Source organism: Porites lutea, chromosome 2 (assembly GCF_958299795.1).
Source record: "Porites lutea chromosome 2, jaPorLute2.1, whole genome shotgun sequence".
Taxonomy (NCBI): Eukaryota; Metazoa; Cnidaria; class Anthozoa; order Scleractinia; family Poritidae; genus Porites; species Porites lutea.
This window is the reverse complement of record NC_133202.1, coordinates 12234704-12297804: the sequence shown is the minus strand read 5'-3', so window position 1 is coordinate 12297804 and position 63101 is coordinate 12234704. Positions and strand designations below refer to the sequence as shown.

General features: G+C 39.7%; 3 protein-coding genes across 3 annotated transcripts; 2 read left to right on the top strand and 1 right to left on the bottom strand.

Moving 5' to 3' along the window:
* The first annotated feature begins 2409 nt into the window (after positions 1 to 2409).
* On the top strand, positions 2410 to 40615 carry LOC140927751 (mucin-like protein). Its single transcript, XM_073377435.1, has 24 exons — positions 2410 to 2506; positions 4191 to 4379; positions 5674 to 5856; positions 9508 to 9624; positions 16599 to 16820; positions 17429 to 17614; positions 18548 to 18690; positions 19276 to 19635; positions 20057 to 20157; positions 20706 to 20801; positions 25253 to 25809; positions 26570 to 26791; positions 28065 to 28400; positions 30522 to 30776; positions 31898 to 32091; positions 33106 to 33442; positions 33850 to 33975; positions 34942 to 35064; positions 35381 to 35503; positions 36825 to 36953; positions 37901 to 38029; positions 38450 to 38562; positions 39421 to 39536; positions 40231 to 40615. Exons 8-24 carry the CDS (start codon positions 19357 to 19359, stop codon positions 40613 to 40615), a joined length of 3621 nt encoding a protein of 1206 aa, XP_073233536.1. The 5' UTR covers positions 2410 to 2506; positions 4191 to 4379; positions 5674 to 5856; positions 9508 to 9624; positions 16599 to 16820; positions 17429 to 17614; positions 18548 to 18690; positions 19276 to 19356.
* LOC140925640 (uncharacterized) lies at positions 13205 to 14873 on the bottom strand. Its single transcript, XM_073375554.1, has one exon. It carries the CDS (start codon positions 14810 to 14812, stop codon positions 13205 to 13207), a length of 1608 nt encoding a protein of 535 aa, XP_073231655.1. The 5' UTR covers positions 14813 to 14873.
* Positions 40616 to 53914: 13299 nt separating the features above from the next.
* Positions 53915 to 55989, top strand: LOC140927770 (fibrinogen C domain-containing protein 1-like). Its single transcript, XM_073377453.1, has 3 exons — positions 53915 to 54213; positions 54445 to 54822; positions 55590 to 55989. The coding sequence occupies exons 1-3, from the start codon at positions 53949 to 53951 to the stop codon at positions 55853 to 55855; spliced, it is 909 nt and encodes a 302-aa protein (XP_073233554.1). The 5' UTR covers positions 53915 to 53948; the 3' UTR covers positions 55856 to 55989.
* The last annotated feature ends 7112 nt before the right edge of the window (positions 55990 to 63101 follow it).

Sequence of the window (63101 nt, the reverse complement as noted above, 5' to 3'; positions counted from 1 at the left end):
TAGTCGTCTTGTTGCTTAAGTTTTATGTTTTCTGTACAGTCTGCACTCAAGTAAGTAACTAGTAATTTAGCTTAAGGAAGCCTTTTAATAGCCCTTTATTTAGCCCTCCTTGACACATTGACTTACATTTTAATTAACGCCGTTTGTAACGTTCTATTATATGTTATGTGAGTGACTAAAAATCAAATAAATCAAATAAATAAATAAAACAGAATACAGTTGCTCTGTTTTCGCCTTGACTTTTTCAGGTTATTATTCGCACCATAGGTTTTTGCTTACAAACTCAATGGTTAGAACCAGCGTTCACGAGACTTCATCATTTACTCTAGCAATGAAATGATCAAGAAAATGCGTTTCTCCTCGTTTTCGTAAAGGCATTTCGTCGTTTATGTTACATGCCAGACGACACAAATACTTCGATCCGCATACCGCTTCTTTTCTCTGGCACTTCTAACATATGTGTTAGTATTTATTGGTATTTTTAGCGCATTGTTCTAAAATCTGTGGAATTCGAGAATGACGGCCCGCAAAAAAACAAACAAACAAACAAGAAACAAAATATGCCACCCCTTACTCTTTTTATACTTTTTGTTTTTTTTTTTGTTTTTCATCTTCTTTTAAGCTGAATGTTTTAACGGAATATTGGACATAATATTTTTTTGGCAGCTGTCAGTCAAAGATGTTATCATTGCCTAGAAGATGCAGGTTCGGGTGATGATCTTGCGTTGTGTAACAGCAACCAGATTTCGCTGCCTTGTTCTTATGGAATATTTCCCAGCATTGGAGAAGGGCAATGCTTTACAGCAGCAGGAAGGTACAAGTATCTGAACGGGTCCGAGGTAATTCACACAGGTATAGCACGAGGATGCATCGACTGCAAAGGTAAGAGAATTCTTTAGAAAACAGCTTAAGCCGCAAAGTTTACGGCACTAATTAAAGTTCAGGATGATATACTTATACTCCGAGCCATTGACAAGGATTCCTGCGTGATACTGCTCCTATTAGATTTTTAAACAGTGTTCGGCACAGTAAATCTCCAGATTCTTTTGCATCGTATTTCATATCGTTTTGGCATCGTTGACTGTGGACTCCAGTGGTTCAGATCATATTTGTCTGACCGTTACCAGACTGTGAAAGTAAACGGTGGAGTGTCATCCAGTCGTGAGTTTCTTTACGGTGTTCCCCAGCGTAGTGTCCTTGGCTCTATCTTATTCCTGCTTAATATTTCTCCCCTGGGTGATGTTATGAGACAGCATAACGTTGACTTTCATTTGTATGCCGATGATACGCAATTACATATTACCTTTGAATCCTCCTTTGCTGATCTGGCAAAATTAGGGGAAGGGGTGGTGAGGGGGGGGGGGGGGGAGGCGGTTAAACAGGTGATGAAAAAAGTAGCGAATTGTCGAGAGTAAATCTGATTTTCTTCTATAAAGCCATGAAATAATATGAAAAGTATATTAAGATTTTTCCCGTACTGATATATAACTTCAGTAATTTGCTGTTACGCCACCCGGTATGCATCATAATATTACTACTTTGGCATTAAGTCACACCAGAGAATGTAATCTTTCCTATTGTGCCAACAAATTTTAAGCACTTCACCTTCTCTATTGTGCTTTCACTTTCATTTGTTTTTCAATATATGCTTCCGTCGATAAAGCGCCGCTTTTTGGGAAATACTACTTTACTTCCTGTCTTTTTTGGCAGACAAAGCAGCAGCTTGTGCAAAATTCAGAGCTGCTTTTAAAGCACAACCTCAAAACTGGACCTTGCTGGATTGTAACATTGAGTGTTGTATTGGCGACAACTGTAACAACCAGAACGTTACTTTGATTCCACCAACGAACGTGTATGCGACAACTGCAACTGTTCCTGCTCCTACATCCACGCCACTTGGTAATTCTTGATTTGTGTCTTTTTCTTTTTGTTATGTTTTGTTTTGTTTTGTTTTTTTAATTCGCCACGGCCTATCAACACTGTAGCCTGCGAAAACAGCCACCATCCCTCCTCGCTCCTCGCCACTATGGACGTTTCGCCAGGAGAGACGTCTGGCTAGCGACAGGAATTCTATACTGATGACGTAAAATCTGTCCGGAATCTACCCACGAACTCTCATTGGAATATATATACTGAACGATATGGAATAATCGCGAACAAACAAATAAGCAAGAAACAAAACATGCCACCCTTTACTCTTTTTATACTTTTTTTTGTTTTTTGTTTTGTTTCTCATCTTCTTTTAAGCTGAATGCTTTAACAGAAGATTGGACATAATTTTTTTTTGCAGCTGTCAGTCAAAGATGTTATCATTGCCTGGAAGATGCAGGTTCGGGTGATGATCTTGCGTTGTGTAATAGCAACCAGATTTCGCTGCCTTGTTCTTATGGAATATTTCCTAGCATTGAAGAAGGGCAATGCTTTACAGTAGCAGGAAGGTACAAGTATCTGAACGGGTCCGAGGTAATTCACACAGGTATAGCACGAGGATGCATCGACTGCAAAGGTAAGAGAATTCTTTAGAAAACAGCTTAAGCCAAAGTTTACGGCACTGATTAAAGTTCAGGATAATATACTCCGAGCCATTAACAATGATTCCCTGTGTGATACTGCTCCCATTGGATCTTTTACCACAATGGAGGTCAAAAGTGTTGGGACCTTTCCAGTGATATTACTAAAACTAGAGACCCCTCCCCTCCCACCCTAAACAAGGTTGAATTTTGAGCAAAATGGGTGAGAATGAGTGCTTTTTTGGCCACAACATTGCTGGGGGAAGTGGGGGAACGACGGGATGAACCCAAAGCCGAACGAAAAATTGTCCTTAGGAGCAGGGTTCTACGTCACAATTGTTTGGAAGGGCTTTTTCACACAGTCCCAAGTTCTTTTGTCCTCCATTGCAGCCTTCGACACAGTTGATCTCCAGATTCTTTTGCATCGTATTTCATATCGTTTTGACATCGTTGACTGTGCACTCCAGTGGTTCAGATCATAATTGTCTGACCATTACCAGACTGTGAAAGTAAACGGTGGAGTGTCATCCAGTCGTGAGTTTCTTTACGGTGTTCCCCAGCGTAGTGTCCTTGGCTCTATCTTATTCCTGCTTAATATTTCTCCCCTGGGTGATGTTATGAGACAGCATAACGTTGACTTTCATTTGTATGCCGATGATACGCAATTACATATTACCTTTGAATCCTCCTCTGCTGATCTGGCAAAATTAGGGGAAGGGGTTGGGGGGTGGGGGCGGAGGTTAAACAGGTGATGAAAAAAGTAGAGAATTGTCGAGAGTAAATCTGATTTTCTTCTATAAAGCCATGAAATAATATGAAAAGTATTTAAGCAACAGAAAACGTTTTCCGTGTTTGCATAGCCTGATATAAACACGAGAGGGGTTGGGAGAATTCGAGACAGTTATGCAAACCCGAGACGAAGTCTAGGGTTTGCATAACCGTCGAGAATTCTCCCAACGCCTCGAGTGTTTATATCAGGCTATGCAAACACAGGGAAAAAGTTTTCTATTACTTTTATAAAATAACTTTCCGCGAAAAAGTGCAAACTCTTTGTATGGCACTGATTAAAAGAGAAATTCTTACCAGTCGCAAAGTCTTGTCCACGAAGTCTTGCACGCGTAATCAGTACTTGTTTTGCAAAAAGATGCTTTCCAAAATACGGACTTTTCTTACTTAAATGACAGCTTAAGCGAAAACAAATTGACACACCTTCTTTGTAACGATTTTCCGAGTTTCAGCCGACGAAGGAATGGGTAAATAAAATAAACTTGTCGAGTTTTGAACTCGAAAACTTTTTCAAATTTCGTGCTTGTTTGATTAGCGCGCGAAAAGCAAAAACATCTTGACGCCACAACCATGTTTACATACTCTCATGCAAACACTCCTCTCGGCCAATCAGAGCGCGCGTACTATCTTAGTTATTTTATAAACTAAGATTTTTCCCGTACTGATATATAACTTCAGTAATTTGCTGTTACGCCACCCGGTATGCATCAAAATATTACTACTTTGGCATTAAGTCACACCAGAGAATGTAATCTTTCCTATTCTGCCAATAAATTTTAAGCACTTCACCTTCTCTATTGTGCTTTCACTTTCATTTGTTTTTTAATATATGCTTCCGTCGATAAAGCGCCGCTTTTTGGGAAATACTACTTTACTTCCTGTCTTTTTTGGCAGACAAAGCAGCAGCTTGTGCAAAATTCAGAGCTGCTTTTAAAGCACAACCTCAAAACTGGACCTTGCTGGATTGTAACATTGAGTGTTGTATTGGCGACAACTGTAACAACCAGAACGTTACTGTGATTCTACCAACGAACGTGTATGCGACAACTCCAACTGTTCCTGCTCCTACATCCACGCCACTTGGTAATTCTTGATTTGTGTCTTTTTCTTTTTGTTTTGTTTTGTTTTGTTTTTTTAATTCGCCACGGCCTATCAACACTGTAGCCTGCGAAAACAGCCGCCATCACTCCTCGCTCCTCGCCACTATGGACGTTTTGCCAGGATAGACGTCTGGCTAGCGACAGAAGTTCCATACTGATGACGTAAAATCTGTCCGGGATCTACCCACGAGCTCTTATTGGAATATATAAGCTCTCATTAGAATATATTCCACGAATGACTGTTTTGTAATAGATTTGTCGCGTTTACATTGACCTTTCTGGTCTTTTGTCATTTGCCTGTCAATCGTGAACAAAACCCAAAAAAATAGACCTTTAGACAAGGGGGGCGGGGAGGAGGGGGGGGGGACCGGTCATCCATACCCTGAGATAAGGGGGGCCGGTCTCAAAAAAAACTTTTTTTCGGACCTTCGGTCCTCAGTTTGGTATAAAAATAAGGGGGGGGCGGCGGGCCCTCCCGGCCCCTCCCCTGGATCCGCCACTAATAACTACTACTTTCTCTTCGTTACGCTCTAACAAAACATCTTCGTGAAGGACGTAACCACAAGATAACGACTTGAAGTTTCTTTTCTTTTCCTGAACAGTTCGATACAGTCTCTTAGAATTCAACTCCAGAAAAAATTATCAACATTTGACAATTTGAACGATATGGAATAAGCGCGATTTTTTGGCGATAAAGTTTGAAGCAGCACTAATTCACTTATTTAAAAAAATTGACATTTTTATAGCCGTCGCCGTCGTTGTTGCTTAAGCTTCCTATTACAGGTTATCTAACTCCTGGGACTGAATCGAAAAGGCTAATGATACGTTACTTATAACTCGCACCATGTCAGGGAATCCAAAAAAGTCTTGGATTCTGGATTCCAGGTAATGGATTCCAGTCTTTGTCATTGGAACTTGGATTCTGGTTTTCAATCGCTAGTGCGATTCCGGATTCCTTGAGCTGTATTCCGGATTCCAAAGCCCAGGATTCCGGATTCCACATGCAAATTTTTTCTCGATTCCGGATCCCACAGCTAAAATTTCCCAGATTCGCTTACATGGGACGATATATACTAAAACCAATGGAATTGTTTCTTTGTTATTTTCTCTTTGTTGTTGAGCATGTTACCGACCCTAATAGAACAATTCTTTGGAGAGAGCGTATTAAAAGAAAAAAACGGCGTAATAAAGGAGAGGAAAATTATGCATTCATTTATTAGAGCAGTACGCGGATTTTTTAACATATAAATTGTATGCTTATTTCATTTTCTTTACAGGTGTGAACAAGACGACATGTTTCACTTGCACTGAATATGAACTAAGCGGCTTATCGTGTGACAAAAACTTTACTGTGGTGCCTTGTTCTACTCAGTGTGCAATACTTAGAGGACAGATAAAATATGACGCGTATGATCAAGTTATTGTTCCCATAGAGAAACGAGGATGCTTTGACTGTACAGGTAATGGGCTAGTTTTAATATTATCACGACGATACTTAGTGAAAAAATCTGGCAACCAGGCAGATCGATCGTACCATTCACATGAAAAGCAGCACAAAATCGTCTGAATTTTCCACTCACACAATGGCTGTCACAATTATCACTTCGTTTAGCTTGGTGATTGTTAAGGTTGTTACTAAAGAAATATATAACAATTATTCACCGAAGTGGAGGTGGCTAGTATTGGCTATTTACCGAGGCCGCGATGCGGGGATGTAAATATCCACTACTAGCCACCGACAGTGAGGTGAATAATTGTTTTAGTATATACTAAAACAGTGAGATAATTGAGCACAAAATGATGATTTTTAACTCATTTACTGTTGCCAACGATTACAATTTTGACGCGCGATGACCGAACGGCCGCGGTCGTCGCTTTTTCTTAGCGACAAATAAAACTTTTGAAGGCTTTTGTTTAGCTCTTGCGGGGAAGTTTCTTCAAAAGGAGTTGTGAATTCTGTTTGTATTTAAAATAATTCTGTAAAAAAGATTATTAAATTTAGTTTTAAGCTTATTTATGAACAAGTCAACAAAATAAAGTAACGCAAGACTTAAGCTTAATTTGCATTTGTAAACAAAAAACTTTTTCACCGGTTTTATCGATAACTATTCAAGTCAAAAAGACAAAGCTTTACCTGTTAAACCGAACTTCGTCACCTTCTTCATGTATTTTGGAAATAGCTTGCTTGATTAGTTGTGAAATTTCTTAGTTTGTTACGGCAGCAAACCGGGAAAGCATTTTGCACGCAACCTACGCGAGTTTGGCGTCGCTTGTTCGGAGGAACTGGAGGTGAATCAGTGAATAGTGTAGGATATTCACTGATTGAGTAGCCAGTCAGAGCACTATCCACTGTTTTAGTATATACTAAATAGATTTAGCCAGGGCTAAAAGCGAAGCCTCGGTTTATATACTTATATAATAAAAGCAATCAAATTTAAACTAATAACATTTGAACTCTAAGCCAGAAAAAATAAATCGTCAAACCTCCTCTTAACGTTGGGATCCTTCGGCATCAGTTTACCTTTAGATTAGCTAAAAGTCGCATATTTGCATTAAAAAAATCACTATTTTTTTTTTTTAATTTTATTTCATTTGCTATTCCAAAGTACAACAATTACAATTATTATCACAAAGCATACATGCACAAACTTACTACACACCTAAGCACACGTGCAATTCCACAATTACCACACAAGGTAATGCCTACTGTTATTTTACAAGTGCTATTCAAAAAAGAAGAAAATAGCCATTTTTTTCAAAAGAAGAAAAACTACCTAGATTACAAAGTCCATTTGTCCATTAATTTTTGTAAATTCTTATTCTTAGTGAAAATATATTTTTCTATTTCATATTTACCGTTTATTCTAACTATAAAACTGTTTATGGTTGGGAGTATTTCATTCCTTCTGCAACTCCATAAATATATTTTCCCTATAAGTATAACATAATTAAGCAAGGGGCATTCAGAAGATAAAAAGCCGATCCAAATTTCCTTTAATGTTAGGTGAACTAGTTGTTTTCGCAACCCAAAATAATATGATTCAATACATTTCCAGAATGAATTCGAATAAGGGCAGTCCCAAAAGATATGTCTAATAGTTTCTGATTCCCTTTTGCAAAAAGAGCACAAGTTGTCTGTCCTGTACCCAATCTTGAACAACTTTGAGTTGGTAAAAAGTATAGAATTAAGTATTTTAAATTGAAAGGCTTTGACATAAGGTTCAAACGCGATAGAATGGGGCAAGAGAAATGCCTTTCTGAGATCGTCATTAGATAGATTAAAATCCAACTTCAGTTTTTGTGCATAATTTGGGAGACAAGCCTTTTTTTTTTATCAAAAAAAGATAAAAATCTTTTGATTTCTTTTTTGCTATGTCGGAAACGCCGCCATTGATTTTAAAGGAAGGTATTGCATTAAAGGTACTCGAATCCGAGCGATTAAGAACTCTTAAGTTGGTTGGTATTGAATGTCTCATACTAGTCCATTCAAGGAAGTTTGTCTTTTTAACATTTTTTGCAATCTGTTCGTAGGATTCCGTTCTGCTGAGATCAAAATGTAGGTCTCCTATTTCCCAGATACCAATGTCCTAATATTTCTTGTAGAAAAAGGGCTTGTCGTCTATTCTAAAGGCTTGATTATTACAAATTACATAATGCCAACCGTTATTAAGAGCATTATCTTCTCGGAGCTCCGACCACCATTTAAGTAGTTCTAAATAAAAGGTAGAGGTAATTTGAAGATCCTTAACATTATAATTGCATTTAAAAAGCATTAGACCTCCAGAATCTTTCAAGATGTATTCAAGGTACTTTTTCCACGCGCCTGAGTTGTCACTAAATATTCGTTTAAGCCAGGAAAGACGGAGAGATTTTACCAAACTTTCAATATCCACCATTTTGATGCCTCCTTCTTCATAATTATTTATTGTTGACGCTCTTGTTACTTTATCTTTACCTTTCCATAAAAACTTATATAATTTATGATTTAAATCCTTGACAATGTGTTGCGGAGTAGGTAACAAAGAGGAGGTGTAAACGATCTTAGGTATAAGAAGTGATTTGATTAGATTAACCTTTCCGTAGACAGAAAGCCCCCTTGAGGACCAGATGTTGATTAGTTTTTTAATGTCGACGATTTTCTCTGAGAAATTCTTTGAGTGAGACAGCTTATGGTCATAGGTGAAAAAGACACCAAGGGCTTTTATTGGCTCTGTGGGCCATTTGATTCCTAGAGGTTTATTTTCACTGTTCTTCAGTGATCCTATCCAAATTCCTTCGGTCTTTGAACTATTTACCCGTAAGCCAGAAAGCTCCTTGAACTTATCAAGCAGTTGGAAGAGTTTTTGAGCTGACTCTAAATCAGCGAGTAGAGCAGTAGTATCATCAGCGTATTGAAGAAGTTTGGTCTCTTCTTGATTTATTACTATTCCTTTCATTTCTTCGCTAGCTCTGATGGCGATCGCTAAGGTTTCCACGGCCAAAAGAAAAAGACATGGGGAATAAAACAAAAATCACTATGCATCGAGTTCGATCACAGTAGTAGAATTCCTCCAAACTACGTATCGAACGCATAAACTTCATTCAAGCGGTATTCAGGCAGCTGTATTCAGGGCACGAGTTATGAAAAAAAAGGAGCACACTGCAAAATTATTGAATGGCAAGTAATGAATAAGAAAATGAATAGCAATTCAATGGAATATGTACAAAAGTAACACTTCAGTTCTAATTCAAGAAAGGCGAGTAGCTCGTCTGGCCTGTTTCGAAAAATCGCACGATTTGTAGTCTCACGATCGTGTTTTGAGTTAAAGTTATGAATGAAAAATGACAGATAAATAACTTAATATCTTTTTAATTTTTATTCAAAACCTCACATGTAAACCTAAATTCGTTCACGCAAGTTAAATCGGCTGAGCACATGGCAAAATTCAACGGTCGGGTTTATACCCCGCCTATAACGTACCCTGAATTAGTCTAAATTTTTGCATGGTATACGCGGAAGATTTGAATTCTTGTTCGGTCCGCAGTTGTAATTATATATAAATTGATTATACATTTTTGTAACTCACCGTGTGTGTTAAAAATCCCGTTTTCATTCCATTTCTTTACTCTAGAGAAAGAAGCAACCTGTTCAGCTTTAAATTCGTCCCTTGCAATTGGAAACGCCCACTTGCTGACTTGTGATGTTGAGTGTTGTGATGGTGACAACTGTAATCATCCAAATTTTACTGGTAAGTATCCAATGACTTGAGCTAGGCGACTAACTTCTGACGCGTACGGTAATGTAAGCTTATATACAGTATACAATATCTTAGTAAGAAACGAATTATATATATAAAAAAAAACCCAAAGCATTAAATATGAAATTATGTGAGGTACAATGGGGAAGTGTTCTTAAAATCAAACAGTGCTAATAAACGGATTTATACGCAGAGCTGTGTCCATATCTGTCCAGATTACGTGTTCAGGGAAATTAAATTAAAACGGCGCATTTACAAGAATGGATGGTACGCTAATTTTGAGCCGATTATTATACAGTGTCAGATTTTAACCCCTATGTTACTAATTGAATTATTCTAATAGCCGATTTAGAATTAAAGTTTTTACAAAGATCGCCAGAAATGGGTATGTGTAGACAATGTCGTAGCTTTATTCTTGACAATCAATCGAGTTGTGCCTCAGGGCACCGTTTTGGGGCCTGTAGTTCTTACAATCATGGCTAATAATATAAGTCCCACCTCACAGATTGCCTTGATGTCTTAATTACTGGTTCCAAATTACGTCATCAAAACTCAAACTAAAGAATTATCGAGCCTTCTGAGTTTTTATTTTGATGAAATCTTAGGACAACTAAACCATTTTATTTATACAAATCTACAAATCTTAGAAAAAGGTCTCTGAATGTTAACCTCCTTTCATATCATAGATTCGAGAGTTTATGTGTTGAACGGTTTTGATTTTAATTTCTGATGGCGTGACAGTGAAAAGCAGCGATATGCAGATGACGTTACATTTGGCCTAGTTTAACTGATAATGCCTGTGAGGAGGTAGAAAATCCTAAGGCTGTTGGGTCCGAAGAGGTACAGAGACGACAGCATCAACACAACATACTTTAATACGATAGATTCATACAGCTCTCCCTAATGACAGCTCTACCGCCCGTCAGCGGTCAGTTAGTACTTCATGTTACTACATCTTCCTTTTTTTTTTTTAAGTTAACTAAATGTCAATAAGGACAACGCAGTTCTCCAGTGTCCTAAAGTGAAACTAATCTTAGCATTGTTCGATAAGTCTGTCCGGTCTTCTTAGAGCTCCTCTAGGTCTAAGGCGTGTCAGCATCGGTTCAGGCTGCAAGGGCTTGTCCACTGCTGGTTGGTCGCCAGGGACAGGTAGTTCTACATAGTCTTCTTGGCTGGCTCCAGGAGCTGAGGATACGTCTGGGTTCCTCTCTCTTGTTGGTATCGGCTCATGATTCTCATAGTCTTCATTCTGGGGTGGGACCGGAGAACTTCCCACCAGAACTCTTCTTGTCATCCGGCGGTTTCTTCTCACTTGTCCGTTTTGGGTCTGTATGATTACAGATCTTGGACTCTCGTGTGGCTTAATCACTGTTCCTTCCTCTTTTAAATCGGGGATCCAAATGCGGTCACCGGGTGACAGTTCCTTTCCCTCTACTACTTTGTGTCTATGGTCATAATCGAATTTCATCTTAGCTCGGTACTCCTTCTCTTTCCTTCTGATGTGATCACGGTCTGGGGTCTCTGGCTTTAGCTCCTCCGGGTGACAGGGGACTCTTGTACGAAGTTTCCGACCCATGCTCAATTGTGCTGGAGAGTAACCGTGGTGCAATGGAGTATCTCTGTAATTCAGGAGAGCCAAGTATTCGTCATTACTCTTATTCAAGACCGCCTTCATAGTTTGGACCGCCCTTTCCACTTCACCGTTGGACTGGGGGTATCTTGGAGACGATGTTATGTGTTGAAACTACCAGTCTGTGGAAAAGTTAGTGAACTCGTGTGAATCAAACTGGGGGCCATTGTCGCTAAATAAGATGTCTGGAATCCCATGTCGACTGAAGATCTTCTTAAGTTGCAGGATAGTCTGGGCAGAGTTTACATTCTTGGACACTTGACTTATCTCTACATATCTTGAAAAGTAATCTACGGCTAGGAGGTAATGTTTATCCTTGTGCTGAAAGAAGTCTACGCCAACTCTGCTCCACGGTCGTTCTGGAAACTCAGTACCTTTCATTGGCTCAATGCGTTCTCTGCGATATTTCTCGCACATGGCGCAGTTCTGCACGACTCTTGTGATGTCTTGGGAGATTCCAGGCCACCACACTGAGGAGGCCGCATTTGCACGTGTTTTGGTAATTCCTTGATGACCATCACGAAGACGCCTTGATACATCTGCCCGCAGCCTCGGAGGAATAATGATTCGTCGTCCTCTCAGGAGCAGGCCGTCGTGGAGGGAGATGTTGCCACGTTCACTCCAGTATTTAGCTATTGGCCCGTGGACTCTTCGTTTCTCTTCAGGCCATCCATTCTGCACATACTGCATCACAGTTTTAAGTGTGTCATCACTCTTCAACTCAGAACGTATCTCATCTAACCGCTGGTCGGAGGCAGGTAGGGTTACCAATACAGCATTCACATAACACTCGACTTCGTCATGTAGGTCGTCCCATGACTTAGGCTCCTGGGCTTTACCCTCCTGGGGGGATCGAGACAATGAATCAGCTGTGTACAAGAGTTTACCAGGAACATGTGCGATGGCAAAGTCAAATCTCATGAGTCTCATCCTGAAGCGTTGTATGCGTACTGGTAGCTCGTCAATCAGCTTTGTGGAAAACAATGGAATCAATGGCTTGTGATCGGTTTCTACTTTAAATCTCATTCCGATCAAGAATTCAGCCAAGTGTTCAAGTGCCCATGTGATAGCCAAGGCCTCTTTTTCGATCTGGGCATAACGACGCTCTGTCTCGGTCATTGATCTGCTAGCATAAGCCACTGGCCTCATTTCACCGGACGGCTGCTTCTGCACGAGGACCGCACCAAGTCCAAAACTGCTGGCATCAGATGAGACCACGGTCTCCTTCTCTGGATCGTACAGTGCAAGAACTTGGTCGGATGCCATGTCTACTTTCAGCTGTCGGAAGGCTTCTTGTTGGGCTGTGCCCCACACCCACGCGTTCTCCTTCTTGAGCAAGTCTCTTAAGGGTTTCGTCGTCTCAGCCAGATTTGGGCAAAACTTCATAAGGTGGTTGACCAAACCCAGGAAACGTCTCAGGTCTGCAATGTTCTGGGGTTCTGCCATGTCGGTGATGGCTTTGATCTTGGAGGGGTCTTTCCTGATTCCATCACTGTCAATGATTTGGCCCAAGTATTGCAACCTGGATTGAGAAAATAAACACTTCTCAAGGTTGAGTGTTAGTTTCCTCTCGACTAGCCTGTCAAGGACTTGCTTAAGTCGTTTGTCATGTTCCGCTTGGTCTTTCCCGATGATTAGAATATCATCCATGCGGCACTTGACCCCTTCTATTCCAGAGAGTTCTTTGTCCATCCTCTTTTGGAAATGTTCTGGGGCTGAGGATATGCCGAAGGGAAGACGCTTGAACATGTAACGCCCGAAGGGCGTGATAAAGGTAGTTAGCTTGGCACTTTCTGGGTTTAGGACTATCTGATGAAACCCTGAGTTGGCATCAAGTTTGGAGAAGACTGAGCCTTCTGTTAGGCTTCCCAGGGTCTCTTCAACTGTTGGCATTTGATAGACTTCTCGGCGGACCGCTTGGTTAATCCTGGTAAGATCAACTCATATCCGCACCCTGCCATCGGCCTTTGGCACTACCACAATCGGTGAACACCATTCTGTCGGCTCATCCACTGGTTCAATAACGTCCAGTTGTTCCATACGCTTGATCTCCTCGTGCACTTGCTTCATCAGTGGCAGTGGTACTCGCCTGGGAGTGGTCAAACAAAAGGGTGTGGCCCCTTCCTTCAATTGAATTGTATGCTCACCCTCCAATTTGCCAAGGCCTTGAAAAAGTGATGGGTACTGCTTGACAATGTCCTCCTTGGTCCCTGATTGGAGTGGATGGCTATCAGGCATTTGATGGACAGCTTTAACACTGTATGTCCCAGGGATTTCATGGATAAGACCGAGACTTCGGATGGCGGGTATCCCCAGAAGCAACTTGGATGCCCCACTGACTACGTACACTGGTTCTTTAATGACTGTTTCGTCTTGTTGGAGGTTCATGACTGCACATCCAAGGGTCTTTAAAGGAACATCCCCTACTCCGACAAGTTCTCTGTCAGATTTTGAAAGTGTTCCATATGAAGACTTGTAGATGTGCTCAGGCATCACAGACACTTGTGCTCCTGTGTCGATGCACCATGCCAGCGTCTCTTGGTCTTGAATCTTGAGGTTGACATGCCATCCAGGGTCGGACCTACTGGTTTGAGAGTTTATTGCTGGTTCGGCCTTGGAGGTGTTTGGACTAGTGGGTGTATAAACCCCTCCCACAAATGTGAGGCTAAAGTTATCCTCGGTTGCAAGAACTTCGTTGACCGTCTTTGGAGGTACACTCTTGCATATGATAGGGAAATGTCCCATTTTGTTGCACTTGCTGCATCGTGTATCTGCCGCTGGGCAGTTCTTCTTGCCCGGGGGGTGTCGGCGGTTGCAATAACCACAGTTCCGGCCACTTGTTTGGAAGGGCTTCCTCTTGAAGTCTCGCTGGTTCCTTTGCTCTGTATCTTGACCAGCATGAGGGTCTTGCCTGTTCCCTCGCGGTGTGACGCTCTCAATCTCTGCGGTTTTTGATTCGTGTAACTCACGTTTTGTTGCTTCCTTCAAAGACAGGATTTTCACTGCCTTTTCGAGTGAAAGGGCTGCTCCCTCGTCATAGAGTTTTAGCTTGTAATTGTCTTCCTTGCAGGAAAAGGTAAGTTTCTCTCTAACTGCTTGCTCATAGAAATCGGCTGGGAACTTGCACTCGGCGGCTCTTTCCTTGACAGTCACCACCCACGAATCAAAGGTCTGTGTGGGCTCTCGTTTGAGGTGAAGCCAAAATTTCTCTCGCAGCATGAGTTGAGGGTCCCGTTTTTGAAAGTATTCATCAAACTTTGCCACAACGGTCGCGTAGTTGTCGGAGTCTTCGGCTGGAAGTTTCTCTTCTCCTCCCGCGGGGTCGTCACGCTCAGGTAGGTAGGTGAAATTCGAGTAAATTTCCAAACACGGCTCGCCGATGTGGTTTAATAGCAGCCCCACTTTCATTTCATCGGGTTTCTTTGAAGCTCCAATTGCCTTGAGGTAAATTTCGAATTTTTGTTTCCATTTTCCCCACGAGTGAGCAGGATTTCCCATCGAAATTTCCAGCGGTTCCGGTGGTTTGGCGAATGGCATGCTTTCCGCCATCTTGTTTTGAACCACGTGCGTAGGATCCGCGTGAAGTTTGACCGGTCAATTCGTCTCAGTATTTGATCCGTTTCTTCGATTGGTTTGATCTCCGCAACTGTAGGCTAGTAGGAAGGTCACGCTTCTGACACCATGTTGGGTCCGAAGAGGTACAGAGACGACAGCATCAACACAGCATACTTTAATACGATAGATTCATACAGCTCTCCCTAATGACAGCTCTACCGCCCGTCAGCGGTCAGTTAGTACTTCATGTTACTACAAAGGCCTGCCTGGGAAGAGGGGAATTTGATGAAGCTAAGTGTGAGTAAGAACAAGGAACCCGTCATTAAGAGAAGAACATCCGTGCCTCCTTGTGAGCCAATAGAGGGGAGAAGTGTGACGTCACGTTACCACAGTCGCAAATTTTCGGAATCACAACGGCGACGGCGAACAGCAAAAAAACAACTTTGCACGTGTATCACGCTTTTTTGTACATTTCTTAGCCGTTGTTGCTCGACTGCTACATGAAACTTCCTAATTTCACGCGCACGGTTTATGGAGTAGGTAAGCACAACACCAAAATTTTCTTTCTTTTTTTCTAAACTTAGATACGGTCCTTTTGGATTTAACCCAGAAAATTTCGCCAACATTTGACAAATTAAATGAAATTACATAAGATCGAGGAAGTTTGAAACAGTGCGAATCCACTTTTTAAGTAACGTTTTGGTTTGTTGTCATTAAGAAATTTTACTCCCAAGACAACTTGACGAAACGACTGCTTCTCTCTATTGTTAATATTAAATATATCTGAAACTCCTACGTGCATTTCAGGATATCTCAATTCTACCAGCTGGGATTTGCATTTGATGAAAGAACTGTAAGGCGTATGCATATCTTTAAATACCTGAACCAAAATGATATGCTGTCCGCTTACCAAAGTCTCCTTGAAATGTTAATGTTGGGAGGTTTAAGAAAGTCTTCGTGATCAGATCTCTATTTGATAAATTAAAGGTTGTAATATAGTATTTTTCTAGTCTTAGGGCTTGTTTACATGGAGGTGGGGGACTCCAGGTAGGTAAGGTAACCTGTCTCTCCATATAATCTCTTATTTTACTTTGGTCACGTTTTTATATGATAGTTAGGGTGACCATATGGGAGATTGAATGGACAGGCGGGTTACCCTACCTAAGCGGGTTACCTCACCATCCTGGGGTCCCCCACCTCCATGTAAACAGGCCCTTAGAAAGTTTTTACTTCGAATGTTGTTACCGTGAAAGCTTTATCATCTCGGTTTACCACTATTAATTCGATGAAGGCAACCCACGGCAGGGGGGGGGGGGTACCCCTTATATAAGCCATATAGGTATGTGGCGTCCCAAAGGGTATGATCTTTACGCCTTTTCGGTCTGAAATGGGGTATAGACTTTGCCTAGTTGGTTTGGAATCGGATATAGTTTTCAGGGGAATACGGGAGTGTATGAACGTACTATTGATTTATTGTGTCGTTTTAAATCCAAATGAATTTTAAAAGAAATAATATACGAATTCGAAATGGATTTTAAGAAATCTTTTTGTAAGCAATATAATTTAAGTAAATATTTTTAGAGGTCAGGTCTGAAAGCGGGTGTGGAAAATGAAATTTTCAGGGTATGAAATAGGCCTAGGATTTGGGGAACCGGGGGGCATCCCCCCACCATGGAGTACCCTCTCCTAGAACAAGGCAAACTGAGTTTAAAAGGGAAGCAAAAGAGCCTTCTATCCTATGTTTTCAGAGATGTTTAGACACTTATTTGTGTTTTTATAGCTGTCAGCAAAGCAAAACGATGTTATCATTGCCTCGAAGATGTAGGTTCGGGTGATGACATTGCGTTGTGTAACAGCAACCAGATTTCGTTGCCTTGTTTTTATCGACAATTTCCCACTGTTGGAGAAGGTCAATGCTTTACCGCAGCAGGGAGGTTCAAGTACCTGGACGGGTCCGAGGTTATTCACACAGGTATAGCACGAGGATGTATTGACTGCAGAGGTAAGAGAACTTGACAGCGGATATCTGTGAATATCGACCATAGGTAGGAAATATAAAATCTTGCAATCTTGGTATTTTTAATTGCGGGCGACAAGAGGAGTCCGTAATCCTAATCTCCAGGTTGTAATTACGCATGCGTCGCATGTAGCCAGCATTTGTTTAGACTTACACTAAGAATGATTGGAATGCACAGAACGCAATTTGACCACTCGTGTTTAGACCTTCTATCACTTGCAATCTGATCACGCGTGCTTTGGCGCGGGCGTCAAGTTAAGGCGCTTCATATCCCCGCCCCCCCCCCCCCCCCTCCCCCATTTTCTTTTTGGGGGCCTGTAATACGAGATGCAAAAAGATCTCGATTTGAAACTAATTCAAATATCATTCAACCTACAAAGCTTCTGAACGTACAGAGTATAAGCGTAATTTTAACACACATTTTGAGTGGTTATTTTGTCTGATTTTATTTTCTTCAAAACGGATACAGCTATAATGATGATATGCCTTCACCCTTTTGCTTTTATATACTCGATGTTTGGATACCTCCATCAGATGCGAGCATTAACGCTACTGTTTTGAAACTATTACTTTGCTTGTTGTCTTTTTTACAGACAAAGCAGCAGCTTGTGGAACATTAAGAGCCGCTTTTGATACACAGCCTCAAAACTGGACCTTGCTGGATTGTAACATTGAGTGCTGTACTGGCCATAACTGTAACAACCAGAACGTCACTGTGGTTCCTCCAACAGCCGCTTCAACTCCAACTCCTTCAACTCGACCTACATCTGAGCCACATGGTAATTCTTGTTGTAATATGTCAAAAACAAGGGCAAGCACGAAGCCCGAGTTTTTGACATGTCTACTTAAATGAAACTATAAGAAATTATGCAGTGATGTGCTTTCTCTGGTATTGCATTGTTTCCATGAGTTGTGTTAATCAATAAAACATCTCAGTGAAATGCAAGTGTTTGAGCTCAGATGAAAAACATGTTTCATTTCAAATGAAAACCCGGTGGTGTTTTATCTGGTGTTTCATTACGTATCAAAATTCATCCACCTGACCCAAATGGTCGTCATTTATTGGCTTTTGACTGCATGAGTAATTAATGAGTTTAAAAATTGCTTGTTTAAAATTCGCCTCGGCCAATCAATATAGTGACATGGAATGAAACAGGTCCTAACTGATATCAGCCCGTTTTCTAGCGCCAAGCAATCTTTTAAAGGTCATGATGACCACATCATTGAGGTTTTCGTACCTTTACGAGAGCAGTATGGGCTCTTTAACTTTCTTGATAATCCTTGTTTCTGTAGGTTTTTGATGTACCAGTTATAGATCGCGGCAAAAGGCAGCAGCATTACATCGCGCTACAACTAAATCTTCAACCCATTTCTCTCGTGCATCAGATTCGCCCCAACCAAACCTCAGCTTCTTCCACCTTCACAGACTCGAAAGGGTTAACATAAATTTCGGATTTGGATTCACAGAATCCTTTTGAAAACAACAACAATAACAACAAACAACCAAACAACATCGGCTTTTATTCTTTCAGGAAGCCGATATTGGTAACAACAAATCTTCCTGGTTGGGTGCCCCAAACGCTGAAAGCGCACTTTCACAATGCCCTGAATTATACCTTGTCGCAAAGTGGCGTATTAAAGCATACGGCTGTTTATTTATTTATTTGTTTATTTTCTTTTCCTTTTTGCTCTTGTTACGCTAACAACGTTAGACGGCAACTTGTATCCACACGGTCCAGAACAGCATGATAACGAGATTACTGAAGATACCTTCTACCACATATACGGCTGCAACAGAATCGATGCTGACCGGTTTGGAATCCCATTTTTCAAAAAAAGGCATAGCAAAGTGCATGTAAGTATTTTTCTTATACACCTTATTCCAAAAATTGCAGCAATATTCCTTAGCTTTTCTTTTATATTTACACTAATTATTTATTCAAATGAACTTTTTTTCTTGAAACGAGGTATTGAGAGCCAATTATCGTAATAACAAAATAATAACAAAATTTACCGCCAATTTGGAATAACGTGCATTGGCACTATTCGTCCTTTGAACAACTCTGTGCCTGGCACTAGTAGTTCAAAACGTGAATAATGGCATAATCTATCGATTAGATTTTAACAGACTTTTATCCATTGCGTAGCACAATTGATTTCAATAGATAATTTATCCGGGAGATATAGAGCTATCAAACGTTAAACAACCGGTGCCAGGTTTTTAGTCCTTACCAACAACCCTGCCTGGTTTGCACTTGTTCAAGGCCAGAGTGATTCTGCGTACCTTATTTACCCTAAGCAGGAATTGTCACACTTGTTACAATGCAGTAATCTGGATCGGTTTCATAGGAAAGTACATTATTGCAATTATGATTATGATTATGATTATGGTTATGATTACTATCATCATTATTCTTATTATTATTCGTTTTTTTATTAGATTTGCGCCAACGGTAAAATCCAATTTGAAGATCAATGGAGTTATTTCTGGCCCCAAAAATTTGGCAGGGCTTACTGGTGGATGAGAAATAGGGCGATTATTGCCCCATTTTGGGCGGCAGTGGACGAGTATGTGGCATTTAAAGTTAATCATTCGAGGGTTTATTACCAAGTTTACTCACACACGAAGCCGAAAGGCAATCGAACCAGTCATATTCTCAATATGGCCTCCCAGCACGTACAAATCTACGATGGAAGTGGAAAGTTTCACAACTTCTCAGCGACGTGGGTTCTTGTTGTGACTTGGAAAGATCTATGTCCGTTCTTCTACTATGGTTTACCTCGGCTGCAGTGTCGTTGGGTAAGTTTTTTACGATTTCGCAACTGTAGCCTAATTTTTAAGTGCTTACGCGCTTAAATTTACTTACATAAATGAAATAGAGGTGATGTATGAAACTAAATGCGTAAACGTAAAAAATGAGCGAGGTTTAACTTTGACGCTTACGAGTGACACCTCTCCGCTTACATTGCTTCTATTTAACTTACGGGTGTAAAATTTACGTGCTTACGCGCGTAAAAATAACGCGAAAGTTGAAATCCACCCTTAAGGTTTAATAAAATTTATAGGGAAAACAATGGTTAAACCAGGACCGCTTAATCCGATTTAGTTGGGAGACAGTACCTCTTGACGACCAACGAGTGCACGAGAATTTGCCAAAAATTATGTTGAAATGTTATTTCTATTTCTATAGTTATTAAAACGACACAACCTTTATTCGCAGAACAACACTTTTCAAGCTGTCATCATTACGGATGGGTTTAACTCATTTCTGATGTACAATTATCCAAAAGGAGGAATACAGTGGGTTGTTGATGCGCCTGTGTAAGTTTTAAACTATTAGTTATCCAGTGTTATGCCAGACATCCTCAGGGCCGACCGCTTGTGTCCTTAATGGCAAGAATCCGTATTAGTGGTGTAAGAAATAAAATTTCCTTAAAAGATTGGTTTTAGAGGAGTGGCGTATATTTACATTAACAGTAATTTCGATTGAGGATACTCAATAGGGGAATAGAAAATCCAACCTTAAAAGAGAATAAGTAATGTGACGCAGCCCTGTAGCTAATCATACTGTGCGGACCTCTCAGGAAACAGACTTCAGACTCTAAATTAAAATTCATATTTCCCAATGCCTTGCACTGGGCTCCCTCTACGTCCCATCAATCCTCTCTTGTCAAAATAAGACCATTATATTATAAGCGGCTCATTCTTAGAACTTTTTTTCTCGTTATCGTATTGTTAAATGGCCTTCTTCTTCATCTAGCGGATGAAGTTCGTAAAAAAAACTTGAAAGTAATGTCAACATACTGCCCCCTCTAGAACATTTTGTCAATACAAAAAAAATTGTAATATAAAACGCCTCTCTTTTGTAGGAGCGACTACCGTTACTGGACACAAGCAACTGGTATCCCTGTTGCTGGATGGAACGCGGGAGATGATGGAAATAGCAGTACATTAAATATAAAAGGGTAAGAAAAGAAACTGAACCCTTATAAATAGACCTTTTTACCGATACGGCGGCCACATCGAATTTACCAGATTTTAGGAGTATTATGGGATGCCCAGGGGGCACTCGCTCGGTATTTACGCGCGCTTTTCGGGCCAAAAGAGAACTTCACTGTATATTTCTAGGAAAAAGGCCCTAATTTTTACATCCAAACACGGCAAAACGATCTTTTTTTCCAATTAAAATCTTTTTCCAGGAAAACTTAAAGAAAACTTGGCCCGAAAAGCGCGCATAAATACTGAGCGAGTACATCGGATTGTGGTCATGCCCCCTGGGCATCCGATAATACTCCTTAAATGTAATGAATTCAATATGGCCGCCGTATCGGTAGAAAGGTCTATTAAGCTGCACCAGCTACAAAAAGGATTTACTATACTCAGGGGTCCTCGTTAAGTTTTGGAGTAGACAGCCAGGATGTAAACGTGGGTGGCTTGCCAGTCGATGGCTGAGGGCAATTTCAGGCTCTCATTCGCCTGTCACACTACCATACCTTAAAATATGAAGTAGCCTGTTTTTTTTTTTTTTAGCCGGTTGCCGGTACTTAATGAGAACCCACGAGGGACCGCAAGCAGTAAAATTTCTGTCCCGTAATTTAATCAGTTAAATCATCAAAGTTGACAGGTCTTTCTGATGATCAAAGCGACCGTTCGGTTTACCATTTACACCTTCAGTGCGAAGACTGTCACGGGAACATTAACACCTTCAGGATAATTGCTTGCCATAACAGTGGTAGGTCGCGCGCGTCTGGTAGGTTTCGAAGAACGTGATCGTGACTGTTGTTTTCATTCAGTGACTGTGCGCGTTGATATACCAACGTTTAAAACAGACTGCAACATTAAATTTTTGTTATGAAAGCAAAGAAGCTGCAGAGTAGAAACTAAACCGTTCCAGACTTATTCCGTTTCATTCGTGTACTTTCAATTGATGGGGTCTGTATGATGAATTTACTTCTGCCTTCTAATCCGGCACGTAAACAACATAGAGATAAAACATTTCATTTTGCCTTTGTGGAGTAAATTCATCTAGAAAAGTTAAACTAGTGGACCACTTTCTCCGCGTACTTGTAAAAATAGGCATTTAATATGTCGCGCTACAGTGCGAAAATCTTCTTGTCGTGGATTAGATTTCAGTATACCTATTGTTAATCTTCATTTCGCGCCAGAATAAATTAGTTTAAAAATCACAAGGTTTGTCCCACTTCGAGTCCACCTTCTGGAGATACGCCGGCATGGTAGCTGGAATACATTGCCAAGGCGAAGATCTGGCATTTTTTCCTCCTCGTCTTTTTTTCCCCGCAACGTTTGTTTATATTTGTAGTGAGAATGCCGTGCATATCGGTGGATTTTACTTCAGTCAAGCGGCTTCAGTTCCTGCGGCTTGCTACTCATCATAAAGAAGAGTGCCGGAATCGCTTTGTTCGCCTTTAACAGATTTGTTGTCGAATGCAAGGTAAAAGAACAGACTACTGTAAGGTAAGAATTGAAGTTTAACTTTGTTTCTCGGCGAAAAAAAGTGCCTACAACTCGGGAAACCCGTGAGTATTACCTCTGTTTAATATACCGGATGTCATGCGATGACCCCTCGCTTTTACGATGGATAAGACTGATACGAACAATAATTTCTTTCGCAACGTTTAGTATAATTTACTTAATATGGAGATCATCCGTTATATATGCTTCATTTCTTGGCTTATTCCGGCTACGTGCGAAAAATTAGATGACAATGTTTGTGTGCTATAATTATACTGATAATTTCTTGCACCTTGAAACTCATGAAAGCCAAACTTGTTTAACCCTAGCAAAAAGCTCTTTCAATGGAGGAACTCAACCTGATAGTTGCACTAAAATCTAATAATTGTTACTGCATTTGCAGGCTCTCTGTAACCTTGTGGGTAGAACATACCTGAAGGTTACTTTAATAACAATCACTGCATTTGCTCCCTGTAACCTCGTGGGTAGAACATACCTGACGGTTACATTAATAATAATCACTACATTTGCTCTCTGTAACCTCGTGGGTAGAACATACCTGAAGGTTACGTTAATAATAATCATTGCATTTTCTCTTTGTAACCTCGTGGGTAGAATATACCTGACGGTTACATTTAATAGTAATCACTGCATTTGCTCTCTGTAACCTCGTGGGTAGAACATACCTGAAAGTTACGTAAATAATAATCATTGCACTTTCTCTTTGTAACCTCGTGGGTAGAACATACCTGATGGTTACATTAATAATAACCACTGCATTTGCTCTCTGTAACCTCGTGGGTAGAATATACCTGACGGTTACATTTAATAATAATCACTGCATTTGCTCTCTGTAACCTCGTGGGTAGAACATACCTGAAGGTTACGTTAATAATAATCATTGCATTTCCTCTTTGTAACCTCTTGGGTAGAATATACCTGACGGTTACATTTAATAATAATCACTGCATTTGCTCTCTGTAACCTCGTGGGTAGAACATACCTGAAGGTTACGTTAATAATAATCATTGCATTTTCTCTTTGTAACCTCGTGGGTAGAATATACCTGACGGTTACATTTAATAGTAATCACTGCATTTGCTCTCTGTAACCTCGTGGGTAGAACATACCTGAAAGTTACGTAAATAATAATCATTGCACTTTCTCTTTGTAACCTCGTGGGTAGAACATACCTGATGGTTACATTAATAATAACCACTGCATTTGCTCTCTGTAACCTCGTGGGTAGAATATACCTGACGGTTACATTTAATAATAATCACTGCATTTGCTCTCTGTAACCTCGTGGGTAGAACATACCTGAAGGTTACGTTAATAATAATCATTGCATTTCCTCTTTGTAACCTCTTGGGTAGAATATACCTGACGGTTACATTTAATAATAATCACTGCATTTGCTCTCTGTAACCTCGTGGGTAGAACATACCTGAAGGTTACGTTAATAATAATCATTGCATTTTCTCTTTGTAACCTCGTGGGTAGAATATACCCGATGGCTACATTAATAATAACCACTGCATTTGCTGTGCGTAAACTCGTGGGTAGAGTATACCTGATGGTTACATTAATAATAATCATTGCATTTTCTCTTTGTAACCTCATGGGAAAAAAAAAATAATGCCTCTCTCCTGGAAATTTTGCCCTGTCCTTTCAGCATAGTGATCTTTGGGTAGCGAATTCACGTGAACAGGTAAAACGCTTTTTTTAACAATAGCATTTATATTATTTGGCTTTTTGAGGGAGGTTAAACATTAATGGAATAGAATATAAAAAAAGCTGATAAAGCGGAAAAAGTTATCTTTACAAAATGCGCTTTGACAATGTCAAGGAGTGAAATAAGCTGAGGTTTTGTAGTTAGCCCAAAGAAAACTTGTTCCTGCATGAAAAGCAGTTCTGATTCCCTACTCTTAACTAGAAGAGATGCATATCCCTGTGAACCAGTTTTTTAACCAGGAGCGATTCCCACTCACTTCTGATACTTTATTGACACGAGTTCCTATTTCAACATATGTCTAATTCAAGCTTAGCCGCGTGATAGCTTTTCATTGGCGAAAAGGTCCAAGTGATATTTTGATTGACGTGTTGTTTTGGATCCTGAGGTTTTTTAACACCTTTTCTCTAGCTTAACTGGCGAAGATATTCTAGGAATTTGCCCTTCAATTCCAAATTCTTTGATGTGCCGCCAGATGCCGGGCAAAAATATCACCGCTTGCGGCTCCTCGTGTGACTGGCTTCTCTCCATAACGAAATAACGATAAAGGCCGATTTCTCGATTTCTCTTCACGTTCAGTTTTGTTTTGTGTACATTTGCTTCAAATTGCCAAACTTTTCAACCACTTTTCAGCAGTCTTAAAATGATGGAATAATAATTATGATTATTAATTCTCTAAAATTACGAGAAAATTTATTTTCCCCAGAATGTAATAAGCCCCTTTTAACCCTAGTGGGTGGTTATACGGCATGTTCCCGGAGACAAACAAAAGACACAAGCTCCGTTTTGGGTTTTGGCGTTCATTTTGTTCGGTTTTACCCAATCAATGCACCCCGAAAATCAACAACACTGGTGTTCCAGACTGTGAGTAGGTCATTTGACAATGATTCCGATTTGTTCTCCTAACTTTTAAATGGGAACTTTGACGCTATTATCCTGAGAAAACAGCCTACATTTCGCAACCACTAGTTTCCCCGCGAAATGAAGTCTGAGAAACGAGCACAGACATTCCATAATGATGACGCGCGCGTCACTACCTGGATGTTGGTAGTGCCTGCTAATTGGTCGTGCCGTGTGGGAAATTTTCTTCAACCAATCAGTGGCGTCGCGCATTGTAGGCTGTTTTATCAGGCTATAATAAAGGTTCTCTTCATAAGTAATAGCATAAGTAATCAAGTTAAGATTATTCATTGGTTTGAACGTTTGTTTCAGCTCAGGAACGCTGGTGGCCATGTACAACCTCGACAAAAAAGCTGGAAATACAGGTCTGGCTGGAAGGTATTTTTGGAGGATCGAGAACAGAAATAGGCGAGACGCAAAGGACAAGTGCTTTACATGGATCAGTCTTCAACAGCAAGCAAACATTCTTAACCTGTACAGTTTCCGAATTCAACTAAACCCAGCTATGGCTTGCCCTTGCAGTTTGAGTCAGGCCTTACTGGACAGACGATTTTTCCCAGATTGGTGGTTCACTGGACGCGATGGGTGCTTTATAACTAGGCGTCCTGTATTGTTCGATGAAGAGCGGAAGACTGTGATGAGACAGAGGTGTTGCTACTCGATAGAGTTTGGATCTCTGTTGATTGGACCTCCCAATGGAGGTCGTTTATATCTTACCCCCTTTGAGCATCGGTGGAATGCACAGAAGGTTTTCTATGACTCTGACCAGCAGGCATATGAGTTTTGTTGTTTCGGCTCTGCTTTGTGCGATCTGTTTTACTCCTATCGTCCATCTGATGACTGCGCAGAGTACAGAGTTCCCCGAAGGCGTAAGTTTTTTTTTCTTTTTTGCTATACATCCTTATATGTAATGAAGATGATTTGAACTGCGGAAATATAAATTTAATGAACTTGTGATCGTCGCAGTGGTAATTGCCATTTAAGCAATTGCAAATTAATCCGAAAAAAATGGCCTGCTCCCAATGTACGTAAGAGCTCAGTTGGTAGAGCACAGCAGCACTAACGCGGAGGACTTGGGTTGGAATTCCGTTTAAGTCTCGAAATTTTTTTCCGGTTAATTTGCAATTGCTTAAATTGTAACAACTACGACGATCATATCTTCGTTTAAATATGCTTATATGTATTTCCTATATTGTGAGGGTGTTAATGATTATGTGTCCGTGAAAAAGTTAATCGTCTAAGCTTTAAAATCATTTGCCTCATATCCTTAGCCACAATGGGCTTGAGAAAAACTTGACTAAAAAATGCTCGAAAATTCAAAACGTTGTGAAAAATCTAGCTAGCTTTAATTTGTCAGCATGGATAGTTCTATCGACTAATGTAGAACAAATCAAAATCAGACTTAAGTGCAAGAAGACCTGGCGCCACACCCTAGAATCCTCCCCCTTCCGCCTTGTGCTGTACACTAATGTTGGTGCCGTTGCGTTTTGCCATTACTATGTTGTCAGCATCGTTGTTTGTGGTACGGTTTTTTATGGCATTTGTTTGATAATTATTAAGTGGTATGATGTGGTATAATGACCAAACTTTTTTGAGATTACCAGCTGGGCTTTTGTTTTGTTAACGAAGGTTGGGCTTGGGGAGATCCTCATTTTGTCACACTGGACGGTGCGAATTATACATTTAACGGCCTTGGCGAGTACGTGATGATTGACGCCCAAAATGGAACCTTTCAACTACAGGCTAGGACAGGCCTTGCTCAAGGAAATTCCACGGCTGCAACAATTTTTACTGCCCTGGCGGCTAAAGAGAGCAATACTGCTTCTGTTGAAGTCAAGCTAAGAGATGGAGGTAAGGAGTCAGAGAAAGTGGAGTTAATCTTATAGGACTAGGTTTCTTCAGAAAGAGATTGGACAAACGACATTGTTTTTCAAATCACAAATAGATTGGATTATGACAGTGTTTTCAGTTACTGACCATTCTCAGAGCCTTCAACTTTAAGTCTATCCAATTCTTTTACATTTAGCATCGTGAGCAGCCATTTTGGATTGTGTGTAACGTCATTTCCTCCAACGTGAAACAACGAGAACGTTTTCCATTGTTGTTAGTTTTCCAAACTCAAAAAGCCTCGAGAGCTACACCCTTTGGGGCGGCACAAACCTGTATAGCTTATATGAGGGAGTACCCCACCTCTGAATGACATTAAGGTCATATTGCAAGATGTTGTGGTATTTTTAATTTATTTATTTTTTTAGTTTTACTAGCTTTTCTGGACAGAGGCCTGCACAGAGGGAATAGGCATGAACGGGACTCGTAGGTCCCATGCAAGGTGCCATCCCTATCCAACCCCACAACCCGTAAAGGTTGGCCACACCACCAGGGTCTACGTCCCGTACTCTTTTCGAACAGTGGTGTGGGTTCTTTTACGTCCCACATGAACAGATCAGAGAAAGTGCTGTGAGACGGAACCTATGAGAAGACTAGAAAGTCTAACCATTTGCAGATGTCATTACATAGGCAGCACTTTCTTCTCAGTTATTTAAAGACCCTGGGTGTTGGTCCGGCCGGGGTTTGAACCCGCGACCTCCCACTCGGCAAGACCGGCGCTCTCCCAACTGCGCTAACCAGGCGGCGGTTATGTAACAACAACGAAATCACACGCATTACTCTCACTGGCCTGCGAGCGAGCTCTCCATGTGGGGAAGGTAGGAGAGGACTCACATATAGGTGTTCTCACTTATAGGGATATCCCGATAACAGTACCCAGAGAAGTAAGCAGGAAAAACAGCGAGCAGAGTAAGGAGAACGAGGGCGTAGGGGACGGTTCTCTTTTCTCTCCCTCACCCTTTCTTCCAATTTTGTTTTTTGTCTCCGCTCTCCATTTCACGCCGCTCTCAGCTCCTACGCAGGACACCCTAAGAGTCCAATCTCCATCTTAAAAATGTACTTGGCCTATTATATTGTCAAAGGAGGTGAATGCAAACGGCAGGAATCAACTTTGATAGGTGTACGTGTTAGGGAAGTGTCCACCTTGCAGAGGTTTCTGTTAAGAGAGACTCTTGGATTTTAACTTTTATGTTATGCAGAGAGATATAATTATCCTTTCTTTGCCTTTTTTTTTTAGGAGGAATCGAAGTTCTGATTGACAGGAAAGCGTACGTTGGCTACAACAATTTGACAAATCAAAGTGTAGAACTGATTGACGAAAATCTTTCTGTCTCCAAACCAGAGGAAAGCTGTTTCGAGGTATATTTTCCATCAACAACATCCATGCAGTTTTGCGAGAACAAGAAAATGCTTTCCTTTGTTGTAGTCCCAGCGGAAATTTACAAAAACGCAACGAAGGGGTTGCTAGGAACTTGGAATGATGACCCAAGTGATGAATTCACACTGCCTAATGGGACGGTGTTAGGATCATCTTCATCGCTGAGAGATATTCACTTTGGCTTTGGTGTTACATGTAAGTGTGAGTTGTAATGCAGTCTTACTTGATTATGAAAGCGATACATATCACAATGAAAAGAAAAGACGGATGGTCAAACGTGCCACTCGCGCTTAGAATCTTCAAAGACATTGACCCTCTCACTGCCAAGAGTGCCGGCCAAAGTCAAAATACGACAAATTTCCAAATTTCATTTTGTAATATGCTGAAAAGCAAATTTAAGAGTACTATGTGAAAGTAATGCAAACAACGTTTTATTTGAATGGTCACACCATAGGATCTCGTCGACAGACTCAAAAGTTACGACCACATTACAAGACTCCAGCCTTTAGTACTCTGGCAATGAAAGGGTTAGCATCACGACTTCAATTAGTCAATAACATCAAATCAGAGTTCAATTGACCATAAAAAACTCGCTTTCACTCTGAAAATGACTACCAGAAAGGATGTCAACACTTCAGTCACTTAATCTACAACAGTCCTATTCGACTTCGAGTCTACACTTACCTGGACGAATATATTCAACTTACTCCTGGCTCCTGAGTTCAAACCATTTACAATACAGTTATATTGCTAAACACTGTAGACTACGTAGATAACGTACGTACTTATGTAATTATAGGGAGTTTAAGATGCGGCGACTACGGACTACGACTACGGATAAACATGCTACTGCGCATGATCAAAACCACGTGACTGTTCATTTTTCCCGCGTAGTCCTGCGGCTACGGTGAGTTGTTGAGCTGTTTCGCGTAGTCGCGACTACGGAGAACATTTTGCTCGTATTTTGCCGTCCGGTAACTCAGGAATCTCATCTTTTCGTAAAAAAGTTTTCAATTCACCTGCTTTAAGTGAGAGGGAAGCGAAATATGTAAGTTGTGGCTCAGATTTACGCTTTTAATCGACTGTTGTGATTCAAATCTTTCTAGCTAAGCTCATATTAAGCTCAGATATTTATACGCAGAATTCAGATTGACGGCGTAGGAGAAGAGAAATCATGCAGGTAATTTACTTTCTCTTCGCACTTGAAAAGTTTCAGTGTTTGGTCGAATTGATCATTGTGTCTTTCTACGTGTGTAACCTTTGTTTATGCGAGTTTTTGAATCGCGCCATTTGCTGAATGAAAATGATGTAAACATCTTCGAGACAATCGAAACTCGGCATTTCAATACTTCAAACTACATCAGATCAGTAGTTGGAGAAGTCCATCCTCTAAATCTAATAAATGAGCTATTACTATCTCTGTCTATTTCTTTAATATTTGACATAAGTATTCATGGGCGAAAAAATAAAACCTGTGTAACCAAAACTTTGTTTACCAATTTCACCCGACGTAATTGCTTCCTTCAAGTATGGAAGAATTTGTTCATTGTTCTAAAGATAAGATCACATGCAAAGCTGACTTGCATTTTTGTGAACTGTGATGAAAACATGAAAATCTTTGCGTCTTGTTTCCCTCTCCGCCTCTTCTCTCGTAGTTTACTGTCTGTAGTGCAATCTTAACGTCCTATATTTGCACGACTCAACCCAGTGCTACGAACAAAGGACAACTCTCGTCCAGCCGTAGTTCGTAGTCCGTAGTCTCCGTATCTTAAACTCCCTAATTATGCCATTGCACTACAGTACCAATTGGAGGCCCTTTAAGACGCTTAACTATCCAAACTAAGTCAAACGAAGGTCGAACCTACAACCCTGGTGAAAACGTCTTGGGACACTTAAGGAGATGAGGTGCGAAAACACACCCTGCTTATTAAAATCGTATTTAACCTGTTATAAATGCTTGGAAATGTTGTTGAAAGAGCCTGTTTCTGCTGTCCCCATCCCCTCAGCCATGTTGATTGTGTTCAGAAAGATTTGAAGCCATAACGTTAATACTGAACCGGGGGGGATGGGGGGGGAGAGAAAATGCGTCATTTTAACCAGCTGTTGCGTTAATGTCCAAAGAGTTTTGACCAGGGTTGTAGCTATAAACTTTTACAACAATACCTTTTTTTCTTGTAAGTGGAGCAGTTATATTTGGTATTCTAAAGAGACTTCGTGCAGTTCTGATTGCTTTAGTCTCAAATGAGGCATGAACTAGCACAGGAGCATCGCGTAAGCAGAGTTATATTTGCTAACGAATGTGTCGCAATATTTTAGGGCAACTCACACAAGTCCAATCTTTGTTCACTTACGGTGAAAATGAAAGCGTGGACACTTTTGCCAGGCCTGACTTTGTGCCCATGTTCTCCGACAATATCGTTTGGTCTGACAACAGCGTAAGATTAGCTGCCGAAGAGCAATGTGGGAACGATAAAGAGTGCTTATTTGACGTAGCCTCCACAAATGACCTGTCCGTTGGTATCGCAACCAAAGACATAAGTGCACAGCTGGTGAACGAATCAAACATTCTTGGTAAGTTGTGTACATGGCTAACATTTCAAGGAAAGGGGGTAAACATATACAGTGAAACCTCCATTAAGCCAACCCCCAACAAAGCGGACACCCTCTATTAAGCGGACACTAAGCCAGGTCCCGAAGGTGTCTGCTTAATAAAGGCAGTTGTTAACACCAGCGTGTGCCTCACCCTTTGGCAGGGATTATCGGTATTTGAAAAATATGGTTAAAAATTAGTAAATGTGGCCTCGTCCTTACGAACGAAAGCCAGCTTACGCCAGCTTATTTATCTGCTGCCTTAATATATGATTTTGAATTCGATGTTGATAATTTTTTATATTTTACGTAACATGTATTATAATCATTTCCCTCCTTAATTCCAAGACACACCACCTACACCGCCCTGACTGGGACAGCGGAACATTTAACCAAATTTGGGAGGGGAGAGCGGAATTAATTAAGAAAGTGACTTGCAATGGGGAGGCTCAGTAATTCTTTATGTCTTAAGGAAAAAGGGGGACTAGCCCCCCTGCAACCCCTTGGGCTTCGCCAATCCTGTCTGAAGGACTGGGTCATGTAGCAGCTGCTCGGAAGAGAAGTCACCAGTGGTGCGATTCCCTAGCCCCAAATAATACTGAAACAATTGGAAGAATGACATGTCATTGTTTCCTGTGACCAATTAGGAGAGACCTTACGAGCAGCTCCCACACTACTTGAAGGATTAACTCCGTGGCCAGGAGGCTCACCGGCTTTCCATAGAAAAGGCTTTTGAGGCTTTGTTGGATTAATTTAGGTTTCTGGGAAACTCACCGCCTACCCCTCCCCTAAGCCAACATTTCGCCCTAAGTGAGAAGTAAGTGCTAATGCTAGCTTAGGGGAGGTGTAGGTGGGCAGTTTCCCAGAAACCTAAATTGATCTGCTGCGTTCACACTATACCGGATAGCTTTTGCACCAGCACGTAGGGCTCCTGTTCACACATAAGAACGGTGATTTTGGCGCGATTTCTGCAACGGAGCGAAGTTGCGCCTCGCGTATCTCTTAAGTGGAGTGTCACGTATCACTCTGCTATTGTGTGAACATAGCCTAAGATACGTTAACGGTTTAGTTTGAATTACTTCATTTTTTTTTTCTTTTTAAAGAGAACTTTCCGCCCAAGTTTATAAATCTACCAAGTGCATTGAATGTTACACTTCACGAAACACTTCAGTTGGAGATTACTGCTGAAGATGACGGCATGATAACCTTTGTAGTACTAAATAAACCTCATGGGGCCACAGAAAACCAAACTGGAAATGTTCTTCAATTTATGTGGCCCGTTAATTCAACAAAAAGGGTAGGCGGCCTTGCTAACTGATTTATGATTATTTAAATTAACTCGTGGAAAAAGGGTTATAGACAGTAGACGTCAGCATCGGGCAATGCAGCCAACGGCAAGCACACCAAATAGCCCCAAATGATATGGAAAACGCAAGAAAAGGGATCGGCACCTCGAGTTTAGCTGCACCTGTTACACGGAGGTTATGCAGTGGAGAAACCATTTTGGGACCTATTTATGTTCCAGTGCTTCCAGCCGTGAGGAAGAGGGGGGAGGAGGGTTCAAAAAAAGTTGCCACAGGTAATGGTAACACAGTTAAAACCCTGCGACCAGACGAGGAATGCGCGCTGCGCATGCCGAGAGTAGCAATTCGCAGACTTGCTCAATTACCCAGTTAACTATGATGTGCGCAGTAACTCTCTTTTGAAGTTCATCCATCTTGACATTTTAAGAAGTGTTTGCACGAGATTATAAACCTTATCTATATCAATCGTATATATACATCAATCTTTTAAGAAGTGTTTACGCGAGATTATAAACCTTATCTATATCAATCTCTTTATTCTTATATTGTTACGTTCTTTTAGGGAAGCTAGATCAGAACACCGGTGTTTTGGGTAGAAGTCCCATATTTACCACTTTTTAATTACACTGTAGCTTCAGGATTTCTCTAATTCCTGAGCTCCGAGGCATTTTTAAAAGTTATAAACGAACGCGCGTATCATGTGGTCATTATTTTTAAGGAGGGCGAGGAGTGCGTTCTCTATTTAATGGGCCTTCTCATTGTTTTAGAACCAGCATATCATTATTGTGTTCAATAGAATAGATTAGTTGGCAATGTTTCATAATGACCCTTTGTTCCCCTTAGTGACCTGCTCTTCCATTTTTTTGACGTTATCAGGAACAGTGGAGGATTTGGTTGGTGATACAACTATAAACCAGTGGAGGATCTAGGGGAGGGGTCCCCGCCTTATTTTTAGACCAAACTTCTCGATTCGTCAGTGTAACTGAAGGTGTTGTTTTTGTTTTCAGGTTAATATATCGTTTGTAGCGATTGATGACAAAGGAGCAAGTACCACCTGGACCCCGACAATAAACATGTGCGCCTGCCAACATGGTGGTCAGTGTGTCCCACCAGAGGAAGGTGACGTACTCAACACTGACAGCAAATTTGTGTATTCAGGGTGCGCATGTCAGGACGGTTACTCAGGAAGGTTCTGCGATAGTAACCTTGATGCCTGCGAGGTGAGTGGTCAGCCGTGTTACGCAGGTGTTGAATGCGTTGACCTGCCGCCACCAGCTAATGCTACTGGATACACATGTGGACCCTGTCCAACCGGTTTTACCGGAAACGGTGCTCAGTGTGCGGGTAGGTGGAATTGAGGTACATTTGTGTATTACTAAGTTCAACTTACGCAGAAAACCATCATCGTCATCATCATCATCATCGTCGTCGTCGACATCATCATCACCATTTAAGAGGAAGTTGTCCTTCGGGATGGTACTTTTCTTACCTAAATCAGTGAAGAGGAGGATATGCCTAAATTTATCACGGCTTCAACAAACTGAAAACGCATGTCCTCTAACCATCCTTCGAGCAAACGTTCAGCACAGAAGACGGGTTAATTACGAGAGGGCTAGAGACAGGGCTCTCTTCTCGGGGCCCCCCGCCAGTCTGGTCGAGAATTTGCTGTTCAACCTCGTCCCCAGGGCTTTTCCCTTAAAAAATCATTGCAAATTAATAACGTTCAATGTTTTTCATGTTAAATTATCTAGATATAGATGAATGTGATAGCGGTCAATCAAACAACTGCGAGCAACTCTGCACCAATCTACCGGGGTCGTTCTTCTGTGATTGTCGTGAAGGCTTTAAGCTTAATGCTGATACACGCAGTTGTGACGGTAAGATGTAATTTCTTGGTGTCATCACAGCTCATAGGAAATGCTAACTGATACACAGGGAACTGGACATCCACCCATTTCCGCTCTTAACATCAAGTACCCATAGAAACATCATCACCGCGCGGTGATTATAACATTGAAGGCTAGCATTTTCAAAAATGACAGCCAGATTTCTTGATGTTTCGGAGTCGTAAACTGTTTAATTTAAAGAAAATGCTGTTCCTCAAAAAACAAAAGATGCTACAAAATTTGGACCGACAGTTTAAAGCCCCAAAATCTTTCAAAAATGTGTCTCTTTTTCATTTTATTTTCTCGAATAATCATCAATGTAATTATACTAAAACAATTAGTCCCCTCAGGCGACGTAAATATCGGCGAATAGTCACCGAGACGATTCGCCGATTGTTAAATACTATATGGCTACAATTAGTAAGCCAATGATCCTCTTTTGAAAAAATAAATGAAGTCTAAAACATGAACTGGCATTCACTACGAATTTCCATTTTAATTCAATACCAAAGTGCATGTTATGGGTCACATGGTTCATAACTTAATTTCCGTCAATAGGACGCTAAGTTCTTTAACCTCAGTGTACAACGTAACTTGCGGTCAGACGTTCCTCGCCTGTTCGGCGAGTTCTCTTTTTGACTATAATATAATGAATCGTTTATTTTGGCCAACCTTGTTCGGTGAAGATGACTTGATATTTCTGGGAAACTGCCCACCTACATGTACCCCTCCCCTAAACCAACATTTTGCCCTAAGTAAGTGTTAATGTCGGCTTAGGGGATGGGGTAGGTGAGCAGTTTCCCAGAAACTTATTATGATCCGATATTATTTGGTGCCATTCTTTTTTGCGTTGATATCAACCTCGACTTTTCCTCGGTTCATAAAAAAAGGGAAATAGAACTTGGCCAATATCACGCAGCCTTTTTGACCCCAAGCTTGGTCATGTTTTCCCTGCAGATATCAATGAATGTCAACCAACGAGTGACTGCATGCAGCAATGTACCAACACTCAGGGCAGCTACACCTGTTCATGCAACGAGTATTTCACACAAGATCCTAACAACTGGAAAAATTGCACAGGTAACTTCATTCTTTTATTCAATTACTGAAGAAAACAAAGTCGTTTTAATATTTGACGATTTTCAAAACTGATGTTTAGACGGAAAAACTTCAATACCAGGTTCCATGAAAATATTAACATTCAGGCAAAACGGTTTAAATTCCATATCCATATCCAGATGATTTTGTTATACTTCGTATATCGTTCACCCATCCTTTCAAACTGTGTAGTTTTATGTTTATGCACAGGTTTCCACCCAGGTTGTCGACAGGTTGTTTGTGTAATTGGTAAGCACCCATGCATTTATCAGCTGACTAATGTGTATTGTTCTCGTAGCTATAAACCCTTGTTCTGCTGATCATGGATGCTCACAGGTTTGCTTCAAAGGAGCGGGTAACCAGCCAACATGTGCTTGTTTCACAGGCTACGAACTGCAGTCTGATGGAAAGACATGCAAAGGTGAATTTTTGCTCTTTTTTTTGTTTGTTTTTTGTTTTTGTTTTTTTGTTTTTCTCTTAACTCTCTGCACGTAATTGGCCCATAACTCCAAATGAAGTGTCTGAAGTCAAAACTTAAAGTCTGTTTTCAAAAAGACAACAATTTCTCTTGATTGGTAGACTTTCCTCATTGATGGTTTCTGAATTCCTGAGTGTGAGGATGGTGTTTGAAACCAAACGTGTCTTAAATCTACCACAATGATAACACATTCCACTTTGACAAGGGGTCCGTCACTGAGCGTGTATTGAAAAACTCTGAATTTAATTTTGTAAGATCTAAAACGTTTCATTGAAATGCTGAAATCATATAGGACTATAGGGACAGCTCGGCCGGTTAGTCGTTTATATAAAGTATAAAGAGAAGAGGACCTACAATAGTACCTTGAGGAATCCGAAATGTTAGAACTGGTTTACTTGACAAACTAAAGAGTTAGTACAAGGTGACTGCCTTTCTTCACAAATTCCCTCCGAGTCTAAAGCTGGCCTTTAATGAGCTTTGCATTGATGCGTAATACGTATGTATGCATGTATGTCAAAAAGGAGGTAGTGTTTCATGATAAGAAAAACCACTGAGACTGAGAGAATTGAAAATTATGACACGCAGTGAAGTATTCAGTATTGACCACTACAGAAAATACCATAACATACCATAATGTTCCCTTTTTGTCAACCCAAAATTTTGCTTAAGCAGTGTCTTCAGTTTCTCTTGGGAGTTAAAAAGGCCCCAAGAGAAACTGAAAACAAGGCTTATGCAAAATCTTTGGGTGACAAACAAAGAGCATTATGGTATGTTATGGTATTTTCTATAGCGGTCAATTGAAAAACTTCAAGACGTTTGATCTAATGTAATAAAATACTGGTCGAACCTTTGTTATTACTTCTCAAAAGAAAGTGATTTCAGGGAAGGAGAAATCAAGCATAAAAATGAGGAGTTTTTAATTTTATTTCCAAACACTCACACTTTTATTTTCCTGGTATTTTCTTTATGATTTATTGATGAGATATTTGTGGAAATTGTAGTTATTGCCGAAAAACTATAGATCAGAATTTGTAATTAAAACAAATGTGCAAAGCGTAGCTTCGTGCATTTGCCTGACAAACTGATTGGTATTTTTCATCTCGGGCCTGCATTTCCGTTCGTCACCTGAGCTAAACAAAACTCCCTCGCTTGATGATCCCAAGATTCAAGAAAGTGTTATTCATGATTACTATTGTTTAAATTGTTTAATTTACTCATCCCTATAATATTTATAACCATTCTTTTTACGCCTTCATCTTTTCAGATATCAATGAATGTGATCCGGTAATGCCTCGTCATCGCTGCTTACAGCTTTGTGAAAATACCCCTGGGAGTTTTAACTGCTCGTGCATTACGGGATTCCAGTTGACCAAAGATGGATACGGATGTGAAGGTTTATAAGCTACAACTACCAATCATAGAATCTGATTCAGCTTAACTATAAATTTCTTCCGCACACCTGTACCACTGATCACAAAATTGAAAAGCTTATATGTGACTTCATGAGACAAATTCAGAAAAAAATGGAAATTTATGAATACCTATCCCTTTCTAAGAGTCGCCAGTGTTGTTGAATCTCACGATGACGCACCTCAATGGTATGTTTTACCTTTAAAAAAAATAGGACGAAACCACATGGACGAAGGGAAAATCGTCCAAACTTCGTATAAGTTTTTCTTCTTTTACTTGCTATGGCTCCTAATTAAGCCCAGTAAAATAGTTGCTTGAAAACCCGAAACAAATACACGTTTCTGAGTGGCTAGAAAGAAATACATACAGTAAAAATCCACGTCTAAGAACCTAAAATTTAAGAACCTGTTAGGCCAAAATTTTCATTTTAAACCCCCTTTTCATAAGAACCTATTTAGCCTAAAATTTTCAGTAGGTTCTTATTTTACAAAAATGAAGCCAGAGAAGAAAATACAGCCGGAAAATAAATTAAGTCTAGGTTTCAGTCAGTAAGATTCAAAATGTAACACAGCATTTTAAGGATACTACAGCGTGAAAGACATGCATGCTAGTAGTTTGGAAAGATAAAATTACTGCATGGTTATCATCTAAACTGTATTCTATATAATTATTTAATACAGCAACATATTCCATATCACATATGCCCTGTAGTGGTTATCTGTGCTGATCGCTGGTGCCCCCGCCAAATTAAGAACCTATTTCAGAACCTAAGTAGCCTAAAATCGCACTAAATACCTTTTCTATAAGAACCTATTTAGGCTAAGTTGGAAAAATCTAGGTTGTTATACGTGGGTTTTTACTGTGTATGTATACCATCAAAGGTTGTGATATTTTATGGTAAATCGCTTAATTCGCTTTGTTATTTTATAGACGTTAACGAGTGCTTGTTTGAGGAGTTATACACCTGTGTTGACGAGTTTCAAAGGTGCGTTAACACTCTGGGCTCATACAAGTGTGAATGTGACCAAGGACTGTATTTCATTGATGGAAAATGCAGAGGTAAGAAAAATTTCACTCCACTTCGCATTTATTTTCGTTTTTCATTTCATTTCTGGCTTGAGTGGCAGTGTAGGTGACCACGGCGGACTCCAATCTCTCGATGACTTCCACTGTAACCTCTTACAGTGTTTACAAATGTAGTTTCAAAAAAGGGAAGGGTTGTTTTGACTTTGCAATTCCCACTTTTGTGATTGGCTAAAAGACTTCATGCCACTTGTGATCATTACATGCTCAGTCACGTGCCACTCGAGTGCACCTTCTTGCCTTTAGCACCCATTACATACCCAACACTATTCAATGGTTAATGTGATTCTCTGCGCGTAATGTTTACTGGCGATATGTCTGGAATCTACGAAGAACTCGACGAAATTGCTTGTGGTAATAAAATTCAAAGGACACTTTACTGTTTTGTTTTTTTAGGTTTAAATAGAAACGAAACCGCTCCAACTCCTACTATTCCCCCGGCGCGTGTTCCGTCACTAGAGGAAGAGAAAGAAGCTGTAAAATTCTCAATTCCACTTACTACAGACCAAGTAAGTGAGTGAAGAATTAAGGTTCTCCAGCCCTCCAACAAACCGCCTTATCCCCGATCACGTGTAAATTTGTAAACGTCAGGTGTTTAAGTAGCCTGGGAAAACAGTCGACATTTCTCGACGTCACCAATGGTTTCCCCGCGAAATGACCTCTGCGAAACTGGAGCAGAAATTCCATACTGATGAGGTGTCACTGCCCTGGTCTGGGTAGTGTTTCTGGTCGGTTTAAAACTTATTTCTGTTTGAAAACGATGTTATAATTATACAGCAGACGTCGGCCAGTTAATGTGTAATGCTCTAGCAAATGCTGCAAGACACAAATGAGCCAGTTACGATTGGTTTTTCTCCTTATTTAAGCCTTTACTGAAGCCCAGAATCTCATAAGGGGTTGAACTCTTATGAGTTTCTGTGAAGTCTCAATAGCTCCCCACAGTTCCTTAAAAACGTTAGTCGAGAGAACTTTTTTTGAGAATAAAAGCATTTCCCTCAGGTGATCATTTCATTCTTTCATTTATTCTCATAACCTTTCCTCTTGATAATGTATTTGCATCCTTTGAAAAAAATTGTTGTTGGTCAGTCAAGGGTAAATGACTGATCTTAAGACGTAAAACGTAGCTATACAAACTACTCCTGAAAGCCGCTCTTTTTCTACTCGATAATGGTGAAGCCGAGCAAATTAATCATTGTTTGCCAAGCAATCACGATTTTTAGAGATGAGAAACAGTTTAGTTTTGGAGAAGAATATATATCTAAGAAGAAGAGGACACTACACCATTTCCATTTATGTTTTACTTTGTTAATTACCTAAAGCGTACAACGGACGGCTTCATTTTTTGACTTTTGTTAATTATTTGACAGTATGAATGGGACTTCCAAACCGACAAGTCTTTCAAGGAAAAAGTTGCTTCTGTTACGACCAGCTACTGTACTAGGAACAGAAGAAAATGTGCGCTGAAGGAGGCAAAACGAAAAAGGTAATTATCAAATGCGAAGCAGTAAATGAGTTTTTCTAACGTATTTACACAAACCCCTCCTCTATAAAAAGTTTTTTGGCGGGAAAATTCGAAAGTTGATACAGTGAAACCTCTACTAAGCGGACACCTTCGGGACCTTCCCAAGTGTCTGCTTAATAGAGGGTGTCTGCTTAATAGAGTTTTGTAAAAATTGCGCAATGTTTGTTAAGTTCCATTTTGCTGAGGAAACTAAGGAAGCTAAGGAAGCTATACTGTACTTTGCGCAAGACTTTTAGGTGAACTTTGATCGCGGATGACAATTATACTGCCACATATTGGTCTAATATACAGTTTACTGACAGCTAAATGTATTGATTTACCTTTATTAATCGACTACAGTACGTATTTCAAGGAAGTAATCCAATACTACTATTGTCAATTCAGCCCGGTGTCCGCTTAATAGAGGTTTTTACCAATAGAAATTAGCCACTACGATTTATTTTAGTGTCCGCGTCCGCTTAATAGAAGTGTTCGCTGGTTAGGGGTTCGTTATAAAGGGAAATATAAGACGTTAATTTCAGGAGCTAGAGGTTTCGCTGTATGTGTTTTCTACCTCCTACTTATAGTCAGGGGCAGGAGCTCATATGAGCTCTTGTCAAGGTCGCTATTAGAGACTATTGAGATTGAACAATTACCCACTCTTTTGTATGACCAGACGCGCCCTCCCTTTCGACTTCTATACCGCTGACCAAGTCAACCTTTTGCCTGATTACCCAAGCAACGCGTCTGGCTCCCTCCAGGTGGCTTTTTACGTCTTACAGCCGCTGGGACTTTTCATCGGAAATACCTCCGTATTACCTCGAGACACGCTCGTCGACATTGTTAAAACACACGAATCCGAGATCGAGGCAACCATCGGCGCCAACATTTCACGCGTGGAAACTTTGTTTCAATCTCCTTCGACACCAACAACAAAACAAACGACAACAATGATACCAACGGAAGTAAAAGAGAGCGATGAAGCGAGCAAGTGGATTGCAATTGGTGTTGGAATTGGAGTGTTTGTTACCATTTTGATTTTGTTGGTAATTTTATGGTAAGTTGCTTAACAATCGACTAGTAATTCCCCGAGTACCCTATTCATTTAGGGCGCTTACTAGCTGATCAGGCCAGTCCACTCGTAAGGAGAATTCGATAGATTAATGACGACTTTTCAGCCATTTATGTTTATACCTAATTGATAATCACGGCAGTAATGGGTTTACTAGGAGCTCGAGAACGAGAAACTTCAAGGTGTTTCGATACAGTTTTTCAGAGGCCATACCGATATTTTTCAATCGCTTCAAAAGTGGTTTTACCCTTGTCTGATCGCTATAAAATTTTCGCCAGTGATTGACTATAGGCTGAAATTAATAGCAAGAAATGTCTCACCCATGAAGGAGCCTCCAACCAACCAACCTATGCAACTGATATTAATATTATAAAGGAAAATAAAGGGAGATGTTAAATTAATGTGACTGTGTGATACAGTTAAGCCTTAATGTGTTGCTTGTGATGGACTGTGTGACTGCGAGATGCGGTTCGCAAGTCCAACCCACAAAAATGACCCTTGCTCACCAACGAGTCCTCAGTAGCTCAGAGGTTAGAGCATCCGATCTAGAACACGGACGGTCGTGGGTTCGAATCCCATCTGGGGCTCAGATTTTTTCTGTGTCCTCTTATGGTTGATTCTTTACATCTCCCTTTATTTTCCTTTATAATATTAATATCAGTTGCATAACCCTAGTAAGGAGTAATAAATTCTGTATGTTTGGATTCGACTAAAACGAAAACATACTTCAAACCTTAAATTTTCAATAGCCGTAATAGATTATGTAATAAAAACATTATAAATGACTTAAATTATTCTTAAGTAGCGTCAGAATGCTGCTTAATATCAAATTTCGATGCTAGGAAATTTTGGTGCATTTTCGTTCTTGCGATGTTGGAAACTAACCCGTTTTCTCGCCACCTGTCTATAAGTGCAACTTCATTAAAAATTTGGATTTGTAACGATTTTTGGTTTATCTGAAACGACTCTAACGAATTTTTTTTAAATCTCTTCACATAATCTTCATAATGTATATAATAATGTCTGAAACTTTCATGATCATTAAAATTGATTCACTGCAACACCTTGAAATTACAAGACGAACCTATTCTACGAACCTGTCAAAAATCCGCGCTACAACATTTACTGTTTTGACGTTATGCTAATTTTCCAAATTAATGCGGACCATACATATCTCCATGACTAGTAAATTTCAGTGTGAGTATTGTCAATGTTTTACATTCAAAAGATGCGATAAATTCAAACTATAAGTGTACTAGTCCTGGAGATATATATCGTGCGCATTATTTTTGAAAAATTAGCATAACGTCAATGAAGTTGCATTTATATAGGTGGTGAGAAAACGGGTTGGTTTCCAAGATCGCAAGAAAGAAAATACACGAAAATTTCCTAGCATCAAAATATGATATTAAGCAGCATTCTGACACTACTTAAACGAAGTGTCAGAATAATTTGCGTCATTTATAACGTTTTTGTTAAATACTCTATCATTGCTATTGAAAATTTAAGGTTTGAAATAAATTTTCGTTTTATTCGAATTCAAACATACAGAGTTTTTTTACTTCTCACGGAGACCGAACACCAAACTTTAAGTTCCTAGCGTTGGATTTTCAGTAGCTGATCGCGCAAAATTCGGCTTTTATCAATTTCAAACTTTTTTGTTTATTGTTGTCATAGTAATATCGATTTTACTTAAAAGTACATTTTCTCAAATTTCAATTTATGGCCAATTACTGGGGAAAATTTTATGGCGATCGGACAAGGAAAAAACCACTTTTAAGGCGATTGAAAAATATCGGTATGGCCTCGAAAAAACTGTATCGAAACACCTTAAATCAATGCAGTTCAATTTTCTCTGAGGCCAGTTGGCTTGATTGGCTGAATTGGATAGGTTACCATCATCATCATCTTCATCATCATCATCAACAACATCATCAACAACAACAGCCATTAACAATGGCTACTTCATCATTATCATATCATCGTGATTCATCTCTGTAACATCATTATTAAGTCCTTTCCTTTCTGTTTATTCTTAGGTTAAGGAAAAGGACTGAGAAGGAGGTAACTTTACCCCACGAAACGTTGGGCATGGAAACTGTCGGCAATAAAGCAAACATGGGATTTGACAACGCTATTTACACTCCAGCATTCACAGCATAGATTAGAACCCCCGGAACTGACGGCTCGCAATTTTTATTAAGCATCGGTGGTATCATTGCCTTAATTTTGATTGGCTATACAAACAAGCAATTTCAACTAACTAATGCTTTTACTGTTTTTCTCAGCTCTTATTTTTATGAATTAATGTAGAAGTGACGCTAACTACAGACAATAGTTTTTCTCATGCAAAAGTGAAGTCATTTTGCAGACAATCTCCAGGTTCACACGTGCAAGAAACACCTTTGTTTTCCACATTTTCCAAGGATGTTTTTACGGATTGTTTTTTCAAAACGGGTCTAAGGTTCAGTCAAAAGTTAGGTTTTAAGTTTTGAAACATATTTTACAGTGGAAACGTTTGGAAGTACTGCTCAGCAATTTCAGGTTGTAAGCTTACCACTAGAGTTTCTTACATGTCGACGTAGGGTGTTTAGATTATTGAACGCGCCATAGGTTTCGCTAGCGTGCGGAAACAGCCGTTCCTCCTCCCTCCTCGGCGTTAGGGACGTTTCGTGAAGAGGAACGTCTGCGACTCAGCGACAGAAATTCGTCAACGCTGGGAGATTTTAAAAAAAGTTAGCCGGGGAATTCAAGGCCAGTCAGAACTGAGGTATTTAAATGAACCGTAACAAAACTGATACCATACCCAATTCTCTTTTTGCAACCATAAACACTCGCGCATGCGTGCAAGGGGTGCTTGAAAACGACGACAACACTCACAGTAGTCAGCAGATTATCTGTCAAGAATACTTACGCCAGAACGTTTATAATTTGTAAGTTCCAAGTAAATCGTGCATTTGTGCATGAGTTATGCCTTTCAGAAGGTTTGCCTGAACAGTTAACATACGTAATACAAGCATGAGTTGGCTGGTCATTCTGTTGTGGTGTTGTAAGTGACTAAAATAAATGAAAGCTAAAGTTTTGGGCTGTTCTTATTTATTGTCAAATTTATAGTTTCTAACTACAATACACATAAATGACCGAGTTCAGTGCCACGTAGCTGGCCTCGAACGCTGACGAACTTGCAGGGGTTGAGTTAATTCCCGCTTGACACTTAAGGTGAAAACATGCAGCAGTCCCGTTACTTGTTTGGGTACGTTAACTTACATTCATTTTACAGTGAAACCTGTATTAAGCGGACACGCTCGGGGAATGGGGAATGCTGTAGTGTCCGCTTCATACAGGATGTCCGCCTAGTACAGGTTTCAATAGGTAACGTCATATGAGGTGTTTTAACACCTCATATAACTGTTCATTTTGCATTAATTTCTTTATTTAAGTGAACCAGTTGACCAAAGTACCATAAACATAGATTGCAACTCAAATTTGAAGAAATCAGATGAGTGAAACAAGCTCTATACAAACAAAACGAAATAGAAAACATAACTGTACTGTGAAACTAATCAAACAAGAACGCTCTTAATAGCGTTGAGTCTCGCTTGCTTGGAGATGAGTTTTAATGTCAAAGGCCCCGGTGCCGTTATACTACATTTTCGTTTGGAATACAAAACGAGTGTTGTATGTCATAATGTATATACTCAAAAAGTAAAAATTGCAAGGAGAGACAGACTGCACATCTTAGCCTCAAACCGGTGTGATACCTTTGAAAACCTTCTACATATTGATATTGCTCCATTGAGGAGTACTCTTTCAGGGATTCTACACTCGAAAAATTGAACGATGATTTTTATCGGTATCAGGGGCCCATGGCTCTGTCAGTATAAATATACATAGCTTCTTTGTACCGGACCAAGATACGGCTCGGTACAGTATATGTTCAGCACAGGAAAAAAGTGTAAGTTGAACAGAACCTTATACAACACACAGTAAATTCAGTTCGCGCGTATTCCTGCTGAATTTGTTGTCCGTTTTATAAGATATCAATATCGCATGAAAGTAATGACATTTTCCATAGCTGCTTAGTATCTACTTTTAATATCTCCGTACAGTCTCAGAGTACAATGTTTAGAGTTGTACACAGCATGCATTTTAGATATAGATAGATGGATGGATGGACGGACGGACGGACGGACGGACAGACAGACAGACAGATGGGTGGGTAGGTAGGTAGGTAGGTAGGTAGGTAGGTAGGTAGGTAGGTAGGTAGGTGGGTAGGTAAGAACCTTAGTTTATGGTACGATAAAAAGATCAGCATTGTTGGTGGGGTCGTGCATACAACAATTACAAGAAAAATAAGGAGTACTGAAAGCAAATGTACACTTAATCAAAGAAAGCCTATCGTCAACTTGTGGGAACATTGTTTAGAAAATGATCAAATGGTTATCAACTCTGGTTTTCCCACAGTACATTGTAGGAAATGATAGAAATTCAGATTGTTTATCCATGTACAATATATTTAATCAGAAACCCATAAGGGGTTGAAACGTGTAACTCGCGTTCAATGCTCGTGAATATTCATTTTGACCATATTTGGAAACCTTAGTGACGGATATCCATTTTCAACAAAATGGCTGCTGCGCGATCACCATGCAGATGTTTTAAGACAAGAGTTCTGCATTTCAAGGTTAAAAATACACCGTTAAAAGACAAAAAATGGAAAGAGAAAGTTCAAAAGAATGCTCAGCTTTCTTTTTGTGGGAAAGGGAAGCTTTTCATCAAGAAATCGTCCTTCGAGGTTTTCTTCACGGCGGCGGAGCCCATAGTCTGTTTTGAAATGCAACCAAGTCAGCGAAGTTTTTGCTGAATTTTCAGGTACATTTTGCACTCTATGGCCAAGACAATTACGTTTTTGAAAGGGAATTTATGTATTTTTAAATGTTTCATAGACGTTTTATAAATTTTTCTCTTCGGCGCTAAAGAAAAATTACAAAATGTGCCCTGATTTGAGATGGATTTTGTGTTGAATTTTGCCATGTGCTTAGCCGATTTCACTTGCGTGAACGGATCCACGATCCAGATAGTGTTTTCCGAATTGCTTTAAAGGATTAACTTTTTGGACTTTGAATAAAAATTTTCAAGAAACGGCTTCTTTGTCTATTGAGTTTGTTCATTCATTCATAAAATTAGCTCAAAACACGATCGTGACTACAACATCTAAGTTTAATTTAAGCTGTTAAAATGCCTCTCACATTCATTACAAGCATCACTTTTTGCGAAGATGTCAGGTTCAGGTTTTGGACACTTTTCGATACGCAGCTAATGAATTTTATTCGAAAATATTTTTCACTGTTTATTCTAGACTTTTAACATAAGAATTTTAAAAGCCTATTTGCAGTATAAGTTTACTGTGCAGAGGGTCAACGAGGCATCGCTTTTTGAAGTGACAACTTCAAGAAGTTGCGAGGCCGTCAATGGGTTTCATAATGTTACGTTTGGCCCGGGTGGTAAGGCAATAATATCCTGCGCAGTGTTTCGGTAATATTCCTGGTTTCAACCTTTGAAAGCTTTCTCGGCTGTCGGGAGTTTTTCCCCCGTTTGTCGGCCATTTTTTTTAAGCGGGCGCGGGAACCTGAAGGAAAATTACGTCACGTTATTTACGAAATTTGATTGGTCAGTCATCTCTTCTTCTCGTTGCAAATATGGTACTTTCGAAAATGAATAATCACGAGCATCGGACAAAGCAAACATATGAGAGTTACACGTTTCAACCCCTTATGAGTTTCTGATTTAATATAATATCTTTGCTCTGCAAACAAAATACTTTCCTTTTTGTTTATTGCATTTTATTAAATACAGTTATTTAGGTACATATTTATAGAAAAACAACAAAACAAATAAGCAAACAAAACAAGCCAAAAACGGGAAAAAAAGAAAGAAAGAAGATAAAAAAAAGAACTGTCAAAGCAGGACTTGAACCCGGGAACCTTCGGCTGTGTACGACTTCACTTTACCACTACACCACGAAGGCTGATTACGTCGCTCTGGCGAAGACTCTTTAATTTAATGCGTTATCCATGGACCTTCCGCCACGCGCCACCAAATTCGTTCAGTATGATCGAGCCGTATTCACCGAGCTATTGACAGTGAAAAAACAATGTCAACGCATTTCATGGCAACGAATGAACAAAATAACTTGTGCTTTACAAAGTCGATACACCTCGTCAGCGAAGTAGGAGGCAAAACATATGTTTTCTTATCTCGATTTCTGCTGTTATTTTGAAGCTAATGGTCAAAATCACATCCATTTTCGGCCCATGCAGGTTCTTAAGAATAGCATGGCATGACATTTTCTTACTTTCAGATCACTTTCCAGCAAGCTGGAATTTGTATATCCCCCGTGATCTTTCGGAGTCAGAAGAGTAATTGCTCATTTTCTCGTCAAGTTTAACGCCTGGACGAGTCAAAGGCTCTTGAAATCCAATCCCCAAGTTAACCATCGTACTCATTTGAAAGACTGCTACGTGTCTTAAATTTGGTAAGACCTCCAACCGTGCTGTAGAAAATTTGCCATAAAGAAAACTCTGAGTCTGAGCAGCGAACGCCGAACGATGCACGCTCTCAGCGAAGAATTTGATCCCACCGAACTTCAAGAGCACGTGCTTCTTTGGAAGCGATAGATCTTCGCACTCTCGAGTTCGGATCCGATTAATTACGAAGTCCGTCTACTATAAGTGAGCGAGTGACTCCTTTGCATATCTCTGTCCCTGCAATAACTCGTGGTACGCTCGCGCGTACCCACGAGTTAAAAATTAAAAACTGTTAAAAGTTTTTTCTTGTATTACAGTATCACCAGGATAAAGCGTTTCATTTTGCCGGAAAATTTCACTTTCTCGTCAAAACAATCACTGACTCAGACAGACTCGGATTAGTTTACTTGAATTTAGCGTTCAGTACAGCGAACGGGGTTATGTTCTCTGAAATTTATCTACAGTCTGCGACCCACATTATCACTGATCCACGATTTATTTATTTATTTTATTTTCAAGTTCTTTTTAACCGATCCTTGATCCCTGATTTCTCGATCCTCGATCCTCGATCCTCGATCCTGATTTTCCAGTAAACCTTGAAGCTTTGCTCATTAAGATTTTTTTTTTTTTTTTCGACCACTGAAGTGATCAGTTGTTCCAAAATAATCAACGCTTTCAAGCCATAGAATTCTTGGACCAACCCTTTCCGGAAAAGCTCGATATGGGATTTCTATTAACTATGGACATGAAGTGCTGCAAGTAAAGTGTGCGGTTAGTCAAGTTCAAAGCTACCCGTGACACGTTAGGGTGGATTTCCACTGATGCGTTTTTGGCTCCGCACGTTAACGCACGTAAATTTTAATCACGTAAATCAAATAGAGGTAAGACATCAAGTATTAAACGTCAAATTAAGCGAGTTTTACGCTTACATAATTGTACGTGCAGCCTTTCATACATGGCCTTTATTTTATTTGCGAACGCAAATTTTACGCACGTGCGCTCGTAAAAATTACGTGACAGTGGATACTTCATATCTGAAGTATTTATGAAGTGCAAGACGACTTCACATCGTAACAACTGCGAAAATCTATCAATTGAATACATAAAACAAAGTGAATCTTTTTAACCGTACATTTCCTGTAATTGCGACGATATTCTGAGAAACGTAACGCCTTAAAAAGCCACAAAATCCTGAGGATTTCCCCGCTATAATATTTTCTCATCCTGCTTGGGGATGTGCCTGCATGTCGTGCATAATTACACGAAAATCAAGGGCCTCCATTCGAGGAAAATTACGTCATTGCCAAACTTACATGCGTCATTTCAGTCATCGCCGAAATAAACTGCATTCTCATCACGAGACTCATTTCCATACAATGAAAGTCGTCACGATTCTTATCCCCAGTTTCCACGGTCTTCGCTAGGAACGCGGGGCCTACAAACTAGGTCCGACAAAAAAAAAAAAACGAGCGCATTTTAAGAGTCTCGCTTTTCTAAAGCAAGCGAGACTAATAAGTTCGTCAATTCACGTTTTTTAAGGTAAAAAATGAAAATTTGAGGGAGGCAGTCTTTTGCATTCCCGGTGACTGGCATGTTGGGTGGTGGAATTTAATTACTCGTGTCCGTTTAATACAGGTTGGAAACGATAGAAATGACTATTTCAGGTCCTTTTTAGGTGTTCTCGTCCGCTTAATCAAGGTGCCATTTAAAGTAAATAAGGGAAATAAATTTGGGGACTTCGGCTACTGTCCGCTTAATAGAGGGTGTTCGCTTAATACGGTGTCCGCTTAATACAGGTTTCACTGTTGTTTTTTTTTTTTGTTATTATTTTTGTTATTATTATTCCATTATTATTAAGAGAATCCTTTTTCGATGCAAGGCGGCCCAAGCTCGGTGCATAAATTACCCCTAGTTTCGATCAGAAATGTTTTGCATATTACGAACAATTTAAAGACTTTTTATGAGAAATTCAATATAGTTGTTAAACCGCAGAAATATAGACATAATATTGAAATAAATTGTACTTACGTAAACTTGGGTCTGTTGTTGCCTTTTCTGAGTAACCTGGGCTCAATTCATGGCCATTTTATACGGTTTTGCTACTCGTTGTCTGTTCGGTGTTGTTTTCCTACACAAAACGAAGCAAGGCAGTTGACTCTGTTCAGTCTCAACTCGCAAATCTCTCCCGCATCAAAGAACCGTGCACCGATTCACCATGAAAGCGCCAAATCCTTAAGATCAGGTCAGTCTCTTATCTCTTCCCCATTTTATATACGCTCATCCAATTGGATAATTCCAAACACCGCTGAAGCGCAATCAGTAGACTATCTGAGGGTAGGAAGATCCACGTTTTTTCATGCAATATTGATTACCCGGTTCCCCTGAGTCCATGTTCGAGTTCACCACACAACATTTAGTCATCGAGGTTCCTGAGCGCACGTCAGATTGCTCAGAACCAAAAACTATAAAAAAAATTTCCCTCAAAAACACATCGAAATATGACGAGGGGAGGCTAAGGGACTGGCCTTAAGGATTTGCCGCTTTTATGGCGAATCGGTGCGCGGTTCTTTGATACGGGAAAGATTTGTGAGTTGAGACTGCACTGAATCACTTGGCATGCTTCGCTGGAAAACAACACCGTACAAACAACGAGCGGCACAACCGTATAAAATGGCCACGAATTGAGCCCAGGTTACACAGAAAAAACAACGACAGACCCACGTTTACGTAAGTACAATTTATTTCTATATTTGATATGTCCATATTTCTACGGTTTAACAACTATATTTAATTTCTCATACAAAGTCTTTAAATCGTTCGTAATAGCAAAACAGTATCGAAACTCACGGTAATTTATGCACCGAGCTCGGGCCGTCTGTGCATCGACAAAGGATTCTCTTCATATTCATCTCAAATGAATATGAGCACTATTGTATTACGGCTGCATGGTGCACAGGGCGGTACAGATTCCTGCAGAAATGCAGTACCGCGTTTCTAAACCGAGAATACATAAAAGGTTAAAATTAAACTTTATTTGTTTGTTATGAACGGCAATGTACTTGTCAGTCAGATTACTTCCAAGCAATGTAAAATATATGAATGTTTTAAAGACATTCCAATGGTGTTATTGAGATGCATATCATTGACATGGTAATTGCGCAAATGAAACGACGGATGATTAAAATGAACGTTTCTTCGCAAATAGGTTCTTCTAAAGATAATATTGAATTCCCGGAAATAAAATGAATTTCTATTTTTTGTTAATGAAGGGCAAAAGGTGTATTATAGACAGCAAATAGCAGATTACGCTTGGCTAGATACCACCCCCCTACAATATTGTGTTTCTTTGAATATTGTTACTTTCTTCTCCGCATAGATTTGCCTGCGAGGTACATGGTAGCTGATAATTTAGGCTAAAGAAAAAAGTAAGTAGTAAAACGTAAATCACGAATTCAAGCTATGTTTATCTTTTGATCGTGGCCTATAATCGTACGCTTACGTATTAAAACTTTCTGCACATACATTTGCTTCGCCGAGCGTTTATCTGTATTTTTCATAGTTAATAGATTGGAATGGTTATGAAACCCGTCAGACTCCTTTGTTGTATGTTTTTGTGGACTTAAAGGTGTACAACGTTCAATAGAATTCCTGGCGTTTTGATCTTATTGACCAATGAAAACGTCCTATTAATTTATTCCGTCACAATTTGCCAACAGAAAACGATGGATTTTGCACCTTCACGAAGCTTCCAACATAGACGACACTGTGTTTTTATATTTATTTTGATGGTTGTCGCCTTTCATAACCAGTCTCCTCTAATAACTATGGTATTTTTGGATTCTCCTAGAGTTTTATCCAGTTTGCTGTATTCGTTTCGCTGTGTGGAAGCTTCGTTGGTTTCCATATCTGGGGCAGTTCTATTTCTACTTGCATAACATGTTTGTCCGAATTTCTTTTTCAACTTGAAAAAGCCTTGTTGGAAAGGGAGCGATGGTGGCCGAGATTATATCGCTTGCGAGCTACCTTGTGTATTTTAATAAATGGAGAGAGAATTTGGGCATATTTCATGAAATAGCCCGCGTAGCAGGCGCTAGGAAGTAGTGGGCGCAGAAAAAAACGGGCGTCCATTACGCGCGCCCGTTCTTTCTTGCGCCCATTACTTCCAAGCGCCTGCAGGCTATTCATGAAAGTTCGAGGAAGCTTTAATGGAAAACAACTAGCAGGGACGCTTTTTGTTAAAAGGTCGGCAACGATTCAAGTCGGTAAATAAGTAGAAATAGGCACTGCACTTTACGGTTAAATGCAAATTTTGGCAGAGGCCTATTTGTTTGCATCAACGTTGAGAACTTCAACACGAAAAGCTTTGTCTGCTGTACGGCAAAATTCTTGCTTAACCTGGGTGTGCCAGTTTACAGGGAACTGGACAAACTAAGTTTTTTTTACAGGAGCAGGTATCGGCTCTTATAGGAAGCTATAGGCACACCACATGCATAAGTAGCCTGCGAGCAAGCTCTCCTATTTGGGCAAGCGAAGCGAGACTCGCGAGAATGCGAGACTCGTTTAACTCGCCCAAATAGGAGAGCTTGCTCGGAGGCTAATGCATAAGAAATTCAGTCTGCTGTATACTCGTCAATCGATTTTTATTCGTTTCAAATCAATATTTTATACGTCAGCTGATACACGGTGCTGTTTTAGCCGAAACGATGGAACAAAAAACTTTTATCTTCACTGTAAGACAAAGGTTTATGGAATGGTTCGTTTCTCCAAATTTCTGGTTGAATTGTCGCAACTATTTTCAGTTTTCCATTGTTTCAGTTGATGGTCATACAGCTTATTTGCAAGTATAAAGTTTAATTTCGTAGCATTTACCATAACCACATCACTACCCCGCAAGAAAGAACTTACTAAGTTTCTAAGAACCAGTTAGGCTAAAATTTGTCGGTTAGACCCCCTCTATACATTAACCTGTTTACCCGGCCTAAAGTTTGGAACAGGTTCTTATTTTAATACAAAATGATGTTTTCTCTGAAACAGATCTAGAACTTCGTGATTCATGTGATAAGTTCCTATTATTTTCTTCTCATTATATTCATTCCAAATGATTTTTACTCGCAAGCAATTTGTCTGTAAGATCAGTAGCTGAATAGCACTAGATTCTCGTAACTACAATTAATGTAATAGCTTTCTTCAAAATTACAAAATCTCATGTAGCCAAGAACCTACACCTAAATTAAATTTGTGCTAATTTGTTGTGCTAATTACTATTTTTGTAAGAACTCGTTCAGGCTAACTTGGGTAAATGTAGATTCTTAGGGCCTAGGTCAAACGTGGGTGTTGAACCTTTCGTGAGAAGAATCAACCTCTAATTTGGGTCGACCAACATGTAATTTATAACTGAAGATGGTCTGTTGCCGGTCAGACGTCGAACTTTAAGACCCGTCAGTCGAATCAATCAACCGAATCAGACCAAAGAGCTATTTTAGCCGACCATAAGTAAATTTTCCCCGAACGAAGCTAAATAATTTACAATATCATACGGTAGGAAGATCCATTTGTTTCCATACCGGGGAACGCCCTTTTTCTTCGAGCCTAACGTGCTTTTTACCGTTGGAGTTCTAATTACGTAAAAAAACAGTCGTCTTGATGGCGGCTGGGATTTTGTCTCCTGCAATCCAGTGAACTTGTGTATTTTAATGTATGGAGAGAGAATTTGGGAATTTTCACTAAACTTCGAGGGAGCATTAAAACAACAACTCCTAACAGCAGAATAAGTAACTTGTTTGACTTTTATTCCGTCTTTCCTATCAAAATGTTTAGGATTATAACTAAATGATATTGTGTTGCTCAAATTGTTAAATCGAGGATCGTTGTATCGAGGTTCTATTTCATACATCTAATTGTAATAGACCTTGTCACGGTTTTCGACGCCATCTTGACGAAATTACTAACAGTGATTGCCGATTGTATGAGAATCTAATGCCGAATAATTTCCGTAGAACGGCTGTTCTGAAAAAAATATGATATGTAAACTAAAGCTTCACTCCTAAGGATTCTCCTGAAAAAATTTGAGGGCGTTACATGCTCTAGAAGACCTAGAACCACTTTTTAAAATTTTCTATACATTTGTCTGTAAGAAAGTCCTGGGAAAATTACAGACAAAATATATGGAAAATCTAAAGCAAGCCTCAGGAGAAATTTAAGCACAGGTACGCCCCCAAATTTTTTTAGGACAATCCTTTGCTTTGTAGCTTTAGTTTACAATTGATATTTTTTTCAGAACAGCCGTTCTACGGAAATTATTCGACAATAGATTCTCATACAAACACTGTAATTTCTCACACGTTTGCCTACTCGTCAAGATGGCGTCGAAAATCGTGACAAGGTCTATTTTGGCCGGGCTGAAGAAAATCGTTCGTTATGCAGAGGACTTCTTTATATAGAGGTTCGTTAAATCGAGATTTCACTGTACCACAGAAATTATGGCATCAAGTTACTATCAGGTGCTAAATAAGCCATCAACACCATTTATATTCTCATTGTCGTCGTCATCACAAAAAAAAAAATTCGCAAAACGAAAGTTTTATCAGTTGCATCTGATCAGCAAACATTTCTCTTTCCGCATCGTTAAATTTTCTGTCGCTGTCAAGTGTTATGCAAATCAGCCCCAGAAAGCTCAAACCCGAAAAGTCTTGTCAGAAAATTTAGCAAAACAATTTTAACAATAAACTTTTGCTACACTGACTCATTCTTCCTTAAACCTGGAGGTGGTTGTGAGACTATTTGGCAGGCCTGTAAATGTATATCCCACGTTCAGTTATTTCGACACTGTCTTATGCGCTTTTTGTGCTGACCACGCTGAATGCTAGAAACGCAAGTGGTACAAAAACGTCTAACAACGCCGGAGCTCAGGCAGTTTCAAAATGCCATAACATGTACACTTACAACAGTTTTTACGCCGGGACGAACAAAAAGATAGAAGCGCTGCTTCGTGAAGTTAAAATTGAGCTGAGCGTGATTCGAGAAGAGATTAAATACATGAAAGGAAACGAAACGAAGAAAGGTAGGTCAATTTTATTTTTTAATGTTGTTTTTTCTTTAACAAGCAGAGCTAAGCTTATGCATTTCGGTTTCGAATAATCTTCAGCGCCACCAAAGCGCTTCCTTGCAATTAATTTATATTGGTTTTGTTTCGGAAATTCAATAAATTAAAAGCACTAAATTTCTGCAATTCCTTTTTCTTATAAATGTTTAGAACGACAATATTAACAAGATGATTGCACTACAATTTCAGTGTATAAGAACTGCGCAGAACTCTACAAAGCTGGAAAACGAATCAGTGGGGTTTACACAATCAACCCTGATAATGTCGGTGCCTTCGATGTTTATTGTGACCAAAAAACAGCCGGTGGGGGATGGACAGTGTTCCAAAAGAGACTGGACGGCTCAGTTGATTTCTACCGCGGCTGGGATGACTACAAACGAGGCTTTGGAAATCTGAATGGTGAGTTCTGGCTCGGACTGGACAAGATTCACCGCCTGTCAAAAGAACGAAGCAGGCTTCGTGTTGATCTTGGAGACACGACTGGAAAAACAGCTTACGCAGACTACGACGTTTTTGGTGTTGCAAGTGAGAGAAGTAAATACAAGCTGAGTCTTGGGACATATTCGGGTAAGTTGTATCATAAAACTCTTGCTTCCCGAACACTGATCTAGTTTGATTAATAATAGTCACTGGCAACATTGATCCTATATCAGGACTACGTTTACCCTGACGATCATTTTCAACGTACCTATGAAATGACTCTTGGGTTCAAACCTTTCAAAATAATATACGTAGTGATTGACAGTAACTTTCTGTAACTTAGACAGTATAAAAGGCCAAAAATCCTGCCTGCAGATTATGATCTCAATTAAAGGACATAAAATCGATGGGGCCACTTAAAGATCTTGGCTGAGAACCACTAATATCTAGTTCACTGGCTCCTATAATTGGGGTAACTTAGTTTCTTCCTGATTTAAAATTTTAAAAAGACCTTCACGCTGAACTCAAACTCAAACGGTGGAAGCAAAAGACTTGTGAGGAACAACCTCTTACTTAAATTATTAACTGTGCTTACGCAGGCGTAATCGTAGTTACAATACCGGCTCCTCTTCTTTCTGTGATATTATTGTATTCCCCTTTCTCATAACCGTTTCTTTTGAAAATCTATAAGTTGAGTGGTGACCAAACGGCAAATTTGAAATAGTAACAATGATCTTACCAGCATGTTTATTACTGCTGTTTTATATTTTTATTATTGTATTTTCAAGTATTTTTAAAGTTCTGTTTAGAAGGGTACAGTTGCAAGGGATAAAATGAGTGAGTTGTTACTTTTCCTGCTGATTTTGAATAAAATTCGTTTTTCCATATCAAAGTACTATTTTTCTTTGCTTTAGGTACGGCTGGTGACTCGCTTTCTTATCATCGTGGCATGGCTTTTTCCACTAAAGATCGCGACAACGACCATTCTTCCAGCAACTGTGCTGTTAGCTTCGAGGGAGCCTGGTGGTTTCATGGATGCGTCTATTCTGACCTGAATGGCCGCTATCTTCACGGGGCGCACTCTAAGAAATGGCATGGTGTCCTCTGGCATCACTGGAAGGGTCCCAGCTACTCCCTCAAACGAGCTGAGATGAAAATCAAACCAGTTAACGCCTCGTAGAGCTATATCTGCTTTGCCGGATTAACTTGGCAGGCTTAATATGATACCTGAGCGCACATGTTTGAGTGTTGTGATGTAATACTTACTCTGATAACAACACTTTATCAATAAAAAGTGTTTGCTTTCAATCAAAAGTACTCTAGCATGTGTTGGGTGATGTAGCAATCATTTAGTCGCCCTTGAACAGTGGTTTTTAAAAGCTATAGACTGATTTTTTTCATTGGATAAAAATCCAAAGTACGTATTTTTTTAAATTAATTTTCATTTTCAGGTGTTAATCTTGCACAAACATTTAGCCAAATTTTGAAGAATCTTAACCGTTCGCTCTTCTCCTTTTTCACGTTCGTGTCTACAATATACCTTGCATACTGTCCCCTCCCCCCTCCCCTCCTTGATAAACCATGAATGTGGGGCTCACTGCACACAATCTTCCAATTAAAACAGGTCCAAAACTGGCAAGATATTGAATACATCCAAATACATCCGCTCACCTTCATTCATCGTTTTTATTTTTAACGCAATTCACTTGAAAATTTGCAACAATATAGAACTCACCATTCCCTAAAATCGTATGTTTTTTTGTTCTTCAGATTTTGGCATTTTTTGCGGGAAAATTACGTCACAAAGTTTCCGCCAAATTTTTTCAGTATTATAGTATAACTAATGATGGTTTCTGAAAGAACTCAGAAGTTAGGACGTCATGCGTAAGCCTCGTAGTGTCTTGGCAAGAATTTTTGAGGATTTTTAAGAAAGAACCTCAAAGATCTGCACTAAGATCTTCATGCAAATCTTCAAGGGTGAAGATCCTCGAAAGATGTACACCAAGTAGTAGACATATTAAATTCTGCAAGCAGAATACTGCAATACTGATCGTACTACGTGAAAATTAACTCTGCAACATGACACCGAAAGAACTGAAAACAGAGCGGGATTGTAGCTATAGACAGCTGTTTCGCCCTCTTTGGGACTCGTCAGTATGGCGTACGTCACAATCACACCATGCCACGTGTCTTCTGTGGGGCAAAAGTCCAAGTGTCAAGTTGATGCCTCGCAGAGAAAATAAAGAATTGGGCAAATTCAACCTCTAAAACATGGACAGAACCGTGCAAGAACCATGCAAGAGCTTTCTATGGTTGTTACGCAATACTGACGAGACACCAAGAGGGCGAAACAGCTATCTATGGCTACAATCCTGCTCTGTTTTGAGTTTTTTCGGTGTCGTGTTGATGTCTTGCAGAGTTAATTTTCACGTAGTACGATCAGCATTGCAGTATTCTGCAGCAGAATTTAATATGTCTACTTTTCAGTTTTGCTGATCAGGTCTTTATAGATCCAACGTTCTTCGGCATACTCGTTTGCGGTTTTTTGCAGTCCTTTGTGGTTAATGTTTGTACCAAGTAGTAGAAAAGTAGTACACTTACTCGGTTGTTCAGTTGGGAGGAACACTTCAAAATACAATTTCTTGGCACGCACAGAGATTAATACTTCGGTATCTTTTTGAACAGGCAACACTGTTCTTTTAAATACAGTCGACTCCCGATAACTTGAACCTTCAAGGGAAATCGAAAAAAGGTTCTGTATCGGGAGTTCGAAGAAAAAAGCCGAGAGTAAGGTAAAAAACATGCAGTTTTTACTCCACAGTGAACATTTTAATCACATTTAATTGTAGAAATGTCAAGTGAAAATTAAAAGATACTTTTAGATTATAAATCAGAACGTAACGTAGCAAAACATAGCCTACATAGAGCATGCGCTTTACTGTTTTGAGAAGAAAAGCTGCTTCACTCCCCGCGTTAGCCTGTGACAATCAACATTAGAGACTCCACTAATATACTATACTCCTACAACACGTCAATAGGAAATCCAAAATTCAATGTTTCGGACGCCACTAGACGGCTTTTTTCCCGACTTTTTAAGGGCTCAAAACATGGTTCGAGTTATCGAGGGTAAAATTAAATAGAAAATGACCTGAGGGGAAACGAAAATTTGAGTTAGCGGAGCTTTCGAGTTATCGAGGGTTCGAGTTACCGAGGGTAAAATTACAGTGAATGTATGACGGAAATCCACGGGAAATCGATTTTGGTTCGAATTAGCGCGAGGTTCGAGTTAGCGAGGGTTCGAGTTATCGGGAGTCGACTGTATGGTCAAATAGGGCAGAATTTTAAAAATTTCAACCAATCAACGTCAAGGTCATCCGGTAATGCCCGCAGTCCTATTAGTCAGCAGAATGTCTTTAAAATCATAAGCCGGCGATTTTCCAGCGGTAAAATTTAAAAATGGCGGACGGAATCAGAAGAGGCCGAAGAAGATTCAGTAGGTTATTAGGCAGTTTGAACGTCAGAGAAGAGGTAAAATAGTCTTTCAGAGAGAAAGAGAAATAGAAATATTTGATCAATCATGTTAAGTGCATTTTATTGCATTTCAGGCAAACGAATGAGCTTAAAACTGCTTACAGACCCATGTGCCCATGTCATGTCACCCTGACATCAAGATCCCGCGAAAAAGAAAGTAAGCTCAAGGTTAAAAAAGCTTAGGCCCTGTTCGCGCTAAGCAAAATTGTGTTTGTTTTGCAAAAAAATCTGTCAACAGGGAGACATTTCCAGTGCAAACGATTTTTCACCAGCCAAAATTTTTTCAACTGTCACCATAGTTCAAGGCAGTTGTGTAGGAGCTGCTTGTAAGTTCTCCCCTGATGGGTCGCAGAAAACAATGACACGTTATTTTTTCAATTGTTTCAGTATTGTTTGGGGTCAGGGTTAGGCACCATTGGTGACTTCTCTTCTGAACCGCTGCTACATGACAAAAATGCCGTCAAGAAAATTTTCTTTGGAGGTCTACAATTTTTTGTCAGGTGACAAACGCCTCTGTTCCTTAACAGCTATTCTTCACCATGTTATGCAATAAGGTTCTTTGTCCCAAACTTTAAAAAACACGCAGCCATTTTCTTAAAGCCTTGCTAATATGACAACGGGGAATTTTGCCAAAAAATGTGTTTTGAAGTTAGTCGAGACATTTTTAGGCATTAGTAAGTTTCAATGTGGTGGGGAAAGTATTTGGGAAAGCTTTTAGGATCTTTGGGAGGGGGACATGGGGTAATACCCTATACCGTAAGAAAATTTGGCAAAATACCAAAATACTGTGTCGAAAGTCGACAACATACCAATAACTCATTCATGACTGGTCATGCTTACTTCAAGTTGTATCCAGCACGCATGTTTGTTTACCTCAAGCATTTATGCACCAGCAATCAACCTCAGCCATTACAGGGAAACGTATGTGAGAAGACCTCGAATTGATCGGTACAACATTAAGCGCTGAGGCAGAATGACCTTTGATATTTAATGTTGTTCAACATAAGCTGTATTAACTTTCTAAACTTTTTTTCTCTGTGTGCAGGGCAGTATTTCTGTTGGCATGGATGCCACAAATGTTTTTGATAGTTATGAAGATTCTTTTGAAGGAAGGTGAGATTTTTGGCTGATCTTTGATCAGAAGCTTTGAAGCGTAAGAAACATGTCTGTAAATGCCTGAAATAGTGCTGGTTTTAAATAAGTTCTCACCTTTGAATTAGCACCCCCTTGCTACAGTACCAAAACTGGCACTATTTCAGGCATTTACAGTGATGTCTCTTAATCCATTACTTATCAGTGTGTGTGCCCTTTGTATAAAATGCCCTTCACCTCATCCCTCCATACACAGTACTGACACAATCACAAAAGAATGACCCATTTGAAGAAATCACGCTGTTGGGTGTAAAACACTCATCTCTTTAGTAGTGCTTGAGGATGGCAGCGTGACTTATTGATGAAATATGGATGCTGCAAATTAATTGTCAGTTTATGTACCACTTTTTGTTCACTTGACAATAATTGTTAATCATTATTGAATGAGGCTGAGTGTCATCTGAAGAAACACAGAGATCGAGGAGGGTGTTATCCCCTTAGGTCATAGGCCGAGGTGGATTTATAACACCCTCCGAGTTCTCCATAACTCTTCAGATGATATGAAAACTGCATTCAATGTTTTATTATTCATTTAAAATAATTCCTAAATTTAAAACGAGCTAAGACATGCTTTCCCCCTTCAATGTTGAGTTTAATAGTAGATGTTTATCAGGAAGTCTAGGAGATAAAGGGTTGTTCAGGTGTGCAAATATTCTCCAAATAGCAGATGTTGTCCGGCGAGTTGTATTCTTACTGTTGTTGCTATCTTTTTAAACAATTCATCGCCTTTTTCTTCATTGTGAAATGAGTAAAGTATTAATGTTACGCGATTTTTCACCCCCACCAAAACATTTCAGACTGGTCACCAGCTCTTATCGGTTAAGGGTTCAATAATCTGGCAATTTTGCTGCACGATTGACATCATTTTTCTCATATCACAAAATTCTTGCAAAGTTGGTCGATAGTTGCTGGTTCTGATGAATTATGGGTGGCATTTTAGCCAATTAGAAATGGCAAATTATTTTGAATGAATAGTTATATTAATTTGCTGTCTTTTTCTTAAACAGAGTTTATCTTTGATATAATGTTTAAAACTCAACTGGAAAAACAAGCTGAAAGTAACACTGGTTTTCTTACCTTATAGAATTTTTAAAATTTTGGCTCATTTCATTTCTGTAAGAGTACCAACTCAATAGGAAATTAAAGGTGCTACACGAAATTGTCATGGCTGTCTAGTAATTCTTTTTGTTAATAATGCCAATTACACTTTGAACCTTATTCACTATGGAACTTGAGTCCATGTGCACATTGTAATCACTTTTGAAAGACAAAATCACAGTTTCATGCAGGGTTTGCAAATTTTATTGATTAGTGGAGTCAGTGTGACTTCTGATCATTTTGGAGTATTTGGAGTCAAGTATCACAATGAAAAAAGCTATTTTCAGACTTTCCAGCACATGGTCCTGGCATGTATACACTATCGTGAAGGATACACCGACGAGGTAGCTGTGGCAGTCCGCTGACCTGGAAAGCTCAAATCCATGATGGCGGTCATCGAGTAAACATTTTTTGTTTGACATGAACCATGTCAAACAAAACAAGTCATGTCTCCCAGACCCAAGCGTTATTTTAAAAGATACAAACAAGAATGAACTTTGAACTGTTGGGCCAATAAGTTTTCAAAAGGCACAATTGCAATCCATTTCAATCTTCTTCAAGTTTGTCTGTCTTTGACTCATTTTGTATTGGCTGTGTTATTTATATTTTCTTTTCATGTTTTGACTGTTTATGTTTATCTTTCACTCAGTTTAATGGCAGTTAATTACCACTGTTTGAAGTTTGTTAAATCATGACGCAGTTCCATCAATACTGTTGTTCATTTCTGGCAAACTTTCATAGAAAAGTTATGGTTGCAAGAGACAGGAAACAAACAAACTAATGTCCTCCTTGTTACCTGGTACTTTATTTTCATTGCATTACATTCGTGATTGTGAATAGTAATAGTTGGAAGTGGAAGATCGACACAAAATAAGACGGGAAAAAGGAAAGTAGATTACCAAAGTATTGAGAAGGAAGTCAGGGATGGTACAGTAGGTGGGTACATGTAGCTGCTGTTCTAAAGATGTATTCAAACAATTTTAACCGTTTCTGATACCTACAAAACAAGAGGATGGTTTTTAAAGAAGTCAAGAGAGGTACAAGGACATTTCCTTTTAAATTTCTTCCAGGTGTTTCATAGGTCAAAGGGCCAAAGAACAGTTTATGACCACAATGTTGAGAAGAAAACTGTATGTCAGAAAGCTTGGATATTTAGCCATGGAATGGCTTATGGAAGGTATGTAACTCTAGTCACGACAGACATTGCCCTATATATCTGAAAGTTGCGCTTTTTAAAGAAAATAAATTGCACTGCAAAAGTGGGAAGTTTTTCGTAGGTTATAAAGCTATATTACAATTATACTAGGCAACTATCAGCATGGGAAGAGAGATGTAATGGCTCCTACAGTGGAGATCTTCCCAGATATAAAAGATATGTACAGTAATGTAGGATATTAAACTATCACGACAATTGCCAATAATTTACAAGGCACTTACTCAGTTGCACGCAAATTGACTTGGCGACTGGATATGAGATAGACATTAGCATTAAAAAAGTAAGGATAGTGTATGAAACAACAAGAAAAATAAGTGAGGTCAGATTTACAAAATACTATCAGTAATTAGATTGTGACTTTCAACCTAATAAAGGAGTATTTTTCCCCCTCTCGTCATGCGTTCATGGGTCTAAATAGGTATCACCATTGGAGAAACCAGTACGAAAAAAGGGGAATGACTTGCAGTATTCACTTGCAACAAGGGATGTCCTACTCGTCTAGAAGAAAAATGGAAGCTGAACCCTGGTTCGAAGAATTTGTGACATCATTCTCCAATAGGATGCCAGATGTGAAAAGGTGGGAGCTTCCTGCATGTATGACAATCGCACAGGTGTATGAAATGTATTGTGGATCAACTGACAACCCCTTAAACCAGACACACTTCAGGCACATGTGGAAAGAGGGTTTTAAGGATTATTCCAAAGGTACAGTAAAAACAGAGACGCAGTCAACTTAATACTTTAGAGAATGCACTGTGACAATATGCTGGGAGGGTTTTCGTGGTAAAGGTGTCCAGAACCTTTTACCCTTTTTTCGTGGGCTTACCAGCCTCTTGCAAGCATCCATAATTCGCTAGTACGCTCTATGCCGTTTACTAAATCATCATTTTTATTTATACAGATGTTTAGCCGAATTGTGGAAGCATTGAGGAGGACAGATGCACTCACTCTAGTTCAACTACGAAAGGTCATACACAATTCCTATATGCCATCTCCGTCTACCATAATTTATATAGAGAAAATAAATTCAACATAAAATCATGGCTTCGTCCTTACACAAACACCTTAAAACATCACAGCCATCCACATGCATTAAGGTTCAAATTAAATGAAGAGGGTCAAGTGGAGATGACATATAGTAATTGGGCAATGGCTTCCAAAAAAGACTGGCTCCCAAAGGAGGGCCAACTTTTGTGATTCTGGAAGACCTACCAGATGGCACACCATCACTACAAAGGCCAGACAATTCGCGGTGTCCGCCAACGGAGATGATGGAGAGATGCCTTAAGCACGAATGAACCCAGACAAATTGGCCTGGTGGAAAAAATTTGGCGAGGGTGAAAAAGGGAGACAGAGGCAGTGGGAAGAAATGACATATGAAGAATATGAAGAAGCTGGATGTTATTTTGATCTGATGGAGGAGAGCCAT

Bases quoted from the DNA above. Each gene is read 5' to 3' on its own strand.
- LOC140925640 (XM_073375554.1), bottom strand. From the start codon at position 14,812: ATGGCGGAAAGCATGCCATTCGCCAAACCACCGGAACCGCTGGAAATT.
- LOC140927751 (XM_073377435.1), top strand. From the start codon at position 19,357: ATGAGAAATAGGGCGATTATTGCCCCATTTTGGGCGGCAGTGGACGAG. The intron at 33,443-33,849 runs GTAGGTGGAATT...TAAATTATCTAG, and splicing joins AAACGGTGCTCAGTGTGCGG to ATATAGATGAATGTGATAGC. The intron at 33,976-34,941 runs GTAAGATGTAAT...TTTTCCCTGCAG, and splicing joins TGATACACGCAGTTGTGACG to ATATCAATGAATGTCAACCA.
- LOC140927770 (XM_073377453.1), top strand. From the start codon at position 53,949: ATGTATATCCCACGTTCAGTTATTTCGACACTGTCTTATGCGCTTTTT. The intron at 54,214-54,444 runs GTAGGTCAATTT...CTACAATTTCAG, and splicing joins AGGAAACGAAACGAAGAAAG to TGTATAAGAACTGCGCAGAA. The intron at 54,823-55,589 runs GTAAGTTGTATC...TCTTTGCTTTAG, and splicing joins GAGTCTTGGGACATATTCGG to GTACGGCTGGTGACTCGCTT.